A 65,157-nucleotide genomic window follows, 5' to 3' on the forward strand; every position below is an offset into this window, starting at 1 on the left:
GATTCACTGGTTGATAGGTATGTATTTGTTGTTCATAATTTTTATCTTTACCTTTTTCTTCTTCTTCCTCTTCTTAAAGAATACCTTTCAGCATTTCATATAATACTGGTTTGGTGGTGATGAACTCCTTTAGCTTTTTCTTATCTGTGGAGCTCTTTCTCTGCCCTTCAATTCTGAATGATAGCTTTGCTGGGTAGAGTAATCTTGGTTGTAGGTTTTGCTATTCATCACTTTGAATATTTCTTGCCACTCCCGCCTGGCCTGCATAGTTTCTGTTGAGAAATCAGCTGACAGTCGTATGGGTGCTCCCTTGTAGGTAACTAACTGTTTCTCTTGCTGCTTTTAATATTCTCTCTTTGTCTTTTGCTCTTGGCATTTTAATTATGATGTGTCTTGGTGTGGTCCTCTTTGGATTCCTTTTGTTTGGGGTTCTCTGTGCTTCCTGGACTTGTAAGTCTATTTCTTTCACCAGGTGGGGGATGTTTTCAGTCATTATTTCTTCAAATAGGTTTTCAGTATCTTGTTCTCTCTCTTCTTCTGGCACCCCCATAATTCAGATGTTGGTACGCTTGAAGTTGTCCCAGAGGCTCCTTACACTATCTTCATATTTTTGGATTCTTTTTTCTTTTTGCTTTTTCAGTTGAGTGTTTTTTGCTTCTTTGTATTTCAAATCTTTGACTTGATTCTTGCGATCCTCTAGTCTGCTGTTAGCTCTCTGTATAATATTTTTTATTTCAGTCAGTGTATGCTTAATTTCTAGTTGGTCCTTTTTCATATCCTTGAGGGTCTCACTAAATTTATCGGCCTTTTCTAGAAAATTCTTGAAAAACCTTATGACCGTGGTTTTGAACTCTACATCCAGTCGTTTGCTTTCCTCCATTTCTTTCATTTGTGACCTGTTTCTTTGTCTCCACATTTTGGCTGCTTCCCTGAGTTGATAGAGTGGCTTTGTGTGCTAGGTGTCCTCTAGGGCCCAGTGGCTCAGCCTCCCCAGTTACCTGAGGTGGACACTCTTGGTGCACCCCTTTGTGGGCTGTGTGTACAGTCTTGTTGTAGTTAAGCCTTGATTGTTGTTAGTATCACTAGGAGGAATTGAGTTCCAGGCCAATTGGCTGTGAGGATCAGCTGTGTCTATGCTGGGAGAACTTCTGTGCTGGAGACACCCTTATGGGAGAAGACCTGCAAAAGCCTCTGTGCTCAGCTTGGATGGGGCGGAGTCTCAGGGCGGAGCAGACAGCATTGGTTTCCCGTCAGCCCTGCCCTAATAGGCCCCTGTGTCTCAGTGTCCCGTGGTAATCGCTGCAAGCACCTCTGAGAGAAAGCCGCCCTGGAGTTCTGTCCACTGCCAGACAGTCCAATTTCTCCCCGAATGAGTCTGGGTCCCTAGAGTCTCGCCCGGAACTGGAGTTCAGTGCAGTCGGGAGCTTTTGTCTCCCTCCTGCTTGAGAAAGCCAGCCGCATACTCAGTTGCCTGCCCTCTCCGCATACACGCCTCGGTACCTCTGCCTTCTGCAGTTCCTCTGAGTCTCAGTGTGCTTTTCTCTTTGCTTCTAGTTGTAGAATTTCCAGCCTTCCTGTGGTTCTGGATGATGTCCGTTCTGTCTTTTAGTTGTAGTTTTGAAATTGTTGTGCGAGGCAGCAGTTTAGGTGTTTACCTATGCCGTCATCTTGGTTTCTTGTAAATACTATTGTAAGTAGTATTTAAAAAAAAATTTCAGTGTTTAACAGTTTCTTGCTCATATAAAGAAATGCAGTTAGCTTTCATATATTGACCTTTATTCTTATATCCTGAGACCTTGCTACACTCAGTTACAGTAGATTTTTAAAATAGGTTGCTTAAGATTTTCTGCATGGACAATCATGTTTTGTGAATAAAAGAGTTTTACTTATCCAACCTGTATGCCTTTTTAAAACCTTGCCTTATTGCATTAGCTGAAACCTCACATTTATAAGATTTAAAATAGCTGTTCTAGAGTCTTTACCTCCTAATTCTGTCATCTCTGTCATTTCTGGATCTGTTTACACACACACACACACACATTTGATTTATCCATTATTCTACTGATGAACAATGAGGTTGTTCCCATACCTTGCTATTGTGAAAACTGCTGCAGTGCTTGGTGTATTACAAGGTTTCTCCACTCGGGCTGGTGGAATAGGAACTATTCCCACTTCTGTGTGAACTTCAGACATTGTTTGGTCTTCTATTTTATGGTGGTTCTTTTCCTTGCCTTGCGTAGTGTCCTCTTGCACATGAATATATCAGTTCTTACTCCAACCCTCCAGGAGATACTCCTGCAGACATCTGGTGCTCTATCTCTAGGAAACTCCTTCCTTCTCAGTACTTTGCCCTGCAAATCGTAGCTGCCTTGACCTCTGAACTCCAGGCTCTGAGCTAGAGTGTTTACATTGTGCGTTGGTCTTCTTTCTGTTGTTCAATGTCTGAAAATATGCTTTATATATTTCCTCCAGATTTCTAATCATTTACAGGAGGCCTGGCAATTCTTGAGGCAGGTAATCCTTCATAGGCGGAAGTGGAAGTTCCCCTCATTCGATTTCTGAGGCATGGATCAGAGACATTCTACTATGTCCTCTGAGTTCCTGAGGACCCCTATTGCATCATCAGCTGAACCCCTAGTTCCTGGAACCATCAGCAGCTTATTGATTGATTGGCTGATGCCTATGGAGCTTTCTGAGTGGTCCTATGGAAGCCCCTTTCCCTGGGCCTGTGGTAAGTGACAAATATACCTCCTTTCCCATCACTGGGGGGAGGTGGTGGTTGGAATCGCTGTGTAGATCCCTCCAAAGAAATACCACCTCTATTTCTTAACCCCTTTTAGCTTCTCCAACTCCTTTTGTGAGCTGGATGGGGTGGTCCGCCGAGGTTCACAAAACTGGTTCCCATCCACCTCCTTTGCAAGTCCTTCTTTGGTGGTGTTACCCCACCCTGCAACGCAGGAGTCATTGGCACCCATTGTTCTGGGGTCTAGTCAAGACGGAGACACGTTCTCATGTCTTGTTACACTTGTTTAAACCACTGCAGACAGGTTTCTGTTGAAATTTCTAACTCGTATAAGCCTGGAGAAGACAATAGCTCTTGGGACACATAGATAATTTTGACCTAATTTGGGCAATTGAATGGGACTGGGTTAGGGGAGTGACAGAGAGCTGTTGGATTGGGGAGTGGATATGATCAGGAGGGGGATGGAGTGCACTTGGAGGGACTGTGGGGCTGAGAGAAACCAACAGGATCTAGGGACACTGGGGGTAGTGGGAGTGGTTAGGACAGGGAGGAGGGCTCAAAGGGGCTGGAGGTCATGGAAGGATTGGGGAAAATGAGAGGGATGGAGCTGGGGAGGCTGGAAGGACCAGGAGGATGGAGGGGACATCGTTTTCACATGGGAAGAGAAATGAAGCAAAATAGCCGCTAGGGGGAGCTGGAGAGGACTAGGTGGGGCTGAGAGTGACCAGCAGCTGTTTCTTGTATAGAGAAAATAATTTGTTTCTTTCTTTTATTGTGGTAAAATAGACATAACAGTTACCATTTTAAGCATTTTTAACTGTACAGTTAGATGATATTAGGTACATTCACAATGTTGTGCAACCATCCCCCCAAATCCACCTCCAGAATGTTCCCAGCTTCCCAAACAGAAACTCATTAAACAATCACTCCCCCTTACCCCCAGCCCCTTGTAGCATCTATTCTACTTTTTGTCTCAGACAGAGAAAATTTAAAGCCACAATTTCCTTGTCCCTAGCCTTTTTCCTTACAGAGGTATGGGGACTGGGAGGCAGGGACAGGCTGGGGAAAAGGGGGGTTTAGGAGAGACTAGGAAGCCCTGTGCAGAACTGAAGGCACTGGGCAGATGGGTAGGGCTAAGAGGGCCTGGGGCCTGGGAAGGGACTGGAGGTGATGTGTGTGTGTGTATGTGTGTGTGGGGGGGGTGCCTCACAGGAGGCCTCAACCCTGTGGCTGTGTGCAGGTTCTTCTCACCACGCAGGAAAGAATTCAGGAAGGAGACAGATTCAGCACAGCACAGCAGATTTGCTGAAGCGATAGTATGCACTCAAGAAGGAAGGGAGTGCTGTGAATTCAGAGAAGAGTCACCCCAATGGGGTTGAGTGGAGATTTTTTGTTGTTGTTTTGTTAATCCACTGGTTTTTAGACAGAATGAAAGGGAGGGAGGGAGGGAGAGAGCCAGAGAGAAACATCGATATAAGAGAGAGATACATTGATTGTTGCCTCCTGCACGTGCCCCGAATAGAACCCAGGACCCAGGACCCTTCAGTGTGCAGGCCGATGCTCTAACCACTGGCACACTGGCTAGGGTTGGGTTGAGTGGAGGTTTTTATCAGCTATGGGCAAGGGGAGGGGATGGGTGTGGTTCGTGGTCTCTGACGCTGAGTGGGTAGTCAACGGTGCAGCTTGTCTCAGTCCCTCCTCTCCGGATGGCGGCTCTTTCTTTGGTTTCCTGGGGACCGACATGGTGATCTGGAGGGCAGAGCCATTCAAAACGGCAACATAGGTCAACGTGGCTGCCAACTCTGGCTGAGATCAGTTTTTATCGTCTCAACTATTTCTTTTTTTAAAAAAAATATTTTAATTGATTTCAGAGAAGAAAGGAGAGGGGGAGAGAGAGAAACACCAATGATGAGAGAATTATTGATCTGCTGCCTCCTGCACGCCCCCCACTGGGGATTGAACCCACAACCTGGAGATATGCCCTGACAGGGAATCAAACCATGACCTCCTGGTTCATAGGTTGACGCTCAACCACTGAGCCACATTGGCTGGGCTCAACTATTTCTTGCCCTGGGAAGTTGGGAGGGGGGCAGTGTGGGGACAGGTGTTTACCCACAAGTCACATCCTCAGTGCTTTGACCCAGAAAGGGGGTGCGGAGGAATTAAGGAAAATGGGTGGAAGTTGGCAGGCCTGGGGACCTGGGTTTTTAAAGACTGAGTATCTGGAAGGGTTAGAAAGGGACTGGGGAGCTGGATGAATATAATTGGCAATGATTTTGCGATTTGAGTTGCTAGAGGGAACTGGGAATGGAAGGAGCTGAGGAAGTTGGGAGGAGCTGAAATTTAAAATGGGATGGAGTAAGAGAGGCTGAGGGGAGGGGAGTGGGGGATGGAGAAGAGAAAGGGTGAATGAGGAGAGTAGAAGAGGCTGGGAAGGCAGGGAGGTCATTGGCGGGATGTTAGGGTCTGGAGTGGGCCTGAGGAAAGGCAGGGACAGGCAGGGACAGGGAGGAGCTAGAAGGCTGAGGGGGGGTGGTAATGGGAAGAAGTGGGGGTGAGGCGTGGGGCCATGGCCTAGAAGGCTTGGAAAAATGTGGGAACTACAGGACAATATGGGAGGGGCTGAGAGAGTTGCTCTTTTATTTAGAGGTAAAACTCCCCACTATGATTAATAGCTTTCTCAGCTTCTTGTAGTTCTACCAGTTTTGGCGTTTCCCTTCTTTAGGGATGAATTATGTGCAGACCTGACTGAAATCTCTACCTTCACTCTGGCCCCATTAAAATCAACTCTCCCATGGCATTAAAGCGAATCATGTCCTTCCCTTGCTTAAAACCCTTCAAAGCTCTCCTACCCTATGCCATGCCCTTAAGGACGCCCCTCACCCAGCCCAGCTCTTCGCCTGGTCCTGCTTCCCTCTGGGTCCTCAAGTCTCTCTACCTCCGTGCAACTAGCCTCACTGCTCTCTCTGCTCCTAAACCCTCCCAGCTGGATCCAGGCTGAGGTTTTTGCTTTTGCTGTTGCTTCTGTCTGGAATGTTCTTACTCTTCAGGTCTTCACTCAACTTTTATCTTCTTTGGACAGGTCTTCTCAGACCACCCTCGATAAAGCAGCTCCCACCTCGCCAGTCGCTGAGACCCACAGGCCTGAACCCATGTTTCTCTGGGCACTGACCAGCACTTGCCATCACATGATGGCTTCATTTGTGTGCATGTTGACTGCCCCACTAGAATATAAGCTCCTGAGGGCTGGGTGCTGTCTTCTTCACTGCTGTATTCCCTGCACCCAGAGTAGTGCCTAGAAGGTGGTAAGTGTTCAATAAATGACTTTTAGTTGACTATTGATTGACTCATTCATTCACACCCATGTTCATAGATAGCAGCATTATTCACAACAGCAGAAGGTGGAAACAACCCAAGTGTCCACAGACAGTTGAGTGGATAAACAAAAGGTGGTATATTCATACAATGGAATATTATTCAGCCTTAAAAATGAAGAAGCCTGGCCTGTGTGGCTCAGTTGGTTGGGTGTCATTTGTGCACCCAAAGGTTACTGGTTCAATTCCCAGTCAGGGCAATTGCCCAGGTTTTGGGCTCAATCCCCAGTAAAGGGTGTGCAAGAAGCAGCTGATCCATGTTTCTCATCAATGTTTCTCTCTCTCCCTCTCCCTTCCTCTGTCTAAAAATAAATAAAAACATGTTTAAAACAAACAAACAAACAAACAAACAAATAAACAAACAAAATTTGAAGGAAATTGTGATCCATCCTATATAATAAAAGGCTAATATGCAAATCGACCAAATGGCGGAACAACCAGTTGCTATGACGCGCACTGACCACCAGGAGGCAGACGCTCAATGCAGGAGCTGCCCCCTGGTGGTCAGTGTGCTCCCACAGTGCCACTCAGCCAGAAGCCCTGAGCCAGGCTCAAGGCTGGCGAGTGCAGTGGTGGTGGTGGGATCCTCTCCCGCCTCTGCGGCAGCACTAAGGATGTCCAACTGATTGAGTAGGCCTAAGTCACCAGTTGGACATCTCCCCGAGGGCTCCCGGACTGCGAGAGGGCACAGGACGGGATGAGGGACCTTCCTGAGTGCACGAATTTTGTGCATCGGGTCTCTAGTACTATAATATAGGTGAACCTGGAGGACATCTATGAAATACAGTAGGTCCTCGGGTTGCGTTGGGGATTCGTTCCTATGGCACGACGTAACATGGTTTTTGCCATAGTTGGAACCCACCTACATAAGCACCTATGTCATTCACATGGAGCACATACACAGCAGTAATGAAGTGAAACAGTAAAAAAAGTTTAAAAGAAAGGTAACAATTCCTGACCTTTACTTGTGGTAAAGCCTATCTAATAAAAGAGTAATATGCAAATTGACCATACCTCTGCTACACCCACAAGCCATTCCCACCAGCCAATCAGGAGCTAGTATGCAAATTAACCCAACCAAGATGGCTGCAGCCACAGAGTGAGCAGGAGGCTTGGGTTTCCCCGGCAATGGAGGAAGCCAAGCTTTCCGCACACCCTGGCTGGCCCTGGACTCCACACAAGGCTACAAGGCTTCAATTATAGAAGATAAATAAATCCAAACAAAAATGGCTGCTGCCTCGGAGCAAGCAGGAGGTTTGGCTTCCCTCAAGGCTACAAAGTTTCAATTATAGAAGATAAATAAATCCCAGATCCCAGGGCCTCCGCTCAGGTCACCGGGGGGCATGGCCAGCCTGCAAACCACCACAGGCCCCTCGCCCAGGCCACCCCACACCCCAAGGGAACCCCCACCCTGATCTGGGACACCCTTCAGGGCAAACCAGCTGGCCCCCACCCGTGCACCAGGCCTCTATCCTTCCTATATAATAAAAGAGTAATATGCAAATTGACCATCACTCCAACACACAAGATGGCTGCCCCCATGTGGTCAAAGATCCTGCCCCCATGTGGACACAAGATGGCCACCACAAGATGGCCAGCAGGGGAGGACAGTTGGGGGTGACCCAGGCCTGCAGGGGAGGGCAGTTAGGGATGACCAGGCCTGCAGGGGAGGGCAGTTAGGGGCAAACAGGCTGGCAGGGGAGCAGTTAGGCATCAATCAGGCTGGCAGGGGAGTGGTTAGGGGGTGATCAGGCTGGCAGGCAGAAGTGGTTAGGGGCAATCAGGAAGGCAGGCAGGTGAGCAGTTGGGAGCCAGCAATCCTGGATTGTGAGAGGGGTGTCCAACTGCCCATTTAGGTCTGATCCTACCAGGATCGGGCCTAAACGGGCAGTCGGACATCCCTTGAGGGGTCCCAGATTGGAGAGGGTGCAGGCTGGGCTGAGGGACACCGCCCCCCCCCCCCGCCCCCGTGCACGAATTTCGTGCACCGGGCATCTAGTAAATAATAAAAAACATAAAGCACATACAGTATGTACATATGACAAAATGATGGAACTTTTTTTTTAAATAAATGGGAGATGGCGACATAACCATGAAACGACATACATCGAGTCTGACATGCTTAGTTGATTTATTTGCTTATTAGTGCTTATTGCAAACCACAGCTTCTTTTGAGGCTCATTCTTTTCTTTTAATTGATGTCTGAAAGTGGATTTAATTTGTTGTTACTCTTAAAGGGTAGCATTGCTGTGTCCACAACTCTAGGTTCAAACTTATTTTCCTGCATCCCTTTGAAAACGTTATTTTATGGTCTTCTGGCTTCTAGCATTGCTGACGAGGGCCCTGATGTCAGATTCTTGTTCCTTGTTTTTAGGTAATCTGCCTTTTTTTTTCTGGTACTAGGATTCTTCCCTCCCCCACTTGATCCTGGATGTTCTGAAGTTTTACTAAAGTGAAACTAGTATAGACTTTTTCTTTTTTTATCATGCTTAGCGTGTGGTGAAAACTTTTCCCAATGTAAGGATTTATGTTTCGTTTTGTTTTTTAATTTCTGGAAAATCCTCAGCCATCACCTCTTTAGCAATTTCTCTCTATCACTGTTTCTACCTATCTGTTCTGGATACTTCAGTTTCTATTCTCCTTGTGTCTATTTGTTTTCTTTCATACTTTCCATTTCTGATCTCTTAGTTATATGTTATTGGAGATTTTCTTAAGTCAATCTTCCAGTTCATTATGTCTCTCTCCAGCTGTATTCAGTCAGGTATTCAGCTCATCTTTTGAGTATTTTTCCTATAATTTTAATTTCCCACATTTCTAATGGAATCTTTGTCATTTGTCCTATTCTTTTCAGATTTTTTTTTTTTAAAATCCCTACCTAGGGATGTGTTTTTATTGATTTTAGAACGAGGGGAAGGGAGAGAGAAAGAGAGTGAAGAAGAGAGAGAGAGAGAGAGGTATGAGAGAAACATTGATCAGTTGCCTCGAATATGCACCCCCACTGGGGATCGAACCTGCAACCTAGGTATGTGCCCTGATTGGGAATTGAACCCGAAACCTTTAGTGTACAGGATGATGTTCCAACCAACTGAGCCAATGGCCAGGGCTGTCCTATTCTTATTTCATGACTCCTTTTGTGGTTGCGATCCCTTTGATTTCTGTGAAGATTTTAAAGAAATCCACCTTAAAGTGCTTTCCAAATTGCTCTAAAACTTTATTTTTCCCGCTCTCAGTTCTTCCATTTGCCGATTTTTTATTTTTTGCCTCCTCAGTGCTCTGTGATTCCTGGTGGTGAGGAATCTGGAGATTCTGTGCGTGGCCTCAGCTTGGTCTGCATGTGGCTGGGCTCCAGGCCAGGATTTTTTCAGAAGTGTCCACTGTGGCCTCCACTCCATGTGAGTGACGCATTTCTGGGACAGTGGCTTTGAGCTTGGTGGCTCTGCTGAGGACCAACCACAGGCTGTGGCTTTGGGTTTTGCCGTGACCTTGAAGGGTGCCTGTGGCTACTTGGGTTTGTGTTCATCAACTAGCAGCACAGGTCCCGACACCAACCGGGCTCAGGCCCCAGCCGGGCTTAGCATTTGCATCGTGGCCCACACCTGGCACAGCCAGCTGCTCACTTCGCAGTCCCCAGGGACCGCCTTTCTTTCATGGAGAAGTCTCCATTTTTTGTCTACAACCATGTCCCTCCGGTGTTGTTGATTGCATTTGTGTGATGATTAATCTTTAAAATCTCATGTCTATGTGTTTGGATCTGAAGGAGATGTTTTCAGCCATCTTTCACCAGAAGCAATGCGACTTCCTCACGTGTGGTCTGGCCTGTTAGCCACACATTGTTTCACAAGCAGATCTGCAGAAATTCACACACCCAGAGCCGTGTGCTGCTCCTGACCTGGAATTACAGCCGTTCGCATCAGGCCTGTCTGGACCTGTTGGTGACCAGGGTCTGGCTCAGCCTCAGGCAACAGGATTAAGGTGAAACAACCTGTAGCTTTTGAGAGTCAAGGTTAAAGCATGTATGTAAAGCAGGTATGCATATTTAGTCATTATATGTGTGTGTGTATATATATATTGCTCTCTATCTGCTTAGGGGTTTATGAACATGAATTAATTTAATACAGCAATCCTAGGATGCAGATACTAGTATAACCCCTGTTTTACAGATAAGACAACAGAGGTACAAAGTGGCTCAGTAGTGAGCCATGACTGAGATTCGGAGTCCTGTGCTCTGAGCCACTGCCCCGTGCTGTGTTGTGTACGTGTCCGTGTTTGTATACTAGCTTGCACATGAGGGTGGGGGGCATGAAGTCAAATTCTGGCTATGGTGTGAATTTCCACAGTTCGCTGTGGAATGAGGAAGGACAGAGGAATGGCCGACTCCGGGACTGGTTCATTGACACGGCCTGCTGCCCCAGCCCTGGCCACTTCCTTCCTGCCTGCCCATGTGGCTGTGGGGCTGGCCTAGGTCTGGCTCAGACACAGCTGGAGGGCACCAGGGAGCCTGGCTGCAGCAGGGGCAATGGGGCCTGTCCTCCCCCATCCTCTCCCACCCCTGTCCCACCATCAGGAACAAGCTTTTCCCTGCAGACTGTGGGGACCGGGGCTGGAGAGGGAGGAATGTGAAAGCTCCTCCTTAGAAGAAAGGCTAATGTGCCACTCCATCGTTACTCTTCACGTCTAGGGAGACACAGAGAAATGGAAAGAGATGGTGATATAGGGACCAAGGGCATAAAAACATGCAGAGAAATGTGGAAAGCTGAGACAGAAACAGACACAGCGACTGGGAGGCAGAGAACGATGGACCTGGAGGGTGACTGAGATGGAAGCGAGAGATGGGGAGGGGTGAGTCAAAACTGACATGGGTCTGACCTGCATGGCTCCGTGGTTGAGCATTGACCTATGAACCAGGAAGTCACGGTTTGATTCCTGGTCAGGGCACATGCCTGGAATTCAGGCTTGATCCCCAGTGTGGGGTGTGCAGGAGGCAGTTGATCAATGATTCTCTCTCATCATTGATGTTTCTATCTCTCTCTCCCTCTCCCTTCCTTTCTCAAATCAATAAAAATATATTTAAAAAGAAAACCTGACATGGAGGGTGAAATTCAAGGAGCTGAGCCCCTGTGGTCCTGGGGGGCTTGGAGTCCTTGGGGAGTCTGGAACAGAAGGGCCCGGAGGCAGGGATTCCCTACCTGCCAGTGCAGCCCTTTATCCAGGGGAGGGCTGGGGCTGGAGTAATGTGTGTTCAGCCTCTGCCCTGGGCTGCTGGCCTGGTGTCCCGGAGCTGGGACAGGTGCCTTGTCTCTCTGCGCCCTCCTCCTGAATGGGCCCAGCCTCCCCCCCACTCCCCAGTGTCAGGTTTTCCAGGCTGTTCCCTGGGGGAACTTTGATCTGGAAAGAATGAGAGTGACCGATCTGGCCGCTTCCCAGGGCCAAGCCATGTCACTGAGCCCTGGCCTGGGCTGCCCCGCTGCCTTCCGCCCACTGGGACACCAGGCGGTGACTTTGGGGCTCAGGAGATACAGAGGGGTCTTTTCTGCTTTCCCTCTCTGCCGTGTTCTCCCCACCTCCATTCACTGTTCAGTCACTAGTTCCTGTACTCATGCATTCAGCACCCTCCCTCTCATTCACTCACTTAACAGCAATGGCTGATGGGGTTGGGAACTGGGCGAAGGGCAGAGGGATGATTGAGCTGGGGCCTGCCCTTTCTGGAGTCTCTACCCTGAGGGGCGCAGGGAGCCTCACACCCACACCCACACAGATCAGAACTCAAGAGCACACAAGCCCCACATTGGAGGAGGGAGACCAGGGAAGGGGAGGAGTGGTGATGGCTCCATCAAGGATGGCTTCCCCGAGGAGGCGGCCTTAACGATGGTCTCTGAAGAGCTGAAGAAGGAGCAGGAGTGTGTCAGACAGGGTGGAACTCCAAAGGGATGCTTCAGGCAGAGGGACCAGCACCGGCATGATTGCAGAGGTGCGAGTTTTGTGCATTTTGCTGGAAGGACCTTGAATGGCACCCTCAGGCATTCTCCTGTTGGAGGGAATCCATGGGTCAGAGGGACCATTTTGTTAGAGAAGATGACTCTGGGGGTTTGCAGGGAGGTGGCAGCCTGATGTTGGTCTTTGCCCTCTGGTCCTTCCCAAAGAGGGGCTGGTGCCTCCCCCCCCCCCCCCCCCCCCCCGCCCAGACCTCCTGTACAAGCCCCCAGCCCCACAGAGTCTCCAAAATGCTGAGGAAGCCCAGCTTCTCTATGGACTGCAAAAGGCTCCCCGGGCCCTGGATCAGGTCCTAGCCCAGCCCCCACCTCAGCCTGGCCTCCCCACCCCCACTGATCACTCTGAGTGACAGGCCTTTTGCTTTGCTGGACTGAAAGCGGACACTGCCCAGGCTGCGGGGCCCCTGGGGAAGGCCCGGTGAGCAGCAGTCCTGAGCTCTGGCTCCTGTTGTCCTGGAGGCCCCTGAGCCAGGCCCTATAAATAGCCCAGGGAGGGGGAAGGGAGGCAGGCCAGGCAGGGCTGGAGGGGCCAGGCCTCTGGATGGGCAGTTGTGGAGGGGGTAGGGAGAAGGAAGAAGGAGCCCAGAGTTTGAGCCCAGTTTGCCCCTCTGGGTCTCAGGGTCCATGTGCTGGGGCAGCCAGGCTGGGCAGGGACTGTTGTTATAAGAGGAGGGCCCATCCTTCCTCCTATCTCTGGGCGGGTTCCGGAAGCCCCAGGGCTGGGCCTGTCCTACCCTAGAGACCATGTCCCCAGTCCCCAGTGGCTTTGGTGGGGTGCATGCTCTTCCCGGACTTCAGTCTCCCCGCTTGGCTCCTCAGTTCCCAGGGTGGGGGGTGGGCTGCGTGAGTCAGTGGAAGCCTCTCGAGGCCATGGCCAGGGCTTAGGGGCTGGGACCCGAGGCAGAGGATACTGGAAATGGAAAATGTGAGCCAAACAGCCTTATCTGGGCTGGAAGCAGCTGTCTCCACTCCACACCCTCTGCAGCCTCCGCCTCTCGGGGCAGGACCACAGGCCCTTTCCCGCAGGGATGTAAGCTGTTTGCTCTCTGGGAAGCCTGGGCTTCAGCAAAGGTCTGTGGGAAATTCTTCCTCTACTGGGACTGTAGTAGGCAGTTAGATAGACATGTGCAGAGCAGGAAGGTTGGGCCAGGTGCAGAGGGTCACCAGGGCGGAGAGCCCTGGGTGCCTAGCAACGGGCAAACGGACAAGCCCTTGCAAGACCACTCCCTTAAGCATTAACCCCTGGAGATGACATCTAGGCTTCAGCTGTGTTTCAGCTGCAGGCCCAGAGAAGCAGCAAAATCAGAGGGAGTGAAGCTGTGGCTGACATCAGGACTAGCGGCATGGACTAATGACCCCCTGACTCAGACCAATCAGTGGAGACCATGAGGGGGCACACCTGGAAAGTTGATGAATAGAGAGCCTCCCCTGAGACCTCAGATAAAAGCCCTCAGGATAGAGGACCCAGCGTGGCTCTCACTATGGAGCATGCCCAAAGCCCCACTCCCTCCTCCCTCCCTCCCTCCCTCCCTCCCTCCCTCCCTCCCTCCCTCCCGCCTTCCCTCCCTCCCTGTCCTCTCTTTCCCCCCTCTCCCTGTCTCTCCTTTCCTCTCCCTCCTAGACTCTGAGGGCCCTTCTTTTGCTGTACTTGTTTCCTGAGTCCATTTCTTTTATGACTCACTTCTACCCCTGTGACTTTCTAAATAAACCTTCTCTTATAGTTTGAGTCTTGCCTCTGAATTCTTTCTTATTCAGAACTCAAGTACCAAGGTTGCTGAACCCAGGTCTAACACCTGGTGCCATTTTCCCGCTGCTAACAGGACCAACAGGGCCCAGTGTTGGTCCAGGAAGGTGGGAAGCTCTGCTCTCTATACCACCTCCCCAGGTCAGGGTCACCCTTAGAATTTCATATGCAAGAGTCTAGGCAAAGCATCCAGAATCTGTACCTTCTAGAAAAAGACTTCTAGGTCTGGTTAGGTAGCAATAAATGTGACACACATGGTCAAACTCACACATACACTCACACTCATACAATGATACCCACAAAGACATTTGACACACGTAAGCACATGTAGACACATGACATACATGTATAGGCACATGTGTAGTATCAGTGGCATAGGACATCTTGATGTCTGTGCTGACATGTGTACTGCAGGCATACATACATAGTGTGTCTATAAACACATTCACCATCTACTAGCAAATGCATAAATATCCTTTCTAGAAACATAGGTACTTGTAAATGTGCACACATCCGACATGTCCCATATGTGTTCAGGTATTTGTGCTGGTCTTAGGATTCTGTAATCCCCACATCTTTCTTCTACACAGATACCCCCTGCCCCATGTATGTGTCATCATGATTCATGCACAGATAAACCCTCAGATAATGGGAAAAAGAAGAACATTACAAGTTTACATGTGTGTTTGGCAGTGTCCCTGGGATGGAGGGACAAAATTTATTTATTTATAAAATATATTTTATTTTTTACAGAGAGGAAGGGAGAGGGATAGAGAGTCAGAAATATTGATGAGAGAGGAACATCAATCAGCTGCCTCCTGCACACCCCCTACTGGGGATGTGCCCGCAACCAAGGTATATGCCCTTGACCAGAATCAGTCTGCAGGCCGATGGGACCCTTCAGTCTGCAGGCCGACGCTCTATCCACTGAGCCAAACCAGTTAGGGCTGGAGGGATGAAATTTAAAGAAGGGTTTGGTAGATAGGAGTTGGCATGACCCAGGGGTTGAAGTCTCTTTCTCACTGCCCAGGGGTCTCAGGGTTTTAGGTTGGACCCCAGGGACTCTGCTCCCAGAGCTGTGGGGCAGAGGGCAGAGCCCCATGAGGCCTAGAGATGAGGCCTGGAGGCTCCAAGACTTGCCCACCCTGGGGCTTCTGCTTTTGCGCAGCTCCTGGCTCCCTACTTAGCACTCTTTTTGGCTCCTGAACCCAGCAACCTGGCAGGAAAAGATAAATACAAGCCCTGCGTCCCCACCCCTATGGATCTCACAACATGGCAACGGTTTCCAGGGCAGAGGCTGGATTCCAGGATTTTGGAGGAGAAGTGGGGGATGGTATGCTTGCCAGGGTGTCCTGCTCTGAGGTGTACTTTTCTGTTGAGTCCTTGTTAACTGGTTTGACCCCTGGCAGGCCCAGGTGCACATCGGCTGTGGGGCCAGGGGTCAAGCCAGTTATGAAGCCTGGATGCTAGGCCCCTTAGCTGCCCCTGCAAGCAGAGGGCTGCATGGAGGGTGTGGTAGGGCCAAGTAGGGCCTGACAGATAATGAGTCTGACCTGGCCTATGACGCTCCAACCTGAGCCCTTCCTGGCAGAGGGGCTTGGAGGAGTGAGGTGACCAGTGAGGTCGGCAGCGTCCTTGACCCAGTGCAAAGGCTGATGTGACCTTGGAGACAGATTCTGTGTAGCATCTATGGACGCCCCATGGCTCCCCATGCCCTGTAATGCACCCTCTCTGTGACCTGTTTTAGGGAGTGGTACCTCCATACAGTACCTCCAGATACCCAAGCCAGCATTTTGGAGCCATCTTTGCCTTTCTCCCAATTGTCCATCCATGCAGCAGTCCTGTTGGTTCCACTGGCTCTTCAGTGGTCCCCTTTTCCTGGGTTTCAATCACCCAATGTTTATTGAGCACTTTCTAAAGCCATTGCTGCTCCAGGTGTGGGGATAGGCAGGGGTCCTCAAACTTTTTAAACAGGGGGCCACTTCACTGTCCCTCAGACTGTTGGAGGGCCGGACTATAATTAAAAAAAAAAAAACTATGAACAAATTCCTATGCGCACTGTGGGCCCGGGACAAGTCGGCTGCTAAGCAGGACAGGCAGCGGCACCTGGCAGGCCGGATAAATGTCCTTGGCGGGCCGCATGTGGCCTGCGGCCGTAGTTTGAGGACTCCTGGTAGAGGAACAGCTGAGGCAGACAGTCCCTGCTCTCCAAGGATGGGGTCTAACATGAGCATGCACCTGTGTGTATGCACTGCGTCCATGCACATGGACCCAGTGCAGAGGCTGAGGGCAGTACCAGGTAGGTGGGCAGAGGCTGGCAGAGGACTGAACCGTCCCACTTCTTATGTCCTTTCCTTCTCCCTAGGTGCTTTCTCAGGACCTGAGGAGTCTGGGGATTAATTGGGTGGGACCTTCAGGGTAGCAGGCTGGAGGTGGGTGGAATAGGGAGAGGGGCTGGGCGAGAGGTGGAGAAGTGGGAGTCATCAGCATGGTGACACCCCTGGAAAAGGTCTGCAGGTGAAAGGGGTACAGGTCCAGGTCAGAGCCCTGGGGACCACCACGTTAAGGGATGAGTGAAAGAACAGTCACTCAGGAAGGTCCCTAGGGAGGAGAGAGCAAGGAGGTGAGAAGAGTCTGGAGGGAGAGGAGGAGGAAGGAGTGGTCCTTGGGGGCCACTGCTGCAGGACATGGAGTGGGGGTACTGGAGACCTCTGAGGAGCAATTCCAGGGGAGTGGAATCTCTAGCCAACCTGAGAGCAGGCAGGAGCTGCCTAGACGTGGCTGAATTTGACTATTACTCTGGGGAGGTGCGCTTGGACTGCACACAGGAAGGAGTGTTTCAAATCTGGGGCCAGGCCCCAGTTCCAGTTCTTTGTATGCCATGCTGTGTGTCCTGGGGCCAGTCCCTGTCCCTCTAGGGCCTCGTTTCCCCATCTCAGGTCCATGACTCTAGCTCCCTGGACTTCATGGTATTGGCCTGGCAAGGATTTGATCTCATGAGGGGACTGGCAGGGGAACTCAGGAAGGCTTGTCCTACCTCCTGCTTCCAGCCTAGAGCCAAGCAAATCAGGGACCAGCAGGTGGCTGAGGGGTCAGAGCCCGATGAGGGGGAGCTGGGAGGGCAGGCGCCAGAGCCCCCAGGATTCAGTGGGAGGCCAGACTTGCAGGCTTGCTGACATCAGGGCTGGTGAATGTGGAGGGAGTTCATCAGGTTCATCAGCCCTCACCTCCCTCACAGCCTGGTACCAGGCAGGAGCTGAGCTGGAGGAGGGGGGGGGGGGAGAAGAGGAGGGCCTCACTGCCTCTCTCCACCTGGCATGGAGCCAGCTCTTGGGTGGCACTGGTCTTCATACCCCACCTCCACCCAGAATCGTCCCCTTCTGCACCCCTTGGCCCTCTGCCCCTCTTCTTCACGTTCCTGGTTCATCTCTTTCTATCTCTTAGGCTAATCTCCAGCTGACTCAATGGTCTGATTGCTGAGGGAGAGGAGCCAAGGAGGATGGTTTGATTCTTGTACTGTCTGCTTTCCTGGAACCCACAGGGAGCCCCATCTCTGCCCTCGACAGAATCCCGCCCCTAAGCAGCCCCTCTTACTAGTCGATAGTCTCACGGTGGATCGGGGAGACCAGATAACCTCTGTGAGGTGGGAGAGGGTGGATGGATCCTGGGCAGCCAGTCTCTCCAGTCTCTCACCTCTCCCATACTATTAGGGTTCCCACCCCAGAGACCCCACCAGCCTTCCTTCCCCTGGAGAACAGGAGAGAAGGCTGGACCCCTGCCACCCCCTCACTTCCCCTCCCCCCCCCCACACCTCTGCTGCTGGCCCAGGCCCAGGCCCAGGTGCACATGGGCTGTGGGGCCAGGGGTCAAGCCGGAGAGTGCCTCCTAAGACTTCCCCACATAGTCCTTCCTTGGGTCCTGCAAAGGGACTGGGCTTTTCTGGCTGAGACCAGGGTCTCTGAAGGAGCTACAAGTGCAATCTGGGGTGGAAGCTGCAGCAGCAATGTCTCCCACGGTCTCTATCAAAGATTCTACCCAGGGAAAGAATGCAGGGAGCGGTTTGGCTTACCCTGTCCAGACAGCTATTTGGAACACATACGCACACACACATGCAACATGCACGCCTTTTGGCACTTGACTTTCTCATGAAATAATTGCTGGAAGGCTGCTCGGATTAGGTAACCCAGCGTTCCTTCCTGTCCCCATGGTGGAGGGGGAAGGGGGATCAGCACTCAGCATCTGCTAGGCTGATCCAGTTCCTTTGGGGCAATGCAGGGCAGTCCAGGAGGTCTGTGGCTCCAAACATCTTTGGAAGCCAAATGCAACAGGAACAAACCTTTCATCTCTCTCGTCCCTATGGTCATCTGGTGGTGCCTGCCCAGCCACTGGGCCTCCTTCAGGTGGCCCAGGCCCAGAAGGAGAAGGCTAACCAGGAAAGGTTTTTTGCACGGACAAGGATGTTATGTGCCCACTTATATTTGAAATCAGTTTTACAATACAGTATACATGGAAATTTACATATCTGTGCTCATCATCCTAAAGTGAGGTGTATCTGGATCCAGGTATAAAAGGGGCATTGAGAGGGAATAGAGGTAGGAGCCCTAGCCTGTGGATGGAGGTCAGTGACGGAGACTTGGATGGAGGGGGTGATTATGCTTCCCCTAGGCATCCTCACAGCTGCCCATCCCAGGATTTGGAGAGCAGGCCCTAGGCACACCCTGTCCTTCTGTCTGACTTTAGCCTCTTCTGACCTCTAATCGGAGCCCCTTGGTGAGCCTGGAGCCCCTACTGACCACTGGCGGAACGGCACTAAGATCGTGCTACAGAGAGTGTGGCTGGGAGGGGAGACAGCGAGCAAACCTCACCACTTGTCTTTTTCTTTCTTAGGTTTTAGGACAGGTGCAAAACAATCCAGGCCAAGGTCCCACAGGTGAGGACGTGCCCGTGAGAGCCGTGCCCACGCAGTAGAGAGGGCAGTGCCCCGCACAGGGTGAGGGTCAGGAGGCAGTTCTGGGGACTGCTCCTCTCAAGTCTCCCAGGGCAGGAGGGAAGTTCCCGCCCCCAGTAGGACCCCGACGTGGGGGTGAGAATGCCTAGGGAAAGCATACCCCCCTGTTCCCCCCCCACCCCCCCGTCTGTGGTCTCCAAAGTAAAGCCCACTTGGGAGGGCGAGGCCTTCTTCTTCCGGTGGGCCCGCAGCCCCTCTCCCAGGCCGCACGCCGCTCCTCCGGGGTCGGGGTGGGGGTGGGGGCTCGGACTCGACACAGTGCCAGCGACTCGCACAGAAGGAGCGGAGAGGCGGGGCGAGCTTTTCCCTGGTGCCTCTGGGGGTCCTCAACCCGCAACACCCGCGGGTCTCCAGGGGAGGGGGTGGCCGGGAGTCGGCCGAGGCCCCGCCCCCGAGGCCCCGCCCCCACGCGGCGCCCAGTCCCCGGGCTCCCGGGACCCGCTCCGCCCCCCACCGCCCCTCCCACCGCCCCTCGGGCGAGCCCAGCTCCGCAGCCCCACTCGCGGCCGAGAGCTGCGGAGCCTGGCTTCTCTCGCTGAGAGGTTCGCTCTCGGCTCTACGCTCCCCGCTCGGCCATGGAGCCGGCCCCGGATGCCGCGGAGGCGCACGCGGTGCGCGAGGCGCTGGGCCGCTACGAGGCCGCACTGGAGGGCGCGGTGCGCGCGCTGCACGAGGACATGCAGGGGCTGCAGCGTGGCGTGGAGCGGCGCGTGGCCGATGCACTGCGACTGGCCGGCCCGCTGGCGCGCACTGTGGCGGAGCTGCAGCGCGACAACCAGCGGCTGCAGGCGCAGCTCGAGCGCTTGACGCGCCAGGTGGAGGCACTGGGTTTGGCGACCGGGCTGTCCCCCGCGTCCTGCACACCAGGCACGCCCAGCCCTCCGCCGGCGCCAGGCGTCCCGGACCACGCGCCCCGCCTGGGCTCCGCGCGCTTCGCCAGCCACGCCACCTTCTCGATTTCGGGCCGTGGCCAGGTGAGCCTCGGGAAGCGCGGGCGCCGGGGAACTGGGGCCCCGCAGGTGCCGCTGCCGCCCCGAGTGTGTACGTCCGCTGGGTTGGGGGGCTGTGCCTCCACCGGCCATGAGGACTTGGTGGTGGTGGGAGTCCAGCCCCACTTCGGATTTGGAGAAAGCCGAGAAGCACTATCTTGGCCGGCGTGCGACACTTGTCTCAGGCCCCCTCCCTTCTGGGGAGCCGGGCCTTGTTTACCCTAAGTTTTGTCTCCTTCTCTCCGCTGTCCCGTGACAATAAGGGCTTGGACGCTGAGGTCCGGCCCCTGACCGATCTACACGGCCCGGGGCCCCGCCCGCAAGTTGGAATGGTCAGCATCCCCGACTCCCCCACCTCCATTCACGCGTCCCAGCATTGCCGCTTAACTGAGGCCTGACGGTTCCGGTTATTGATTAACCAGATTGAGAACGCAGGCCCCGTTGGGGGAGGGGAGGAGGACGCAATCTGGTCAGGTGCAGCCAAGCAGGCGTGCTTTGGAACTCGCACTGCAGGGGGCAAATCCCTTACCGTGAAGGGATAGATGGAGAAACCGGCCTTTAGCAGCGACTAGATTCCTGAGCTCAGTGACTGGCCAGAGGCCCACACCGAGTGGGGGTGGGGCGGAGGCCGGTGTGGACCAGTCACTGCCCTGAGCATGGGGCTTGGGGAGGCCGGTTAGAATGTCTCCATGAAGTGTGCAGTGGCCCTCAGGTGAGATTTTCCACTCTGCATAGACATGTGCTCTTGGGTTGGGTTTCCAGGGTCTGGTGTGAGTAGGCTGCACCTGCTGCCCCTCGGTCAGTCCATCAGGCACTCAGGTCCCTGGGGGGCGGGGCTGCACTGCAGGGGGTCAGGGGGTTGGGGATCAGATTAGCCCTTGCCCCTGGAGGTCCCACCCTGGGTGGGAGATGGCCTCAGAGCAGTACCAACAGTACAGGCAGCCAGAACAGATGCGCTCCAAACGCAACCATCCCTTCCCATGCGTGTCCCAGGAAGGCTTTGAGCTGCAGGCTCAGGGCTTGCTGCTGCTGGTGCGGATGGGGGTGCGGTGGGGGGCTGTGCACGCATCCTCCAGAAGGCTGAAAGGACTCTCTGGCCAGAGGGGAGCCTGGTGGCTGTGAGAGTGGAGGGGCAAGTTGTGAAGGCCCCCTGGATGCTGGGCAAGGGACCTGGGCTTTGTCCCTGGGCCATGAGAGGTCCTTACACATGTGCTGGTGGCAGAGTCCCTGGGTGTCCCAGTGATCCATATGAAGTGTCTGGAAATATGGATACATTTAATTCTGTCCTATGAGCATGACACACTACATGTCCATAGTATAAAGTCACCACAGGGAGCTCATATGTGCCTAGTAAACTGTCATCTGCTGTTCCTGAGGGTTCATTTTAACATGCATGTGCTACTTGTCTGCTCGTGGAAGCAGCTGCCCAGGTTTTAACAAAAATACTTCCAGAGCCATATATGTATGAATATGTATATGTACATGCATACACGTACATATGTGAGAGCATTCTCTCCAGTCATCCAACTTTTTCAGTGGGAGTTGGCCATGATCACCTGAGGTGAACGAGTCCTCTCAGTTATGGGGATGGTGGGTGAGGGGCACTGGGCAGGGGAGGGACAGGGTCTTCCTTGTATCTGGCAGCTCCCTCAAGGATGGGTGGTGGGCTGGAGGGTGGCTGGAGACAGGCTAACTTAATTATGATGGTCCAAGGAGAGAGGACAGTCATAGCTGGGGCACTGGTGGGTGGATGGAAAGCTGAGGTTGCCTTGGAGAGGGATGGAAGAGGGAGAATCAGCAAGGTAGAGAGTCTTTGGACATTAGTAGAGAGGCAGAGGGAGGCACTCTGCCTGGGGGACGACTGGGTCACATATCTGGTGGAGATGCTTGGTTCCGTTTGGGTTGTGCTGAGTGTGAGGGGCTGTGGGACACCCTGGGTGAAGCTGTCCCAGAGCAGGTAGAGTCACCGATCTGTTGCACTGAGAGTGGTCAAGGCCGCCAGTTAGGGAGATATCAGGGCAGAGCTGGTAGTTGAAGTCTTCAGTTGTACAGAAGGAGAAGGTGGGCAGGTGCCCTGGGCAGAGGCTCCACCTCCAGCGCTGTGCCTGTATCCACTGTTTGTCACGCTGCAGCTTGGCCACAGTGAACCCTGGGGGTGGTGGGCAGGCACAGGGCCTCAGGGCCACACACCACTCCACACAGCGTGCTGCAGCCCTTACATGTCCTTGTACATGGAGCTGCCAGGGAGTCAGGAGGCCCTGGAGAGCCCACCCTTAGAAATGGAGAGAGGGGAGCCTTCTCCATTTTTGGGGGTCAGCAGGGAAGCTGCTGCAGCTGGGGGAAGAGGATGGAGACACGGTTTGGGAGTAGGTTGTGGACTTCAGAGAGGCGTGGGATGAGGTGGAACAGCAAGCATAGCTGAGTATGGGGTACGATAGCCAGGGTCTCCAGTGGGGTCAAGGCTCTGCAGCCCCCTGAGCCTGGCTCCCTGGGCCTGGGCAGCTTCCCCCACCTGACTAGGAGCACTGGTACCCCCTTCTCCCGCAGCCCACCTCTCAGAAGCCCCGACACAGGCTCTAGGGTCATGGCTGGATGCAGGGGCTGCTGCTTTTCTGATCTCTCTCTCTCTCTCTCTCACCGTCTCTGTGTCTCTGTCCCAGGGGAGTTCTGGTTGTGAGGGTCGCATTCGCACACTCTGGCCCGTGGTGGCTGTGGTCAGGCGTTGTGGAGGCTGTGCTGTGCTGCCCATCTGTAACAGCAATGAGATTGGGAGACCCTTTTGCATCCTGCTGTTTTGTTGTGTTTTTTTTTTTTTTTTTTTTAAAAATATATATTTTATTGAACTTTTTACAGAGAGGAAGGGAGAGGGATAGAGAGTTAGAAACATCGATGAGAGAGAAACATCTATCAGCTGCCTCCTGCACACCCCCTACTGGGGATGTGTCCACAACCAAGGTGCATGCCCTTGACTGGAATCGAACCTGGGACCCTTCAGTCTGCAGGCAAACGCTCTATCCACTGAGCCAAACCGGTTAGGGCCATCCTGCTGTTTTAAAGTGGGGACTGTAGGGGTTGGAAGTGGGTCATATTCAGCTGTAAATGTGCCCTGAATTCTGGGTACGAAAACCCTGACCTTGCTAAGGACCTTGCTCATCAGGCTTACAGAGGTCTGACGGGAGCCAGGTAGTGAGGAGACAGAAGAACAGTCAGGGAGGCTCCAGGACAGGGGAGAGGGCAGGTCAGTGGGGTAGGAGTCACCAGGGAGGACTCCATGCAGGAGGCCTGAGTCCCTGGAGCAGATGGAGCTGGTTTGGGGGCATTTGCTGAGGCCTTGAGGGCACCTCCTCCCAATCAGACCTCAGTTTCCTTGTATCTAAACCAGGGGGCACTGTCCCAGCCCAGCTGGGCCTCTCGCACTGAGCAGGGTGGGTGATTATAACGGGCATCAGCCCAGACTGCTCACAAAAGTGTCTATGGAGCCACAGCTGTGACCTGGTGGATGAAGGGAGCCGGCTGGGGGCCTCGGTGGATGGCAGCGGCCCGAGGCCAGGCTGGAGGCCAGGCCACAGTTGTTCCTTGGAAATGCCCTCTGCTGAGCTGGAGCCACTGGGTCCCGATGACCGATGTGGTGGAGTCCCTTAGGAACCACTGCCAGGAGCGAGGTGTCAGGCTGATCATGAAAGAAACCAGACTCGCCTTATCTGCCTTCCTTTCCCAGACACACTGTGTGATATGGGAGTTAAATACTTTGGGGAGAAGTTTGAGTTGAGTCTTTAAAACCATGGTGTGAACGAGGAGGAGAGCCGGCAGCCGTGTTAACTGGCTTAGAATGGCGGTTCTGGCCGTCTGGGCTGTGCTGGACATACACATGGGCTCCCGTGTCCACACATGGGCCTGTGAGGGATCACACAGCACCCAGAGTGCCTGAGATACTGTTCCTGCTCTCACAAAAGTGTTTAAAACGTCCCCAGAGAGAGAGTCCCTGAAATCAGACTTATCGCATCCCTCCTATGCCTCTAACATTCCCAGGCCCGGGCTCCCACACAGGGAGCCTCCCCTGTTTTAAATAATCCTCACCCAAGGATATTTTTCCCCATTGATTTTTATTTTTATTTTTATTTTTATTTTTAGAAAGCGTGGAGTGGAGGTAGGAGGGAGGGGAGAGAAAGAGAAACATCAATGTGACCGAGACACATGATTGGTTGCCTCTGCTCCAGCCCCGCTTGGCTCCTTGGCTTAAGGGCTCAGGTCCTGCTAGGGTGCTTACCCCACTCACATGTTTCCTCCCCCTCATCTGATGCAAATGGCTCTCCCTGCCCGAGGTCCTGGGAGACAGGTTTGTCTTGAGTGTCCTCTGCCCTCTGGAAGGCTGCAGTACTTTGTGTTTAGAGCCCTGAGTTGGGGTAGGAGACACGAGTCCCAAACCTTAACTCTGCTGGAGCCTTTAGTCCAGGCTTGAAGTTAGGGGTGACCTTCTCCACCCTCAGCTTGAGATGTGGGCAGAGCCCTTTCCCTGAGTGAGGAGTGGCTCCAATCACAGGGATGGGGAGTTAGGGGCAGCTGCTGTGGGTCCTCCTAGCATGAGTTCGCCCGATCCCTTTTCCCTCTGCTTTGCTGAGACCCCTTGGCAGATCCGGCTGGTTCAGAACCACCTTCCTGTCTGGTTGTGACACTGGTCCCCTGGGGCATCATGGGGTGTGGGCCTGAAACATGCAGGGGCAGGTGGCTATGCCCCCGCCCCCCCAGTAGAGACCCACCTTCTTGGGAAAATGGTTTCATGATCAGCCTGTCCCTTCAAGCCCCTGCCTGGACCTGTGGAACCTGCTGGACCAGAGCAAGGTGGATGAGGGGACATGGAGACCCCAGAGCTGGGTGGAACCTGGAGATAGGTGGGGGCTGGAGTTCAGGAGGGACTGGCTGTTTCTCCACCTCCTGCTGAGCTGGCTTCCAGTTAGCAATGGTGTTGGCTCTAGGGGTGCCCTCCCCATGCTAGAATGCCAGGAGATGCACCGCCCACCTTCTCTCTTGTTCCTTGGAGTAGGTCTGGCCCCTCCCCTTTTGTCCTGAATCAGAAGTTGAGGGTTACCTTCTCTCCAAGGCCAGACTCTTGAGTCCTGTCCTCTCTCACTTCCCCAGAGACCCCACACTGTAGAGGGTCCCCTCATCTTCTGGAGCCTTTCTCTCCGCCTATAAATGGTACCCTACCCCTTCCATCTGAAAGAACCCCTCACACCCCTTTGCTCCTCTCCCCTCAGGGCTAAACTTACTGTGTGGTCTCCATTTCTCCCCTGCTTCTCCCCCAGGCCATCTCCTGTGCCCTGCCCCCACCTCTGATTCAGTCCCTAACCGTCCCAGTGACCTCTTTTTTGCTAAACCCAATGGACGCTTTTTAGAGCTCATCTTGACCTTCTTTTCCTTGACCTCAGGCCACCTTTGGATGCCGCCGACACGCCTGACTTCTTGATACACTTCCACCTGCCTTTCTCAACATTCTTCTGGTTTTCTTCCTACCTGCCTGCCTGTGCCTTCTCATTCTCAGATGTCTCTCTGCCCTGGAAATGTGGTGCTGCAGCCCTGGCCCCATCAGCCCCAGGCCATGGATTTGAGACTCCTGCTTCTTCATTGTTTGTTCGTCCTTCCTCCTAAACTTCACACTCAAATACCCAGCTGCTTCCTGACCTCAACTCCCTGATGCCCAGAGCACCTTACCCTATCACGCCCCAAACTGAAGTTCTTATGTCCTCACCCTTCCTAGCCACATCACTCACACCTGAAGCCCGGGCTTGGCGGAGGAGTGGCGTCCTCTCGTCTCTCCACGTCCTCACTCTCCCCAAAGCTCTGAGTCCTTCTTGCCCTTCGCTCTCCCACTGTCCCATCACCCCTCCCCACGTCCCCACCTGGGACTAGTGAGGTGGCTGGCCATCTGGGTTCCCCTTCCATGCAACTCCCTTCCGGCTTCTGAAGGATGTCCCTGAAACACGGAGCTGATAACCTTCAGCTCTTTCTCACGTGTACACCCCCTTTCTGAGCCCTCATCTCCCATCTGTAAAGTGGGGCTGGTAGCACCTACCTGGGAGGGCAGAGCAAGTTGGCATAAGCGGCATGCCCAGAAAAAGGGCCTGACACTTGGTAGACCTCAAGTGGCACTTGCATAGCCCACTTCCATATTTCAAACAAATAAACAGACTCAGGGGGCATGACCTAACCCAGGTCACCTGGTGGTTGGCAGCCCAGCCAGGATGCCAGGCACTCCCGCTGGCGCTTGGTCGTGGTGCTCTCTCTGCACCCCTCCCCCACTTCTGCAGTGTGTAGCCAATCAGGCCCCTGTGCTCTGGACGTCTGGGTGAATTTGTGACCCTGTATCAATGCAAAGGCCTCAGCAGGAGGGCTCCAGTGCCCATTGTGGGCCCAGAAGAAGCTTATGTATGTCTCTGCATTTCAGCTGCTCCCACACAGGCAGCCAGGCCAGCCTGCCCTGATGGGATGAGCCGGAGCCACACTCTCCTGACCCAGTCATCTGGTCCAGCCTGGGATAGGGGCGGGGCCATCTTGCACACTCCTTTGGAACCCTCTCCATCTTGACCTTTGTCCCTAGCATTTTGGGGTTCTGAGATGAGGTCAATGGAGGCGGCGTTTGCCTCGCAGGATCCCAGGGGCTCAACAGCTGGGGCTGTTTGCCCCAACTTGCTGTGTATCTTTGGCCTATCATGGTATGTCCTGCGGGCTCTCTCTCTCACATATGAATGTCCTTTGCTCTGCCAGAATCAGGAGGGCTTTGGGGAGCGATTTTGGGAGGGCAGCCGGCCCTGGCTGACTGGGCCTTTGCTGTGTTTGTCTCTCCAGAGTGTGGATCATCATGATGAAGCCAGCGAGTCGGAGATGAGAAGGTCCTCCAACCTGTGCGTCATCGAGAACGGGCACCAGCCAGGGGCAGGTAGGGGCGGGCTGCAGAGGATGGGTAGCTCTGGGGTCAGGGCCTCGGCAGCCATGCATCTGTGCCAGGCCACCCCTTGGCTGGGTGGGGGGACTTGAGCATAAACCCTAACACATGGAGAGGCTGCCAGGAGAGCAACCTCATTTAGAGAGAAGGAGATTTCAACTCAGAGGGAAATGGGAGATCCTGGGAGGGGTGAGCTCTCCTGTTTCTGGAGGAATGCAAGCAGGGGCTGAGGGGTTGTCCAGGCCTGAGCAGGGTAGAGAGTGGACTGACAGGCCATCTAGTGTTCACTGACCTGGCTGTGAGGGGAAGTTGGACCCGATGTCAACTCTGGTTGGAGCAGTGAAAAGTCCCCATTAGAGGGAGGTCAGGGAGGCTGGAGTGGTCAGGGGGGTCGTCTTGGAGGAGGTGGGGAGAAGGTTCGGGGAGGCTGGAGCCTGAGGCCCCAGTGGATGCCTGGCTGACCCTACCATCCCCTCTTGTCACATGTTGCAGGTCCAGGTGATGGACCCCCTGAGGCTACCCAGACCTTCCGGGCACCAGAGCCCCCCAAGCCTCGCCCCATGAGCCTCTCCTTGGGGCTGCCTCACCAGCCAGTCACGGCCGTCATGCGGGTCTCCGAGAGGTTCTCTGGAGAGACTTCAGCCACAGCTCTCTCGCCCACGTCTGCTGCCATCCTGGGGGGCCTCAGCTCGAGCCCCAGTGAGGCCACCACACCCTGGACTCTAAGTCCCAGTGGTAGGAGCAGGGGAGACCCCAACTCTGGTCTGGGAGGGTGGGCAGGGGCTGGGGGTTGTTTAGCCACAGACTCAGAAAATCTGGGGTCAAGCCCCAGCTCCCCCGCCTGACACTCCCTTCTTTAGCCCATCTGCACCCTCCATCCTTCCTAGAATCCTCTCCCAGAGCGGCCATGAAAGAGCAGCGTCCTTGGCAGGTGATAACCATGGCTTTCATTACAGGTTGAGGCTGTGGTTAGAAGGCGACCTTTTACCCTACACATTTTGGCATAGTCCTCTCCAGGCCTGACTTGGGTCTGTGGTCAGGCCTCAGTGGTAGACCTGGGGTGGGACCGTATGGGCCTCCAAAGTGAGGGTTCGCTGGATGCATAGCACGGGAGGCCCTGGGCCCTGCGCTCTCAAAAGCAGGTGGGAGCACTTTCAAGACCTTTTATGTCATTGCTCTATGTTCCCAACCTCCTTTCTTCACAACTGTTGGCTGAGGTGGGGCCAGCTTAGCTCAGGGGTCTTACGTGTCCACGGAGTGGCGCTGGGTAAACAGTGCAGGGCCAGGCCAAATGAGGGAGGCAGGTGGGGGCGGGCCCTCCATGAGACCAGGGTTTGTTGTTTCTCTCCCTCCCTTTGTCCTGCAGAGAAGAATTCTTCTCTCCCACGGCCCTTGTTGGGCTCTGGCTATGGGGCAGTGACAGCAGGCAGGAGCAATGACAGGTGAGTCGGGGCCCGTGTTCCTGGTGGAGGGTCATCACTCCCTAGGTGTCATCTGGGCTTTGCCTTGGACCCAGGGTGCCCAGGCCACCTGCAGGGAGCTCCCTGTGCTGACTCCAGGGGAGGACACCCTCCTGGGCTAGTGGCCTCCAGAGAACTGAGGCAGCAGGGATGCTGGGTAGGCTCAGAGCAGGGAAAGTGAGGCAGTGGCGTTTGGTGGAGAGTTTTGTTTAGAGAAATATGGCTGCAGGCTGGTTTTGCTATGGACCCTTCAAGGCAAGTCTGTTGAAAGGTTGGAGGGGTGTCTCCATTCCCCTGGAGGAAGTAGGGTAGCAGGATCTCCACTCTCCTCTTTATCCATCCAACCTGGCCAGGGTTCCTCAGAGCCGGCTGCTGCCTGCCCCTGGCCTGGGAAGGTACCCGGAGAGGCCATAGGCTGTGGTACAGGCCTCCTCCTGCCTGCCCTGCGGGTGTCCCTGTGTTCCCCCAGGCCGGCTGGACTGTGATTGGAGATGGGGATGGGGGACTGGCTTGGCTTTCCTTTTCCTTTTAATAATGAAAGAATTGTGACTTTCTGGCAAACTGTTCCAGGGGGAAAACAAAAGGGGGTCTTATCTAGTGGCGGTGGAGGAGGGGAGTCTGGTTCTGGTGGGACTGGTTCTGAGTGCACCTCCTACATGAAAGGGTGTCCCCTGCCTGCCTTGGGCATTGACACCCTCACCCAGTGAGGGGCCCTTCTCCCTCCTGCTTCAGACAGCAGCTCAGTTCAGAAAACCTGCCTAACCGGTCAGGCCTGGAGCAGGTGGCGCTTGCTTCCTCCTGCCTGCCACCAAGCCCCCATTTCTGCCTCATCTCACACTCAGTGGGAGGAGGAGCCCGGGCCTGGGTGAGTGGGTGACGGCTGGTAATGTGAGCTAGTGATGGTGTGAGGTAGTGATGACTCCTGGTTCTCTCCTCAGCCCCCCTCTGGTGACACCGCCCCAGTCGCCCCCATCCCCGCAGCCGCCAGCCACCACTCAGGCCCATCGCCGGGAGCTGGTGAGGTCGCAGACGCTGCCCCGGACCTCCAGCGCGCAGGCCCGGAAGGCTTTGTTTGAGAAGTGGGAGCAGGATACAGTGGGCAAGTACGGACACTAGTCCTCAGATCAGGCTGGGCCCCCAGAGTAGGCCCAGACCCCGCCTGGGCTCCACAAGGCACAGGCAGGACTCCAGGCCCTGAGCTGTTCCCCGGGGTCCTTCCCTAAGGTGTGACCTCTTGGGTAAGACACAAGGTCAGGGCCGGGCCACAGGTGGGCTGGGAGCCAGGCAAGGCCTGATGAGAGTCCTCCTCTCTGCCCAGTTCCCAGGGGGGCCCCCAGGCTGCCCTCACGCCCAAGTTCCTTGTGAGTCATAGTCCCTTTGATTTCTGTGAGAGACCAGAAGGCCAGGAGGGCAGTCCATTGGGATTCCCAGCAGGAGCTGGGAGGTGACACCCAGGACCTGGTCTGCTGTCATGCCTCGAACCCTCCTGTTAGAGACAGGACCCACTCTTGCACACTTACTGGGCCCTCCTGTCAGTGCGGGGTAGTGACACCTGCTGCTTGTAGGGGGCAGCCCAGGCCTGTGACGACCACAGGACCCCAGTGCTGGCTCCCGAGGCTCCGACTCTAGTGAGGGAGACAGACCCGGGAGTGTCCCCAGGGCCCAGACAACCCCATCTTGGCTGTTAGGGGGTATCCTTGGGGCCCAGAAGAGGCAACTGTCCTAGGTTAGGAAAGAGCCATCAGCATGGGTGGCCTCAGAGGGAGGCTCAGAAGGAGGGGTTCCAAGGAGCACCTGGAGGCTGGAAGGGGGCATGGTCTCCCGGATACCATCAAGGGCGGCTGTGTAGCTGGTACGCAGGGCTCACGCCTAGACGTGGACATGGGGGCGAGGGAGGCTATGTACTGATAGAGCGCCTTCCTGGGTGAGCAGAACAGGTGGGGCGACCTTCCCAGCGATGAGGGGATGGCTGGGGACTCCCCTGCTTCTCAGTGGAAATGGCAGCTGAGGGGCGGCCCCCACGGCAGGCCTGCACTCTCTCCACAGGGGCAAAGGCGAGGCCCGGGCCAAGCTGAAGCGGTCCCAGAGCTTCGGGGTGGCCAGTGCCAGTAGCATCAAGCAGATCCTGCTCGAGTGGTGTCGCAACAAGACTCTCGGCTATCAGGTGAGCCCATGTCCCACCCTGGCCCCTGGGACCCCGGCCAGGGGCTTGACTAAGCATCACCCCTTGCTTTTGTTTTCCTGGCCAGGGTAAGAACCCAGTGGGGGTGGGGGGTAGGAGCTAGAGATATTGTGCCTCCCCAGTCAGTCCCTAGCAGATCCCAGGAGTCCTGTGTCTGGACCCGTGTAGATTGGTCTAGTGCCCCTTGTGGCGTGAGTTCCGGTGACTGCAGCTGGTGGCTGTGGCTGAGCTGAGTGGATGCTGGCCCTTGAGGAGGAGCTGGGGAACCTGCCCGTGGGATTGCATTGGGCAGGGAGCAGAGGTGGGGTCACACCCCCTCACCTGCCGGCATGGACCTCGCCTTGCTCGCAGCACGTGGACCTGCAGAACTTCTCCTCCAGCTGGAGTGACGGGATGGCCTTCTGCGCCCTGGTGCATTCTTTCTTCCCCGACGCTTTCGACTACAGCACCCTGAGCCCCACGCAGCGGCAGAAGAACTTCGAGCTGGCCTTCACCATGGCCGAGTGAGTAGATGGCAGTCCCACTGGCTCCCAGCCTGGCCCAGTCCCGGAGCCCGACTACTGTATGGGTGGAGCACAGGGGCCAGCAGAATATGGGGCAGCCGATGCAGAGCCGAGGAACTTGAGGCCTTCCAGTCTGCTCTCCCCTGGATAGATGGGGAGACTGAATCTTGGAGGTGGGGTCTGCCTGGGTCCCCCAGCACTTGGTCTTGGAGCCGGGCTCTCTTATTGGCGCACCTGCCCTTTTTGCTGGGTGGCTGGCCTCTGGCGGATGGTCTGGGAGACAGGGCATGATGGGCAATGGGATGACGCCGCCAGAGCACTGAGTCTGCCCTCGCGGGGCTGGTGGAAAGATGCAGCTGCCTGGGCGAGCCACAGCTGTGATTGATCCGCAGGAAATTCAGTAATATCTGCCTGGGGGACATTTAAAAAACTTCTCCAATAAGTAGATGTTGCTTCCCTAAACATTATTCTGGTGTTTCATATAACACTGTCTACCTTCTCCCTACCCACTTATAGGGAGAAGCGTGGGTGGGGGCAGTTCTGGGTTTGGGAGGTGCTTGGGAAGCCAGTGGAGGTTATTGTCGGAGGGCAGCCCCAGAGCATCAGGAGCAGGCGAAGCGGGATGTATCTGCCAGGGTTCGGCGGGGGTGCGTGCACACTGAGTCGGTGAGGGACTCCTCAGGAGGTGCGGGCGGGAGTGAGGGATGGAGCCAGGTGCCATGCAGGGCCCTGGGCTAGTCAGCCTGAAGTGATGGGAGCCGGGGAGCATAGCTGTGCAGAGGGCTGGCTGATAGGAGCTGCGCTTGGGGCAGTGGCTCTGACCAGCTCAAAGTGACCTGGCAGGGAGGGAGCTGGGGGGATGAATCCTCTGCCCTCGCTCTCCTCCTTCCCGCCACGCCAGGGCTGCTTCTTGGCTGAGCACAGGCAGAGGGCAGGGGGGCCACTGCTGCCTCCATTGAGGCCCCGGAGCAGCACCCGCAGCACCCGGCACAGATGAGCGTGTTCAGGGCCGCCTGGTGCTAAGCCTGGTGGCGTTAAGGGGAGGAAGGCCTCCCAAAGCGCAGTTTCCCGGCGGGAACGTTCTCATTCCCTCCTGCCCAGCCGCCCACCTGCCTTTGTGCCTCTGCTTTGTGGTCTGTGCCGAGGGCCCATGTCTAGGAGGTGCTCTCCTGTGCTTGTCAAGTTGAAGGAGCCCTCACCCCAAGCCTCCTCACTCCATTCCCTGCCTACCCTTCCGGCCCCCTCACCCACCGAAGCCTGGCCAGGGAAGGAGTCGGAGCCAGCAGATGACGGACCCGCCTTTGGTGCTGAAGGGTTCGCCTCGAGCAGAGGCAGCGGCCCCTTTCCGAGCAGCAGCTCTGGCTCTAGGGGCCGAATGGAGACCTGGCTCCCTGCTCCTGGCCCGAGTTGTTGGAACATGAGTATTGCCCCTGTTGTGTTGTCTCGGATGACGCGCTTGGACTCTCGGCCCCCTTGGGGTCATAAGAACTCCTTGTATACTTTAAAAGCCTTCTCTTTCTTGGCTGCTTGGGATTAGCTGTCATCCTAATTGCAGAAACAGCTTCGGATGGAGTGTGTTATGCAACTGGATCCAGACCATGGTGAAGTAGAGCCAAGTGCACGAGGTTGGGGAGGGGCGCCTCAGCAGGATGAGGCCCAGCTGCCTGAAGCCCAGCAACGGGACCGTCAAAAATCAGACAGTCAGAGTCTGCAGGGCCGGGTCTCTGGTGTGGGCACCCCGGGACCCACCCCAGCTGGGTGAGGCCACACTTGGCTTACAGAGTTCTCCATCAAGTCCAGTGGGCCAGGCGGTGCCAGCTCATGCCCTGGCTGCCTTGGTTCCCCTCAGCCCTGGGCCTGTGGCAAGGAGAGGGAGGCCCTGGGCCATGGGGTGGCGGCCCTGGGGTGGCAAGGAGCACAGCTTCCCTTGGCAGCCAGAGCCAGAGCGCTTGGTGGCTATGCTTTCCCAGCATGAGGTTTGAGCAGGCAGTCTCCAGACTCCAAACAGATGTTTCTGCTGTCCCCAGCCTGGGGGAGCAGTGGCGGAGGCTGCTCCAGGTTTTCTCTCCCTCCTCCCCAGAGCAAACAGTGGGGGTAAGAAACTTGGCCCTGCCTCCCTGCAGCCTGAGTCTGTTCCTGGCTGGGGACAGGAGGATGGTCTGCCAGGCCCCTGAAATGCATTCTTGTTTTTCTGCTGACTCGAGGGGGCCAGCATGTCTGTGTGGGGAGCTTGCTCAGAGTCTGGGAAGGTGCCTCCCCTCATGAGTCATCCAGATTATCTCGAAGGTACTTACTGGAGAGGGCTTGGAAGGTGGGCCTGGCTGTCCGAGGCGCTGGGGAGGACAGCAGCTTGGTCACCCCGTTTCCTGGCTGGTTAGAGGAGATGGAGAGAAAGCACAGGGACACCTGCTCAGAGATCCCATCTACCAGTGTCTTACCCCGTATTCCTGAGGTTCGACACCAAAGCCAAGCAGACGTGTGGGGCTGCTGGAAGCTGCCAAGAGCCGTATAGGCAGTGGGACGGAGCTGAGAAAGGCGGTTTAGGAGCAGGCAGTGTGGGAGGAGAGGAGCCTGGGCTCTGATGAAGTTACAGCCTTTGGAAGGGCAAAGAGGACAGGAATGGGGCCTGCCAACATTGGGTCCACCTCGCATCAGGAAGGAAAAGTTTCCAGTTCCTTCTCTGGGCAAGTTCCTTAAAAGCACAGAGACGCATTCAGCCGGTGTGGCTTAGTGGTTGAGTGTTGACCTATGAACCACGAGGTCAAGGTTCGATTCCTGGTCAAGGCACATGCCTGGGTCACAGGCTCGATCCCCAGTAGGGAGTGTGCAGGAGGCAGCCGATTGATGATTCTCTCCCAGCACTGATGTTTCTATCTCTCTTTCCCTCTCCCTTCCTCTCTGAAATCAATAAAAAATATATATATATTAAACAGCACAGAGATGCATCAGGGCCTGTGGAGTAAAAGTGGCTTGTGCTTCTCTTCCCCCCGCCCCCTGCCCAATAATTTACAGTCCCAGAGATTCCTCATGGCCTAATCTGTGTGAGCGGATGCGGTGTTGACAGCAAGATGAGCTCTTTCTGTCGGACAGGTGTTCAGGACTTGGAAAGCGGAGGGCCAGCCCCTTTTATGGGTACTTGACCCTCTGCACCCTTTTCCCCTCATCTCCCATGGAGCCAGACATGCGGCCCAAGGCTCCCACTTGCCCTGCAGGGAATGTGCCCCGCTCTCCGGTTACTCGGAGCAGAAGGGGCTTCCAGGCTATTTGTAGTGTCCATGTGTCTCTGCCTAAAACTAGATAGGAGGCTGCAGCCCGAGCTCTGGCATCCTGGTCTTAGAGAAGCTTAAATAAGTAAAAATAACCCCTCCAGGCCCTCCCCCATCTGCCTCACGGGCCAGCCCTGTGGTGGCTGAAGACCACAATAGACTGGAGCAGGAGAAAGCCCTGCTAAACCTTTTCTAACCCCCACCGAGTTGGGGCTCGGTAAATTCATTGAACACGGCTGGTACCCAGATGTAATCGCTGGTTCTTGCTGTGCGGGGACATTGGAAGTGATTTGTATTTTCTCCTTTGGACTGTTCCATGTTGTTTAAATTATTTAAAACAAGTTTGTATCATTTATACAAAATTTAAATTTTATTTAAAAGGCAGTTAAGGCCTCTACTATTGGAGACTTAAACATTTTTGTAAACGTCGCTGATCATCACTTTTCTCATCTCCTGTCTCATAAACTGTGTCTTCAGCTTCCGGCAATTTTGTCATTACTATTGTGGTGGGTCAGCCTGAGGTGGGGGCCCGAGGGATGTGGCCCAGTCCCCTCGTTGTTTGCTGGGGAAGCCAGCACCTTGCCCACTGCTTCCTGCCTGGGTAGGAGAGGGTAAGGCCAAGGGTGAGGCCTTAGAGCCAGTCCTGACTGCCACCCTGATTTCAAAGACTTGCTGCCTGGGCAGGGATGTCATTGCTCTGAGGGTCAGCGCTCCTGCTAGAATACAGAAGGGATCAGCTCGCCCTCTCGGTTCTGGATGTGCTCCATGCGGGGACAAGAAATCAGAACAAGCTCAACAGACAGGGCCCAGGTACCCTTTGGGAGCAGTGAAGGAAGCACAATATTTAGTTTGAGGGAAAGACATGGATATGAAAATTGTCTTCCAATAGGGCTCCTTTGTGGGGGGAAATTTTTTAACCTGAGAATAGCCTGTGAGAACAATAGGTGTAAAGAGTCAAGAGGGGAAAGGGTGCCCAGCCAGTGTGGCTCAGGAGTTGAGCATCAACCTCTGCACCAGGAGGTCATGGTTTGATCGTCTGTCAGGGCACATGTCCAGGTTGCGGGCTCGATCCCCAGTGTGGGGTGTGCAGGAGGCAGCCAATCAGTGATTCTCCCTCATCACCGATATTTCTATCTCCCTCTCCCTTCCTCTCCAAAATCAATGAAAATATATCTGAGAAAAAAAAAGGGCGGGGGGGGGGGGAAAGAGTGTGAGAAACTAAGGGAAACCTCTCATGGCAGTGCCACCTGTAAAGGGATCCGAACTGTCCTCTGAGGATTCGAGGGCCCCTTCCCTGGACCTGGTGGTGAGCGTGCCAGTCAGGGCCTTCAGAGGGATGGTTGGTGCTTCTGATGGGAGTGTTTGGAGGATGGTATTTTAGTTCTCTTCCATGGCCAAGGTTCCGGGTTCTAATGCTGCCCACATTTAATAGGAGACTGCTGATGCCACGCTGTTAGTGGTGATGCCCTGGGCACACATGCGGAGCCTGCTCACACACACCTGAGGTCCTCTGGCAGCAGCCCCAGGAGGAAGGGGGTAGAGGAGGTGCTTTCCTGGGCTGCGGGTGAGGAGGAGGGCGCCAGATGCTACGTGATAGCTCAGGAAGGTGAACTCAGGTCCCCGGAGAACCCTCAGGAGAACTCCGATTTTCAGACCTTGACCGTGGACAAAGCACCTTTGCATGCCTGCCCTTGTCAGAGCGCCGACTCTCCTAACACTGAGCCCTGTCTGGCCTGACCTGGGGAGCAAGGGTGCCCACTCATTGGGCCAAACCACTCGCCACCCCACAAAGCTGTTGGATTCTCTTACAGGCTGCCCGCTCCAGACCGAGGGGGGAGGCGGCAATGGGATCTGGGACAGATGTCTCCATTTCGCCTTGACATTTGGTTTCTGATAGGAGGCCTGGCGTCAGGCCAGCACCACGAAGCAGGGCCCTGTGCTAATGTCATGGGCCTTGTCTTTGGAGCACGCAAGCCCAGGGTTGGTGGGGACTAGTAGAAAGTGCTGCGTGAGTCATGGGAACGGGGTCACAGCTCTGGGGTACAAGGCACTTGAAGACACACACACAACCTCCTTAAAAGGTGCAGGGGGAGCCCACTGGGAGGGGAGCAGAGGCAGGAGGGTGATTTTCTGCTGTTTATTGAGCTCTTTCCATGTGCCAGACACTGTTCCATTTTGTGTGCATGGATTAGCTCATTAATCCTCACACCACCCTGTGAAGTGGCTGTTATTCCAGATGGGGAAACTTTGAGTTGTAACCCATCAGTAGGTAGTAAACTCAATGTAGTGGCTTATAACCAGCATTAAAGAAAGGTGGGGGAGAAATAAAGATGAAATATTATAGAGAAAATATGGGTAGTAGGGTATTTTTGTGAAATGTTATTTCCACATATATGTGTGCGCTGAATCATGATGAAAAATCTCTCTCTAACCATGGGTCATGGTAAGAATAAGTTTAGAATCACTGTTTCGGGAGGCCTGGGGTGAATTTGTTTTTACTTTGTTCTTTTGACAGCAGGTCCTCGAATAATGTTTCATTCAACGTTGTTGTTTGGTTATAACGTTGATGAGATGGTGTAGAGCATGCATGTCAAACTCGAGGCCAGCGGGCCTCGCATAGGGCCGGTAAGTTTGACATGCTTGGGTAGGGACTCCTGTCTATAGCAGTTAGCCTTTGGTAAAATTGGTTTCATTATACATCCTTTTGCTAAAGTTGTAGAACCTGTCCGCATGGTTAAATAAGGATGTTCCCTGCATTTATTTTTATAGCTTATTTCTGATTTTCCATAGACTGCTGAGATACAGTGAATTTTTTTACGTTAAATTTAGTGAAATTTAATTTGACTGAAAATTGATGTAAGTCTACTTAAATGAGAATCTGAGTTGCCTGGATGCTTCCCGAATGAATGTGGGAGTTTGGGAAACACTGCGTTAGACGAAGTGACTGCACAGATTCTTCTGAGGGGGTCGGAATTCTCTGCTGGGGGCGCTGGGGAGCCTCCAGCTCCACGCTGAGTTCCGCTCTCCTGTGGGGCTGACCGCCAGGGTCGGGCGGCTGTCGAGGACCAAGGACCTGCGTTCTGATGGGGCTTCCGTGTTTCAGGAACCTGGCCAACTGCGAGCGCCTGATCGAGGTGGAGGATATGATGGTGATGGGCCGCAAGCCGGACCCCATGTGTGTCTTCACTTACGTCCAGTCCCTGTACAACCACCTGCGTCGCTTTGAATGAAGCCCCGTGGGCCTGGAGCGCCGCATCGCAACCCCAGGAGGAGCCCGCAGGGCGCTTATGCCCCCCGAGCCAGGGCAGGCGAGAAGCCGCGTCCTGGTGTGGGCGCTGCGTGCTCCGTGGTGTGTGACCGCGCCCCTCCGCCCAGCCGTGTTACTGATTAAAGCGCCCTGAGCCTGCTCCGACTGCGTTGATCACAGCCAGGGGCTTGAAGGAAAAGGGAAAATTACCAGAGAGAGAGAGAAATTGGTGCTAAGTAATTATCTTCCTTAAAAAAATGCTTGTCTGTAGATCCCCGAATGCTAAATCACACGTTTCCCTCTGGTGAGTCTGATCCATTGGTTTCACAGGGTTACATTGATTACCAAGTATTTTTTTTTTTTTTTTTTATCAAAATACCCAGAGTTTTTTACTTCCTCACACTATTGTAGTTTCCTTTCCTCCCTCCCTCCCTCTGGGCCATGGCCAGGAAACAGAGAGGCCGCCTAATCAGCAGCCTGACAAAGAAGACCGAAGTCTTGGGAAGAAAGAGTTTAATCACTCCCAGGTCCTGGGCTACAGATGACCTTCAAGTCACCTTGGCTCTCTGGGGAGATGGGAAGGCTCTTGCCTGGTCCCAGAGGCTCTTGTCGTTCCCTGGAGGCCCCACAAGTGTTTGGCTAAGAATAGGCTGTCCTGCAATTAACACTTTGGGGATGGACAGGCCCTTGGTGTAGAGAGGTAGTTTTTATTCACAGCTTTTTTTAGAGGATTTGCTGAAGATATTTATAAAAAGTAACTCCATCTGTACCATTGACCGTTTGTACATAAAAGATGTGTCGAACTTCCTTTGGGGTTTGTTTTTTCTTTTGGGAGATGTGGGACCCATGATTAGGAGGTTCTGCACACGGCCCACATGGGAATCTACTGACATGCCCCCTTTACTGTTTCTGTACCTGAATCACTTGCCAAAAGGTTGGAAGTCCCATTTGCTCATCTCAGCTGTGGAAGGAGTATGGACAGAGCGTGCCCCTGGTGGATCCGTGTTGGCTGACATGTCTGCGATAAGCAGGGGTCCACCACAGCAGGTTCTGGGGTGGACCCACCTGCGGAGGAAGCCCATCCAGGAATGCTGCGCTTATTTTCACAGCTGTTTGGTGGCAGGCTTGTTAAATTTAAGAAAAATATTTTTATTGATTTCAGAGAGGAAGGGAGAGGGAGAGAAAGGAACATCGATGAGAATCATTGATCAGCTGCCTCCTGCACAACTCCCACTGGGGATCGAGCCTGCAACCTGGGCATGTGCCCTGACCAGGAATGGAACCCTGAGCTCTTGGTTCATAGGTCAACGTACAACCACTGAGCCACACCAGCCGGACGGTGGTAGGCTTTTAATAGCACAACTATAGATTCTTTAAAGCCACAGCCATTAGCCTGCTCTTATTCAAGAACCATTTTCTACTTGGGTTTTAGCCCTGAACTTCTAGAACTTCCTTTTAAGGAACGAATATGTGTCTTCAGCTCAGACAATGAGCTCTAAACACCAGTATCTGTACGCCTGCTTAGAGTCACATGGGTGCCTACCGTGTTGTGTATTGGGACAGGGCTCTTTTGGGGTGGCAGGAGGATCGGGGCAGAGCTTGCTGGGTGGGTGAGCCATGGCTCAGCAGTCTTGTTCAATCCTTTGGAAGCTCCCACAGTGGGGACCACTCCCTTTCCAGCTCTCATCTCTGGAGGCTCAAGAGGGCAGTTCCTATTAGCGAAGACCCAATGCCTGTTCCTGTCATGCTGTAGCTTAGGGTTTCAGGCCCAAAGCCAATATGGGAACATGAGGGTTCTATAAAAAGCTCTCTTCTGGTACTGAGTACTCACACATGTTACATGCAGCTCTCCCGAATTGCAGACATGGCCTTGCACCTCTGCACATAAAGTAGAACAGGTCCTGCCAGAATAAGGAGCGCTTTCTCTTAAACTTGAGGGATTGTGTCCCTCATGTCTCACAATCAGAGTAATACAGACTAGATATTTTAAAAGTAGGTTCTACAAGGTGGTTGTCTGTGGCCTTTGGGGAGGGCTCAGATTTGATGTCCTAAACTTGATTACCTTTAGGACAAAGCCTGCGGGTTCCAAGCCACAGGGGAGACGTGCAGGAAGGCCACATGATCTCAAGATGTTTGGAAACCACTGTATTAGATCACGGTTACACGCAAGTTCCCGTTTGTGAAATTCAATTTCAGGTTGCCTTCTACCATGGTATAAATGCTTTCACATCCTTTCCCCTCCCTCTCCTGAGAGAATCATTTCTCAGAGCTGCTTGTCAGATTCTTCTGCTTTTTCCAGATACATTTCTTCACCTGGATTTTGTTAAAACTTATTAAATCGGAACAAATTGGCTTGTGTGTTTCCCTGAAGTGAACGTTTCACCAGAGCCAGGAGGGGTTTTAGCTTTTCTGACAGCTGATGGCTATTTCTCAAGGCAAGTGAGAGCTTTGCGGCACTTTCTGAATATGATATAGCACATGCTGGTTAGAGGAGAACGCACAGGCCAGGTGTTTGGGGAACAATTTGTTAAAGCCAATGAGTTTCGCAAATGTGTTAGATGATGAAAAGTTCTCAGCTTTCCAGTTGCAGTGGTCAGTACCCGGTAACCGGAGGAGGCAGGCACGAAAGGCTATTTTCTGCCATCCCAGGTCTGGATGACTCCAGGCACATGGATGGCAGGCTAAAAACGCTGATTAAGTGGGGCCATTTCTCAAACGTGACAGGTGGTCAGCTCATTCTGATGAATTGATTCTGCTCGGTGAGATGGCCAACGGGTTTCCTCTTTTCCCCGTCTCCTAGCTCTGCTCTCATATCTACGTGATCATTGATCACTGGCTTCTGCTGAGTGATAAATGTCTCTGGTATGATTATTATCCTTCATCTCTCTTGATTTTAAGATTTGGTGTGGGCCTGCTTTTAGAGCCTTTGATCTCTTATCTCTTGGTTCTTGTACTTGCCTTGATGTCAAACAGGCCCCCCTCTCGACACCCCACCTTCACGCCCTGAGCTGATTCAGGGCTGTCACGTAGGCATCCACACTCTCCGGCTGTTTCTTTCCAGGTTCCTTCATGGTCTCCTTTTCCTCTATTCACCACCCTTGTGCTATCTACATCTTATACTCTGTGGTCTGTCTTCTACATCAGGGGCCCATAACCCAGGGCTGGTGTGGGCTTTGGGACTCTGGGTGCCCGGATCGAGTGTTCTACTCCCTCCTTGCCCTCTAAAACGGGCTCCTTCTCCCGTGTTAGCCACCTCAGCAGATGGCAGCGTGGTCACTACCTGTTTTCGGTGCTGGAGACCTGGATGTTACCTTGCACCTGGGCACTGCGGCCTTCCTGCAAAGCAACTCGCTCCCTTTCACGCATTGGGAACTAGGCATTTGCAAAACCCTTGCCAAGGGAGGGTTTTTAAAGGTTTTCCTTCTCTTGAGCTCTGAAGCATCAGAGCTATTGGTTTTCCTCAAGGTTTTATTTTGAAAATTCTCAAATTTACAGAAAAGTTGAAAGAAGAGTTCCGTGAACAGGCTCACTCCTTCGCTCTGGTTGTTAACATTCTGCCACGTTTGTGTCCTGTCTCACTCCTTTTCCTGAGCCGTTTGGAATAAGGTACAGTTCTCATGACACTCACCCCTAAATACTTCAGCAGATCTCCCAAGAATGAGAATATTCTATGTAAGCACACTATGTTAGCATACCTGAGGAAGGGGACATTCACTCATCTACTGTACAGTCTATCCTTAAATTTCCCTAATTGTTCCCACATGACTTTTAGGGTTATTAAAAAATTTTAGAAGTCCAGTGTCCAATCAGAGTTTACCCACATTGTATTTGGTTGTGTGCCTCTCTTATCTTATAAAATCTGGAACAGCCCTCCCCACTGTTTACTGTCTCCTTTTCATTCCTCCCTTTTGAAGAGCCCAGGCTGGTTGCCTTGGAGACTGCCCCCCACTCTGCTTTTGTTTGTTTCCTCCTGATTAGACTCAGTGAAACGAGTTTGGCAGGATTTCAACCCAGGTGACAGATATTTCCATATGTGTGTTCGCCCACTGTTGGCCGTGGGAGATTTGATTGGGAGGGTAAGGACTGTCCACACACCTCTTTCCAGCACTCTTTCCCCAGGTAATTAGTGTCAGAGACCCTGTGAGTATCCTCTTCCGAAACACCTTTAGGATTATCAATTGATGACTCCTGCCTGGATCTGTTATTATGTCAGGAATAAAAAAGGCTGATTTTAAAAACTCTATTATTTTTCCTGTATTTATTAGTTGGCATTCCTTTGTAAAGAAGGCCTTTCCTTCTTCCTACGCTACTTTTGTGAGTACTACAATGGACTCATGGATTCTTTTTTTTTTTAATTCATTGTGCTATAATTCCTTATGGTCATTATTCTTTTTGATGCTCAAATTGTCCAAAGTTGGTGCAGGTAGAGAAGACAGCTCCTGCCTTTGAGCACTTCCTCACTTTCTGGCACAAAAATGTTCCAGGCTCACCTTTTACTTTCTTTGCCCTAACCCGTGTGGGCTGTGGTTATTACCAGAGCTTTAGTAACTCAAAAGAATGTCACATGGCACAGTAAACCTACTTTGACCACCCTATTTACACATTTCTTCTATACTGCAATACACAGACAACAGTTTCATAATTAAAAAAAATAATAAAAAATATTTTTTAAGAGAGGAAGGGAGAGAGAGAGAGAGAGAGAGAGAGAGAGAGAGAGAGAGAGAGAAACCTCAATGATACGGGAGAATCATTGATGGTCTGCCTCCTGCATGTCCCCTACTGGGGATTGAGCCTGCAATCCAGCAGGTATCCTAACTGGGAATTGAACCATGACCTCCTGACTCATAGGTCAATGCTCAACCACTGAGCTACGCCGGCGGGCCTGTTTCAAAATTTTAAAATTGATGCTACTGCCAATAACTAACCCACTAAAGAAAGTTCAGGATTTCTTTGCAGCCCTCTTTCTCTCTAGAACACATCCTTTCTTTCCCTTTGAAGTTATGTTTTGAATTTGACATTGTTCGTTTGTTTCTATTTATGTTCGATTGAGGGTTTATGTCCATTATTTTATGTAAATTATTTACCTAGTTCAAAAGTCAAAACTATCTAAAGAGGCATACTCCCACCACAGCCCCCCATTCCTTCCTGCTCACTTCTTGAGTCTCGGGTTCATCCTCCACTCTGCCTGCCTTTCTCTCCTGCTTCCCCCCCCACTTCCTTCCTTCTACAACATTAAGGAATTACATACCTATATTTTCATTTTCCTTTTTTCCTTACACAAAAGAGAGCATAGCATATGCTCACTATGTACCTTGATTTTGATTTTCATTAACAACTGAAATTGCTTCATAGAGATCTTCCTTATCTCTAAAGAATGGCTGCATGGGCCCTGGCCAGGTGGCTCAGTTGGTTGGAGCAGTGCCCTGTCCACCAAAAGGGTGGGGGTTGGATTCCCAGTCAGGTCACATACCTAGGTTTTGTGTTTGATCCCCAGCTGAGTGTGAATGGGAGGCAACCGATCAATGTTTCTCTCTCTCTCTCTCTCTCTTTCTCTCTCTCTCAAAATCAATAAAAAAGAAACAAACATCCTCAGGTGAGGATTAAAAAAAAAGGCTGCATGGATAGATTGATTTTTTTCTGCAGTGTCCTGTGCAAGGGCATCTGGATTGTTTCCAATATTTTGCTATTGCAAACAGGGCTGCAATGGACAGCTTTGGGCATATGCTGTACCACACTTGCAGGAGTGTATCTTTAGGGTGAAATCCCAGAAATGAGTTGCCAGGCTGAAGGGCAAACACCTATTTTGTCCGATATGTCATATCTCCTCCGTAGGGGTCGCGGCATTGTGCACTCTCACCAGTCACGTGTGAATTACCTGTTTCCCCCAGTCACCTTTCCCCTAAGTGAGTGCTGTCAGACTTTTGAACTTTTGTCAGTCTCATAGGTGACAGATGGTCTCAGTGTAGCGTCAATATGTGTTTCCCTCATAAGTGAAGATGAGCATATTTTCACACCTATGGGCCATTTGTACATCTTTTCCTGTGAACTCTCTGTCCATGTCTTTTGCCCATTTTTCTATCTTTTATTCCTCTTGATAAAGTTTAAGGGTTCTTTGTATATGAGGAAGATTTTTGTATCGCTTGATCCCAGTGTTCTGTTTCTGCGCTGCCTTACAACACATCTAGCTCATCTCACTTCTCACTTGGATTAGAACAGTTAACTCCTAAAACTGGTTTCTAGGCCTTTATTCTTGGCCCTCTCTCACCCACTCTCTATACTCCAACCAGAACGATCTTCTTAAATTGTAAATCTCATCATGTCAGCACCTCCATTGAATGGATCCCCCTGGTCTTCAGGATTAGCAGTTCCTTAACGGGGCATTGGCGACCAGCGAACCTGGCCATGTGTCTCCAGTCCCAACTCTCACCTTTGCCCTTGTCCTCCCCTCTTCCCTCTGCTCCGTTGATCTGAATCTCTCCCACTTTGTGCGTGTAGCTCAGTCCAAACATCACCTCGGCAGGGAGGCCTTTATTGACAGTGCCCCCATCTCTGTTCCCAGAGCGCCATGAACTTACTTGTCCTATCACTCACCACTCTTTTTATCACTAGATCATACACTCCACAGGCGACCCTGCTAGTCCGCTGGGCCCAACGCGTGCCTGACCCGTAGTAGGTTCTCCATTAGTACTTTTTGAATTAGACGGCCAGTATGGCCACGTCCCCAGCGTCAGGTGAATACAGGAGGAACCGGCTGAATGAGTCCGTTGTTCTGGGCTTCATGGACCCCGACCAAGTTTCTGAAGGTTAAGTGCTTACTTTCAGAATTAATCAGGTGCCATTGCATTTCTAGCCAGTGGGACATTCTTTGTAGGATTGCTTCAACTCCAGTCCCAGACACGCGGGCAGCCATGGGAGGCAGACCAGCGGCATGTTTGTTCAGAGGCTGGTAAATAAAGCCGAAGGTAACGAACTGTAACCTAGCTTCTCCAGCTTTGACTGGAACCACCACTGGTCAGCAGGCTCAGCTTTCAGCCCCCAGAGTGCAGCGTCACTGCCAGGGATGAAGGGTAATTAGTCATCATCATCCTGAGACTGGAAAAAAAGGAAATCAAGTCAGATTAGAGCAGGGACGTGCCTAGAACCGGCCACTGACCCTTCGGGGAATCTGTATTCAGTGTGAAAACTGCCGGTGCGGGGCCCTGTGAGGGGCCACAGGATGGTCCACAGGGCAGCGCCTCCCAGCGACTAAACCCTGCTTGCTGCGGAGTAGACGGTGGGGTCCTGTCCTGGAGCAGTGAAGCGAACGGATTAGCCAGGCTGCAGAACCACAGCGAACTGCTGCGGCACGTGAGGGCTTCCCGAGCCGCTTAGCTGTCCACCGTGAGCAACGGGACGGAGAGGCAGCGTCGTTCTGTCTGTTGGCACTGCCACCCCAGGCGTCAGAGCTGCTTGCACACAGTAGGTGCTCAGCGGGCTCTGCCGCCCTGACCGTGGCAGGGTCAGCTGCCTCCCTATTGGCACTGCTCCACCATCCTGGTTGCCATTGCATCCCACGTTGGCAAATTTGGGGGACACCATTTACCAGGCTACATTATCGCTTTAACAAGGGCTTCGACATAATCAGATCAGGGTTCTTTGCGTAACGAACTACAAATCGGCGGTGTGATCAGCTCTGCTGGTGGTTCCTGGTCTGTGGGGTTAACGGGTCTGCAGTGAGCTCACCTGGCACGGCGGTGTTCCCCTCTGCTCCCAGCTCCAGGCACGCCGGGCCCACCCCTGATAAGGGCTTGTTTTGAAGAGAAAAACCCAAGGTTCTGCCCAGAACCGTGCCCCCTGCCCCTCGCTGCAGCTTTCCTCCGGGCCAAGGAATTTCATTCCAAAGGTCTGTTTCTTCCTGTCACTTTATCCAGCAGGCTGCGCTGACCTGAGAGGCGTGACTAAGGGGAATGGAGTGTTTTCAGCCAGGGGCCACCACAGTCGCTGTATCAAGTGTCTGTTAGGACAGTGGATTTCATAACAGGTGTGTTTTTATCCCGGAAAAATAATGCACTTAATTTAGAGGGATGGACTTTCCTCCCAAGGACATTCCCTTTCTCTTCCCCCTGCCCCCACCCCCTTGCCAGCAGCATCTGCAGCAAAGGCCGCCTCCTCGGTTAACGAGGAGAGACCATTAAACCATAAGCCAGGAGACCTGTCTTCTAATCTCCACCTTATCTTTCGATGTCTATGTGAACTCGAAGTTTTTCCTCAAACAGGCATCAGCCCCACCCACCAGCCTGGGAAGGTCGGGGAGGGGGATTAGTGAGATGACCCGGGACTTGGAAATCTGCAGCGCCATGCTGGGCAGCACGGTGTGAACCGTGGCCCTGGCTCTGCGCTGCGTGCGCCCTGTGGGTGCCCTGTGGGTCTCAGCTCTCTCAGGACCAGAGGTGTGAAGGAGAAGTCACAAGGTGGGAGAGGGACTGGGTCAGGGCATTTTCTAACTGTTCTTGCCATATACATCGGGTGTTCTTTTTTTACACATTTTAAACATCAATTTCACTGAAACAAAAATTTACATCCTTTTAAAATTCGCTCTTTTATCAAAGTAATACATGTACGTAGATTAAAAAGTCAAGTGGGCCCTGGCCAGGGTGGCTCAGTGGTTAAAACATCTGCCTGTGCACCGAAGGATTGCAGGTTCGAGTCCCAGTCAAGGGCACTTACCCGGGTTGCAGGTTCCATCCCCGGCAACTGGAGTGCATGCAGGAGGCAACCAATGGGTGTGTCGCTCTCACATTGATGCTTCTCTCTCTCTCTCTCTCTCTCTGTCTCGCTCTCTTTCATTCACTCTAAAAATACAAAAAAAATCAATGGAAAACATATTCTCGGGTAAGAATTAATAATAACAGTAATGAAGTCGAATGGTGCTGGAAGACACATCAAAAACACTAGCCCCCTCCCCCTTCCTATCTTGCTCCCTAGGAGGGGCATCCTTACGGTTCCTCCTATGTATTTCCCTTTGTACTTGTCCCTGTCTTTCTAATTGACACAGTTTTACTCTTCTTTCCTGATTTTCCCTGTTTACACTCATTGATTTCCCACAATGGGGGGTGAGAAGTTGGCTCTTCCACACTGAGACCCCCCATCACTTCCTCTCCCTCAATTCCTCCAGATATGGTCATATCACATTTTTTGGTTAAAGTAGTGGTCAGTGTTTACTGTATTATTACTATGCAAATAGTGTTCAACTGAAAATGTTCCCCAACTGGCTCAGTGGATAGAACATTGGCCCGCAAACTGAGGGATCCTGGGTTCGATTCTGGTCAAGGGCACACATACCTGGGTTGCAGCGTGTGCGGGAGGCAACCAATAGATGTGTCTCTCTCACATGGAAGTTTCTCTCTCTCTGACTCCCCCTACTTTCCATTCTCTCTAACTCCCCCCCCCCAAAAAAAAAACCACCACCACCACCACCAATAACAACAACAAAAACCAGCGGAAAAATATCCTCAGGTGAGGATTAACAACAACAAAAAATGTTCCCCAACTGAGTCTTATCTTCTTCCCCAAACCTGCTGTGGTGGTTTAAAAGCATGTTCACAAATTCTTTGATTCTCCTTGCATCTAGAGGGTGGGGGGGAGGGGGGGAACCCGATCCCCTTCCTACTTGAACACGGTAACCTGTTTCTAAGGAGTAGATTGCAGCTGAGGTGATATTGTGCTGCTCTGATGCAGGGCCATGAAAGAAGACATGGCTTCCCTCTGTCTTGGGATGTACCCCCGTGGGGCCCTGGGCAGTGATGTAAGAAGTCTAGCTATTCTGAAGCCACCATGTTGGAGAGATCATGTGGAGAGACTGTGGGGGGAGGGAGAGAGATAGAGATAGAGATAGAGATAGAGATAGAGATAGAGATAGATAGATAGATAGATAGATAGATAGAGAAAGAGAGAGAGAGAGGGGAGCCCCAGATGGTCCATCCCTCAGCTCACTGAATCTTCCCAGAACTCTCGCCCCAACCAAGTGAGATGTGCCTAGCTGAGCCCAGTCCACTGCCAGGACCACTAGAGCTAATAATAGTAAATAATTGTTGTTGTTTTATGCCGTTAAGTTTGGGTTAGCTCAGCAATAGATAAGGGGAAGACTGCTCTAACTGAGGTCTCCCCATCTCATTCGACGGCAACTTCATCCTTCCAGTTCCTTAGACCAGAAAGCTTGGCGCATTTCTGACTTCTCTCTTTCTTTTATACCTCACATCCAATATGTCAAGAAATATTTTGGCCCTGCCTTCAAAGTCTACCCTCAACCCAATCACTTCTCACCACTTCCAATGCTACACCCCAGTCCAACCCACCATCTTCCTCTCGGGCCATCACCGTTGTCTTTCATTGTGGCCACTGCAAGGGCCTTCTAGCTGCAATAGCATCTTGCTTCTCCCTCCCCGCTTCCCCATGGTTTATTCTCAACACATCAACGGAATCACCTGCTAACACTTAAGTGTGATCACTTCACTCCTTAGCACAGAGCTCGGCAGCAGCTCCCGTCTCACTCAGAGTGAAGGCGGAGTCCCCACAGTGGTCCCCAGCCCTTCCCTTCCTGGCCCTCCTTCCTTCCTGGCCTAGTCTTCTCCCCTCCCAGTTCTGCTCCAGCCCCCCTCTCCTTTCTAGTCCTTGAATGCATTAGGCTCACCTCTACCTTAGGTCCTTTGCGTGAGTTTATTTCCTGGAACTTTTAGTAATTGTTATTACAAAAATAATACTTTTTTTCATGTATTTCCTGGAACTAATGATTCATTTTTGTTTTTTATTTTCTTAGCATTCTACATACCAATTGCTAATCCGCGCCCCCCCCTCCCCTCTGCCCCAAGTGCTTCCATGTTCTGGATACTATTTTCTACATTCCCCAAACATGTCCCTTTCTTTTATTCATTGGAGCCTGCCATCCACCTGCTCCCCTCTGGACGGGTTGTTTTCTCTCAGCTGCCATCCTGGCATTTCCTTTCTGCCCTCCGTCCTCAGAAGTGGGCTGTACAGAATTGGCTGTATTGCTCAAAGATAAGGGAGGGTGGTTAAAACATCCAGTTTGTGTGCAGGATGGACATTCTCACTCATAACCCACACATGCCTTACACGAGGGGCCAGCACGTCAGATTCCCAGGCGGCGGACATGGTATTCGCCTCATAGAATCGTCATGAAGATTCTGTGAGCTAAGACAAGGAAAATGCTTACGGCAGTGCCTGGCATTTGAGTGCGCAAGTGGTAGCAACTATAATTATTCTCATAATTTTGGAATGAACTTGACTAAGGGATCTGGGGATTAAACGGAACGTCTAACTCTCCTATTCTGTGCCCTGAAACAAGAAGCAGTCTTCTGAGAGCTTCTCCTGGGAAGCCCACCAGCCCATGCACCTCAGCTCCGTGGATTCAGGGTGCGGTGGGGAAATCCCTTGGTCCTGGCTGCTCCGGCACTGTGCACAATTGGCTTCTATGGGACATCCCAGCCCAGCCTGGAATGTTCTTATTTCTTGGCATGAATCTGTCTCTTTGCAAACACAGTCATTTTTTCTTTCCTCTCAGCCCTCTTCTAAAGTTTTCTTCCACCCATTCCTGCCCGTACACATCTTTTTCAACGTTAAGTCCCTCTTTAATTTGTAACAAAGAGACCTGGTTCTGTCTTTGCCACTAATTGCTTAGAAATAGCTCAAACTTGGGATCTGGATTCAATCTGCCTGAGTTGGAATCTCAACTCTGACCTCTATTAGCCCTGTCTCATGGGGAAGCATGAAATCCTTTATGGGTCTTAGTTTCCTCATCTGTCTGATCAAGATAATAAATAACAGGACCTAACTTGTAGGGCTGCCGTGGAGATTAAAGAGATCATACAGGTGAAGCACCCAACCTGGCACTCAGAGTTTAACCGCCCCCCCCCCCCCCCCACACACACAGGCCCTGGCCAGGTAACTCAGTTGGTTAGAGGTTGGGGGTTCAATTCCTGGTCAGGACATGTATAAGAATCAATCAATGAATGCATACATACAGGGTGTCCCCCCAAAATGTATGCATACACTTTGAATAATTATAGAGGTAGTGTTTATTGAAATGAATTTCATTTTCAAAATCGAGCTATATCAGCTGTTAAGGAGTGTATCCATTTTTGGGGGATACCCTGTATGTGGAACAACAAATTGATGTTTCTCTCTCTTCCTTCTCCCCCCTCTCTCAAATTAAACAACCAATAAACAAGCTAAAACACCAAGCTCCCACATCATTCTCTTTCCCAGTTTAAATCCTCACACAGGCTTTGTCACTCTGGGCACAAATGCAGAGGAGGACTATTAGGGGGATGAAGCTTTTCAAATGGCTGAGGCAGAGGAAATGTGATCTCCTTGATTTTGTTTGCAGCCTCTACTAGACCACATAGCAACAGAACAACATAGCAACTAATTGAAAGCCATTCCATTTCGTGCAAGTCAGTCAACTTGCATTTTAAAAAACGTCCCGGCTTTTACAAAACCTGCCTGAGTAGTTTCTGTGTCACATAGGCAAACTCCCCATGTTAAAAGTGGCATTTGATTTTTGTTTCCGTGCAAAGAATTCTCATCACAAATTTATAAATGAGCCACAAACTCCCTTCTTGCTAGTCTATTATTTTGTAAACTAGTTACTAGATTGTTACCACAGTGCCCTCTAGTGGAACATAATGATTTCCTTGAATTTATGTCTTAGATTTTACATAGGAACCCATGTGTTATTTACTACTCATAGGGTCATTTGCAGATATGGCATAACCATATATTTCCAAACTTCTTTTAAAAATATTTTTATTGATTTCAGAGAGGAAGGAAGAGGGAGAGAGAGAGAGATAGAACCATCAACGATGAGAGAGAATCATTGATCAGCTGCCTCCTGCACGATCAGCCCACAACCAGGGCATGTGCCCTGGCCCGGAATCTTGAACTGTGACCTTCTGGTGCATAGGTCAACGTTCAACCACTGAGCCACGCCAGCTGGGCTCACAAAACTCTTTTTAAAAATTACTTATGATTTCATCTTCAGTCCTTTGAACAATGAAGCTTGGTTTTCACCATCTAAGATTTATCTTCCTGCAGAGTCGCTCTACCTGGTGGGCACATCAATCCTACTCCTAATATCCTCCAGGGTCAGAGGGCTGCTTTTAAATCAGTCCGCAGCAACTCTGGCGCGGTGGGGAGAGCAGGCCCCACCAGGGCACAGCCTGATTGTTCTGCACAGGGGCTATACTTAGAACTCAAAGAAACAGCCTGAACTCATCCTTTTGCGCCAGCCCCTGTTCCGCTTCCCCCACACCCACCCCGGCTGTATATCTCTTGGGAATCAGAATATCCACTCCAAAATGGGCCACTTTGACATAAGGATTATTTTGAGCTGGTAATTGTGAAAAACAAAAACAAAACAGATGCGGGGAAAGTTCTCTGCCCTCCCCTTATCTGCCTTTTAAAAGCAGGGCATAAGTTCTCCTTAAGGAAGGTGCTCTTCTGCACCAGGAAGAGGAGACTGACTCTTATCACTAGGGATTTGGGTGGGTGGGGTGTGGTGGCGTCATACCAAGTGAGTCTGTAGACACAGACTTTACTAAAAGAAACTTCATCTTCCATTAATTTACTCATATGTATCTTAGTTATGTTCCCACATTTTATCCCTCTAGAGGCCCAAATCCCCTCGTCCTTGTTCTTTCTTAGTATTTATTGCCCTTTCTTAAAATGGTACTTAAGCCCCAAGTCTATTTGTTCCTTTGAGTTTTTACTTCTCTTTTGGGAAGCTCCCATGCATGGAAAAAATTAACGTCAAGAAAATGGCTAGCTGGTTTGGCTCAGTGGATAGGGCGTCAGCCTGCGGACCAAAGGGCCCCAGGTTTGATTCCGGTCAAGGGCACATGCCTGGGTTGTGGACTTGATCCCCAGTAAGGGACGTGCAGGAGGCAGCCAATCAAAGATTCTCTCTCATCATTGATGTTTCTCTCTCTTTCCCTATCCCTTCCTCCCTGAAAGATATCCTATCTAATAAAAGAGTAATACGCAAATTGACTGTCACTACAAGACACAAGATGGCCGTCCCCATGTGGTCAAAGATGGCTGCCTCCATGTGGACACAAGATGGCCACCACAAGATGGCCTGCAGGGGAGGGCATTTGTGGGCAGTTAGGGGTGACCAGGCCAGCAAGGGAGAGCAGTTGGGGGAACCCGGGCCTGCAGGGGAGGGCAGTTGGGGGGGACCAGGTCAGCAGGGTAGGGCAGTTGTGGGGGGACCAGGCCTGCAGGGGAGAGAAGTTGGGGGGTCCTAGGCATGCAGGGGAGGACAGTTGGGGGGTCCAGGCCTGCAGGGGAAGACAGTTGGGGGGGACCCAGGCCTGCAGGGGAGGGCAGTTGGGGAGGGACCAGGCCAGCAGGGGAGGGCAGATAGGGGCAATCGGGCTGGCCGGGGAGCAGTTAGGCGTTAATCAGGCTGGCAGGGGAGTGGTTAGGGGGTGATCAGGCCTAAACGGGTGGTCAGACATTGCTCAAGGGGTCCCAGATTGGAGAGGGTGCAGGCTGGGCTGAGGGACACCTCCCCCCCCCCCCCGTCCCGTGCACGAATTTCGTGCACCGGGCCTCTAGTATTTAAATAAAGAAAAAGAAAATGGATGCCTTTTCTCCTGCGGAACATCTTGCTGCCAGTTTGACCTTGCATGTTACTACCTCATCCAGTTCAGCAGCCTCAGCTGCTGTGACTGACAAATGGCCAAAGACAAGAAACCAACCACACAGAGAGCCCAGTGCACCCTTCGCTCTGCCTCCTCTCAACTTTCAAGTGGCTTTATGTGCTCTATGAGATGCTAATCCTGCAGGGTGAAATCCAAGCTGGTTTATCCTCAGAGCTACCAGGGCCAGAAGTGATGGGGAGCAAGGCGGCACTAAATTTCTTCTCCTAAAACACAAGGGATCTATTCAGCAAACTCACTGTTGCAGTACAAAAAGCTATTCTTGTATCAGATCAACAAAGGGAACTGGTCCAAGTGCAAAGACAATTTGAGATTTATGTTCTGTTTCCTGTGGAAAAGTGAAACCCAAGAGAGACCCCTGGTAGGATAGAGCAGGTACCCCTCCCTGCTCCCCCCGCCAAAGGTACAGTGTTTCCTAAACTAAAGTTCTGATTTGCAGGTTTGTGATGGGGCCTGGGAACCCACACAGTGACCCCCCGGGGTGCTGATGCAGGTTATTGGAGGCCCACACACATTCTGAGAAGCACCTCATAGTGTCTGCCAAGATTTAATAGTGGACACCATCAAAACTGTCAGGAGCACAAGGCCATGACAATGCAGTAGTGGTAGAATAGATACACTTATGTTTTCCAGGGTTTGGCCCGATCCGACTTTGCTTGGCCCACAGAAACGCTAGCAGCTAGGTATTGATAAACCATAAACATATGTTTAGCATCCTAAACTGTATTTTAAAATGGAACGTTAGGAAATAGTTGTTACTTATGCAATTAGCAAGTTTACAATTAACATTTAACACATGAACGATTAATAATTAACACGTAAGTTTTACTATGCAATATTAATTTAACAATATCTTTCACAAGTCATGGGCTCAGGTGGTTGTTCAGATTTCTGGTGAAAGCCTGCTTGGCACGGTATCCATGACTGTGACCTGACCAGCACTGTATCCGTAACCACCCTCTTTTCTTGGAAACTGGATCTTCATATCTTGTTGCTGTGTTTCTTGATTTCATCATGAAGAACAGAGGCAACTGCTATATCCAGACATACTCTGCCATCGTGTGGAATTGTTCTTTATAAAAAAATCTGTTAATACAAAACTTATATGAGAAAAAAAAGCCCTTTAAGGAAAAAAATCCTGTGTCTTGGAAGATTCTGGTATTTTCTTTAGGAAATACAATTCTGTTTAATCATATTAAAAATATGTTTTTTGGCATTTGTTCACTTAAAAAAACAAATATTACTAAATGGTTATTTTATTTCCCAGTAGTGACCTAACTTAATCTTTAAGGCAATTTTCAGTGAATACACGATTCTATTCTAATTATATGTTATGTACTTTCCTATGATTAATGTAAGGTGGAATAGTTCATGCTAAGAGAAGTTGTTTTCCTGAGTGTCATTTTAGGAGAAGTTCTGCTTCCTTTTCCCTCTTGCAGCAGAAATGTGTTTCCTCCCAACTCAGTGAGGGGCTGGGAGAGAGTTGCTTTCTCTTAACTGATGGACTCAAGGGTGGACATTATTCTAGCAAATGTAGAACAGGTAGCAAAAATGTTCTCATGTCCTAGCTGCTGCCACTCAAGTTCTACACCTTACACAATGAGGCAGTGGGGAGAGATTGAAAATATTTCCTATTAAAAAATTTGCAAAAGGCAGCGTGTTTTGGTGTATTCTTACTCAACTCACTTAGCAGAAGATATGCTGTTTTTACTCATGTTAGATGCATGATACAGTTCAAATGAAACATTAACATTTTTAGCAAAGATAAATTAGAAATTGCTTATAAGGTGAGTAAAAGGATTTTAAGAGATTGTAATAATCTTTTTTTTTCGGTGAAGATCACTGGGTCGAATTCTTCATTCTCTAGGTAAGCAGGGAATCCATTTGAGAATTAAAACGTTTTTGTCATTAAGGGGAAGCATATCCTGGGACAAGAACTGTTTATAAAGGTAAGTTGTTAATAATGAATGAACAAATAGGAAATGTCATCAGGGAAATAGAAATTATTAACAAAGAGCCAAATGGTTCAATTCTAGAACTAAAAAATACATTAGAAATGTAAAATCACTGGATGGGCTTATGGCAACATGGAAATGACCAAAAAGTGGTTAATGAACTAGAAGATAAAATAGAAATGATCCAATCTGAAGAACACAGAGTAAAAATATTGGGGAAAAAAAAGAAGGCATATCTTTTGAAAAAATGAATGCCCACGGGAGAGGAATTGGGAGGGGCTGGAGGAATGGGAGTGGGAGGGAGATTTACTTCTGATTGTATAATCCTTTCATACTATTTACATTTTAAATCACCAGCATGCATTACCTATTGAAATAGAAAATAAGTACATATTCTATTCATATGCCCCAATCCTACCTTGGTGATTCCGACTGGGGAGGTCTAAAACATTTTTTAAAAAAATATATTTTATTGATTTTTACAGAGAGGAAGGGGGATAGAGAATCAGAAACATTGATCAGCTGCCTCCTGCACACCTCCAACTGGGGATGTGCCCACAACCAAGGTACATGCCCTTGATCGGAATTGAACCTGCGACCCTTCAGTCCGCAGGCTGACGCTCTGTCCACTGAGCCAAACTGGTTAGGGCCCTAAGACATTTTTGAAAAGGTTTCCAGTTGATGTTGATGTGAATTGCTTGTTAGGAATGACTGTCCTATGGTATATGCCAGTGGTCGGCAAACTCATTAGTCAACAGAGCCAAATATAAACAGTACAACGATTGAAATTTCTTTTGAGAGCCAAATTTTTTAAACTTAAACTTCTTCTAACACCACTTCTTCAAAATAGACTCACCCAGGCCATGGTATATTGTGGAAGAGCCACACTCAAGGGGCCAAAGAGCTGCATGTGGCTCGCGAGCCGCGGTTTGCCGACCACTGGTATATGCTATTTGTATTACTTACATAATACAATATACTGGCCTTGTAAATGGATGTTCCTCTGAGTATGTCAAAACACCAAGCGCCTAAAAGAAAAAGGACATAAACATGTATTGAGCATCTACCATGTGACAGCGCGTTGCATGCATTATTTTGTGCAATCCATACAGTGCCCTAAGAAGCAGTCTTGAAGACGAGGGACTGTTGATCATCCTCAAATCAAATTGCTGAAGCACCGTCAGGATGCTGTGGTGACCCAGGAGTCCATGTTTCTGGAGGTAGGACAGCCGGGAAGTAGTGCTCCTGCCCAGGATGTTGTTGGCTGGGGGAAGCAGCTTACAGGAGAGCCCCACAGGTAGGTGAGGAGCATTCACAGGACCACCCAGGCAGCCCACTTTTCCTGGTACAGAACATGGTGCAAGACATAATATGGCCGTAATTTCAGAAGGCAAATATGGGCTAGATGTCTTGCCAGATTTAGAAAAGGTCTTGGTCCGGCCTCTGACATTATACATGAAAAGGCCACTTTACCTTGAAAATGACCAGCCTGTCTCTTGTGAGCACTTGAGCGAGTGCAGTGTTCAGATAATGGGCATAGTGGTGAGATTACAGGCTCTAGAGTCAGGTCCTTGTCTAAGATGACTCAACTAATAAGAGCTGGAGCTGGGATTCCACTTAACAGTGTGGAATCAGCTTCAGTATCTATTGTTTTTCTTTATTTAAGAAAGTTAGCTGCATGCCCTGGCCAGGTGGCTCAGTTGGTTGGAGCATTGTCCTGTACGCCAAAAGGTTTCAGGTTCGATTCCTGGTGAGGGCACATACATAGGTTTTGGGTTCAATTCCTAGTCAGGGCTCATATGGGAGGCAACCAATCTCTCCCTCTCTCTCTCTCTCTCCCTCTCCCCCTCCCTCTCCCTCTCCCTCTCCCTCTGTTTTCCTCTCTTTCTAAAATCAATATATATATCCTCCAGTGAGGACAAAAAAAAAAAAAAAAGAAAGAAAGAAAATTAGCTGCATAATATTGAGAAGATACTGTAAATAAGTAGTAGCAAATGACATCATTTTCCAGACTTACAAATTCAATGTACCATTCTCTAGTCAAAAACTGATTCTAAAGTTCATAAGAATTAGTGGGATATTTTGGTTTCAAAGTAGACATACTCATGGTACCTCTCCTTTCTTGTCATAATGATAAATGTCAGCCAAATGACACCCTGCACTTAATGAGCACTAAAGCTAGTACCCGCTCTCTTGGTGTTTGTACATGTTGACACTATTGCATCATGACAAGAGATTGCATCCCCACAGGTGGCCTGCGCCCGGCCCAGCACCGATTAAAGGTGGCATAAACGCCCTCACAAGGAAGTTTTATATGAATAGACACACACAGGCCTGAATTTAAAAAAAGCTCTACTGAATAAACCCTTCCTAACCAAAAACACTTTTAGACGTAGTTGAAAAATATAAAAAGACAACAAAGCTGGTTTTAGTCTGAGGTCTACAAAATGTTGGTTGGCTCCAATGAGCTAAGTGGGCATAGAACATTTTTAATATAGGAGACATTTGACTGTACCTATTTTTATTACAGTTTTAAAAACAAAGGATTTAAAATAAAAGCCAAACATTTGTGAAGCCACCGAGACATCTCTGCAGAACCCTAGAATTCTGGGGTTACAGGGCATGCTTCTCCTTTTAAAAAGGAGGAAATGAGGTGCAAAGCGGGAGGTGACTTGCTCAAAGGGTCAGTGGCACAACCCGGGTTAGCAGGCTTACCTCTGCGCTGCTGGCCCAGGGCTCCTGCCACGCCACCTCCCTTAGGAAATCCATTCCAGGCTCTAAGGGCCATGGTTGACTCAACCATCGAAAGCTCTCAGTTCAGGGTACATCCTAGAAAACCTACTCCATTAAAATAATTGCCCTCGCTCTAACTGGTTTGGCTCAGTGGATAGAGCGTCGGCCTGCGGACTGAAGGGTCCCAGGTTCGATTCCGGTCCAGGGCACGTACCTTGGTTGCGGGCACATCCCCAGTAGTGGGTGTGCAGGAGGCCGCTGATCGATGTTTCTAACTCTCCATCCCTCTCCCTTCCTCGCTGTAAAAAAATGAATAAAATATATTAAAAAAAAATAATTGCCCTCTTCTGGGACAGAAATATTATATACAGTTTTGGACTAGAGGTAAACTGAGACAGGGTACAACAGAAGGCTAGACATACTATGTAAAAACCAAATTCTGCACACTGAATCAGACAAAGCAGAAGGATACATTTATCTTTGCAAGGCTTTCGACCTGCAAGCCGGGCAACTCAGGGCTACAGGAGAAATGAGTTCCGAGTTGCTCACAGACTAAAGGTTTTTTTATTTAATAAAAAGTTGTTTGGATTTTTTCATTTGATTGGTCTTCTTCTTTGCATCAGAATAACTGAATCAGGGGAACAAGAAGGCTTTGCGAATTTTTGAGACTAGCAAATTTCTGTGCGGTTAGGTTAGGTTTCCCTTAGTGCCTGTGTTGACTGTCCCCAGCTCTACTGAGACAGTCAACACATTTGTTCCTGACATAAGCAACTCCATTTTAGTTTGGGTCTACAACTGTCATATGAAGAAGAATTGAAGAACCTAAATATTTAGCCTGGAAAAGAGAGTTCTTAGAGGAGAAAAGGCAGATGTGTTAAAATACCTTAAGGTTGTTCCTGTCTAGGAAAAAGCAGATCTTTTTTGTAGGTAATTCATGTAAACTAGTACCCGTGGAGGGAAATTATGTTAAGACCTTTGCAGCTTATGGGAAGGGCTTCTGTGGGAGGTGTTGAGTTTCCCATCACTGGGAGTGTTCAAACATTGGAAACCATTGGCAGGAATGCTGTATAGGGCATTTCAACATCAGATTGGATCTTAGATAACCTTTCAAGTTTTTTTTTTTTTTTGCAATTCCAAAATCAGATTCTCTAAACAGTTATCTCAAAAACTCAAAAGCAAGTATAGGTTTAAAACCTACCAGAATTGCTTCCCAATGTTCTCTCACGCAAAATGAAATAAAGATTTAGTTCTAGCCCTCAGGGAAGTCACTCGTCAGTGAAGAGGATGTGCTAGGTCCTGGATTCACTCCCAGCCGTCTTACAGAGACATGTGCGCGGTGAATGGTCAGGAGAACTGGCGGAATTCATGATGCATAGCAGACATTGAGAAAATACTACTGGACTGTGGGTTGGCCGTGACCACATGAAAGATGCTGAGGGCATCTCTTAGTCCTATTGGCAGTGGAAACATGCTATTTCAAAAGAGAAGCATGTGCCACAGCCTCTTTATCTTCTAAGGACCTCTTAAAAGCACACTGCTCTTATTTCTCTTCTTTGGTAAGTTAGTGGAAGTTTAAAATGCCAACGAAAGCTCTTAAGTTCTCATGTTTCTTAATTGCTGTTTTTGTTTCGTGTTTTAAATAGAGCTCCGCAGCAGAGGAGTCAGTTCCTGGTAAGGGCCCAGGACACTGGAGTCTTGAATAGTCAGCTTTGCACAATGGTCTATGCCAGCCATTTTCAACCCTTTTTATCTCATGGCACATGTAAACTAATTTCCAAAATTCTGTGGCACCCAAAAATATATTTTTTACGGATCTGACAAAAAAGTAGGTGTCATTTTGATTCATTCACACTGGACGGCTATTGTTGTGCTGGCTGTTGCCATTTTTTTATTTGACAATCAGGGAATGGAGCTCAGTGCCCCTGACTAAATAGTGAGGTATTGCATGTTTTAAAAATTCTTGTGGCACACGAGTGTGCCGTGGCAAACTGGTTGAAAATCGCTGGCCTATGACATTGAGACTTAATATAAAGAATGTAGAGAGCTGGCTGGTGTGGCTCAGTTGGTTGAGCATCCCCCCATGCACCAAAAGGTCGCTGGTTCAATTTCCGGTCAGGGCACATGCCCGGGTTTCGGGCTGGACATCTGTACGGAGTGTTTCTCTCTCTCTCTCTCTCTCTCTCTCTCTCTCTCTCTCTCTCTCTCCCTCCCTCTCCCTTTTTCTAAACACACACACACACACACACACACACACACACACACACACACACACAAACAAAACCAAAAATCCAAAAACAACAACCAATAAAACATATTAAAGAAAAGAATGTAGAGAATGGTTTCTTATCAATGAACTTGCTGTAAACCAATGATAGAAAACACTTCACATCTTACCAATACCTTTAGGTAGAGGAAGATCTTTTCCCCTTATTCATGCTCATTTGGTTAGTGAAGCTGATAGAGATTGCAATACCACTGGCAGTGCTACCGAAACAGAATTCAAAGGTCATGGAGGCTCTGTAGGATTAAACAAGAAATTAATATGGTGCTTTGGTAGAAATTTTGATTCCATAAAATCCTATCATTGCATCAGCTGGGCAGGACAGGTATTAATATGGGTAGAAAACTGAGGCTGTGAGTGGTAAGGCCCAGGCTGGCAGCCAGGCCTCAGGCCTCTGCTAAGTGCATTTTCCCACTACACCAGGCTGCCGCCACTCGCTTCCTTCAGGATTCTTTCAGTTTCAAAACAACTTACCTCTGCCCAGCTCTTTCCACACCTACGTTTCTTCTCGCTGCCCTATTTTTGTCATCTGTTTACCTAAATACTTTCTTACCTAATAATAGACAAACATGTAAATTGACCGTACCTCCGCTATGCCCATAGCCGATCAGAGTGAGTATGCAAATTAACCCAACAAAGATGGAAGTTAATTTGCATACATAGGTGCCCAGCGCCTGGGTCCTGGGAACATCCTAGCACCCAGGTCGCTCTGAGGTAGGCCCCGTGTGGGCCCTGAGCAGCCTGAGAAGGGCCTGAGCCAGAGAGCTCCTGGGCAGGGCCAAGCCTGTGATCAGAGCCGAGGGGGCAGGGGTGGAGTCAGCGATCAGAGGGAGCTGGGGGGCCCCTGCCCAGGCCCCAAGGCTTTAGGCCTGGCAGGGGTGGAGCTGGTGATCAGAGGGAGCTGGGGGTCCCCTGTCCAGGCCTAAAGCTTCAGCCAGAGGCTTTAGGCCTAGGCAGGGCCCAGCCGGCGATTGGTGTGAACTACAGAGGAAACACCTTTTCTGACTGCTCATTGGCTAAGCTTCCTGTATGCCACTGGCAATATTCTTAGTAACTTGGGTAATAAGAATTCAAAAAGGTGATCTAGGGTTTTTCCACCACGCTTCTGGAGAAAAAAAGGAAGGTCCGCTGCTGGAGGGCTAAGAAATGTTATATCCTGCCCTAGCCGGTTTGGCTCAGTGGATAGAGCCTCGGCCTGCCGACCGCAGGGTCTGGGTTCAATTCTGATCAAGGGCATGTACCTAGGTTGCAGGCTCCTCCCTGCCTGGGGTCCAGGTCAGGGCTCATGCAGGAGGCAACCAATCAAAGTGTTCCTCTCACTTTTGTTTCTCTCTGTCTTTCCCTTTCTCTTCCATATTTTCTAAAAGTCAATGGAAACATATCCTCAGGTGAGGATAAAAAAAAAAAAAAATGAAGAAAGAAATGTCATATCCTATGAAAGACACATCTTGAAAATGCCTAAAGAAAGTTGTCATTTTTTCATGGTGAAGGGACTGGAGTCCGTGTTGATGAAAACACCTTGGTGGCTGTGGTGACTGGCAGTGGCTGCAGCAGTGGGGTGATGGGGCTGGCGCCTTCCCCTGATCAGCCCAGTCATCTCCCACAAAGGGAGGCCAGACTGCGGGCTCCCAGTATGTGAGAGGGGGCAGGTTGGGCTGAGGGACGCCCCCACCCCCAGTGCACGAATTTCGTGCACCGGGCCCCTAGTATTACTATAAAAAGCTTTTATATTTTTAAAAAGAGTTAATATAGTGTACACTTCTCAAATGGTAGAAAAGTATTCAGTGAAATCTTTCCCCTCTGACCCCCAGCCATGTAGATCCCTTAGTAGGGGCAACCCCAATGCTACTAGTTTTTTATGTATCTTTCTAGAGAAATTCTTTATGTATACAAAGAAGTACATTTTACTTTTTCCTGTCAAAATAATGACAGAATACTCTATATAGTTTTCTGAACTTCTTTTTTTTTCCCATTTACTATATCTGGGTGGTTAGTCCATATAAAAATATAAAAAAATTCCTAGTTATACATTTTACAGGTGAAAAGTGTCCCACTCTATGATTGTTTCATAATTTACTTAATCAGTCTTCTCTTGGTGGACAGTCAGGTTATAAATTTTTTTTTTTTTTTTTGTCTATTACAAACAGTGTTGCATTGAATAACTTCTTAGAAACATCATTTTTCACAGGTGCAGCTGTATCTGTAGGATCCATCCCTGGATGTAGAATTGACTTGCCATGTCAAATAGTATGTGCGTTTATAAACTTGATACGATATAATATTTAATAATAATATAATAAACTATTTATAGAGCTCTCACTGTGGAAAGTTTTGTGTAGGTTATTTTTAGGTTAATGCAAAGATAAATTAAGACTTCAACTCTTCTACCCAGGAAAAAATAAGATGTAAAAATAATGAATTTACAAAATAGATGGTGTCAGTTGAATCAGAGTAAAATAGAGCTAGATCATAAATTCCATAAAAGGCAGGGACTATCCTTAGTGTGAAGCACAGGTCCCAGAACTTAGAAGATGTTAAAAAATACTTGGGGAAATTAATGAATGAGTTAGTGAATTCAGAGAATAAGTTCAGACAGTGACCAACAAGTCTTTGTTGAATGAATCAGTGAATGATTTAGAGAGCAAATGAGTTCAGCTGGGTGGTCAGTAACGTCTTCATGAAAGGGGTGGTGACACTTGCACTTGGCACCAAACATCTCTTATGGTTCATATGTTACTCTGAAAAAAATCACACCAAATTTAAAGCTTCTTCATAGTTATAACTTTCTTGTACAGCTTTTTAATTTTCTCGGAATTTTTATTTGTCTTTCCTTTTATTGATCAGAAGAGATATAATTTCAACTCACCAGGAGTATGTGGTTATATTTCTGGGTTATGAATCATAGTCTGAAATTCTTAAAGATATTCTTCAAGAACTCTTCTTGCAGTTGCAGTTTGAACTGCTTGTGTTCCAGTTATACAGCTATTATACGGAGGCTTCTTTTCATCATACAGCTCACTTAGTTCCACTGTTTCTTATAGTCAATGTCTCCTCTTCCCAGGGTTTTCACGTTTGCTTTATTAATCCCCCCGCCAAAAAAAAGAGTATATGTCCAACGTTTAGAGTACTAAGATGTCCAAAAATATCTTTATTTTACTTTCATACTTAAGATTTTTTTAACTGGTTATAGAATTCCAGATTTGAAATTATTTCCTCTAGAATTGTGAAGACAATCTATGTTATAGGTGAAAAGATGATACCTACTCATTCCTTCCCTCCTTATTCTTTGAATTAAGAAATTTTACCAGACTAGGGGGAGAGAGAGAGAGAATTATTATTTTTTTTGGGAGGGGGATTCTGGTTACCTCACAATTTCTTTTCTATTTTTTAAATTATTTTATTATTTTATTATTTTTATACATATGTGTCCTTATTCCCCCATCACCCCCCACCTCCCACTCATGCCGCACCCACCTGTTGTCTGTGTCCATTGATTAGGCTCATATGCATGCACACAAGTCCCTTGGTTGATCTCTCCACCTTACTCCCACTGACCCACTCCTTCCCTGAGGTTTGAGGTTCTGATCGACGTTTCTCAGTCTCTGGTTCTGTTCTTGTTCATCAGTCTATGCCGTTCATTATATTCCACAAATGAGTGAGATCATGTGATTTTTATCTTTCTCTGCCTGGCTTATTTCACTTAACATAATACTCTCCATCTCCATCCATGTTGTTGCAAATGGTAGGAATTCCTTCTTTTTTACCGCAGCGTAGTATTCCATTGTGTAGATATACCACAGTTTTTTTTTAAAAAATATATTTTATTGATATTTTTTACAGAGAGGAAGGGAGAGGGACAGAAAGCTAGAAACGTCGATGAGAGAGAAACATTGATCAGCTGCCTCCTGCACACCTCCCACTGGGGATGTGCCGCAGCCAAGGTACATGCCCCTGACCGGAATCGAACCCGGGACCCTTCAGTCCGCAGGCCGACACTCTATCCACTGAGCCAAACCGGTTTCAGCTACCACAGTTTTTTAATCCACTCATCTGCTGATGGGCATTTAGGCTGTTTCCAAATCTTAGCTATGGTGAATTGTGCTGCTATGAACATAGGGGTGCATATATCCTTTCTGATTCGTGTTTCTAGTTTCTTGGGATATATTCCTAGAAGTGGGATCACTGGGTCAAATGGGAGTTCCATTTTTAGTTTTTTGAGGAAACTCCATACTGTTCTCCACAGTGGCTGCACCAGTCTGCATTCCCACCAGCAGTAAAAAAGAGTTCCTTTTTCTCTGCATCCTGGCCAACACTTGTCGTTTGTTGATTTGTTGATGATAGCCATTCTGACAGGTGTAAGATGGTACCGCATTGTTGTTTTGATTTGCATCTCTCTGATGATTAGTGACTTTGAGCAGGTTTTCATATGTCTCTTGGCCTTCCTTCTGTCTTCTTTCAAAAAGTGTCTATGTAGATCAGTTGCCCATTTTTTGATTGGCAACTGATCTTTTTGTTAAGTTGTATGAGTTCTCTGTAAATGTTGGAGATTAAACCCTTATTGTTGATATCATTGGCAAATATGTTCTCCCATGCAGTGGGCTTTCTTGTTGTTTTGTTGATGGTTTCCTTTGCTGTGCAAAAGCTTTTTATTTTGATGTAGTCCCATTTGTTTATTTTCTCTTTAGTTTCCATTGCCCTAGGGGCAGTATCAGTGAAGAAGTTCCTTCGGCATATGTCTGAGATTTTTCTGCCTGTGGATTCCTCTAGTATTTTTATGGTTTCCCGTCTTATGTTTAAGTCCTTTATCCATTTTGAGTTTATTTTTGTGTATGGTGAAAGTTGGTGATCTAGTTTCATTTTTTTGCAAGTATCTGTCCATTTTTCCCAACACCATTTGTTGAATAGATTGTCTTGACTCCATTGTATGTTCATGCCTCCTTTGTCAAATATTAATTGGGCATAGTGGTTTGGGTTGATTTCTGGGTTCTCTATTCTATTCCATTGATCTATAAGTCTGTTCTTGTGCCAGTACCAGGCTGTTTTAAGAACTGTGGCTTTGTAATACAGCTTGGTACCTGGTATTGAGATCCCCCCTACTTTGTTCTTCTTTCTCAGGATTGCTGCAGCTATTCGGGGTCTCTTTTTATTCTAGATGAATTTTTTGAAGGTCTGTTCTAGGTCTGTGAAATATGCCGTTGGTATTTTAATGGGAATTGCATTGAATTTATAGATTGCTTTGCGTAGTATAGACATTTTGATGATGTTGATTCTACCAATCCATGAACATGGTATGTTCTTCCATCTGTTTATGTCTTCCTCTATCTCTTTTTTCAGTGTCGTGTAGTTTTCCACATATAGGTCTTTTACCTCCTTAGTTAAGTTTATTCCTAGGTATCTTAATTTTTTTGGTGCGATGGTAAATGGGATTGCTTTTTTAGTCTCTCTTTCTGTATGTTCACTATTGGTGTATAGAAATGCCATAGATTTCTTGACATTAATTTTGTATCCTGCTACATTGCCGAATTCATTTATTAAGTCTATTAGTTTTTTGATGGAGTCTTTTGGGTTTTTTATGTACAATATCATGTCATCTGCAAATAAGGACAGCTTTACTTCTTCTTTTCCAATTTGGATGCCTTTTATTTCTTCTTCTTGTCTAATTGCAATGGCTAATATTTCCAGTGCTATGTCGAACAGGAGTGGTGAGAGTGGGCATCCCTGTCTTGTTCCTGTTCTTAGGGGAAATAGTTTTATTTTTTGCCCATTGAGTATGATGTTAGCTGTGGGTTTATCATATATAGCTTTTATTATGTTGAGGTATGATCCTTCTATTCCCACCTTGTTGAGAGTTTTTATCAAGAAAGGGTGTTGGATTTTGTCAAATGCTTTTTCTGCATCAATTGATATGACTATATGATTTTTATCTCTCAATTTGTTTATGTGATGTATCACGTTTATTGATTTGTGGATATTGTACCATCCTTGCATCCCTGAGATAAATCCTACTTGGTCATGGTGTATGATC

The 65,157-nt window shown here is 50.1% G+C and overlaps 1 protein-coding gene across 2 annotated transcripts; it reads left to right on the forward strand.

Moving 5' to 3' along the window:
- Nucleotides 1-19,361: 19,361 nt before the first annotated feature.
- SMTNL2 (smoothelin like 2) lies at nt 19,362-38,253 on the forward strand. Of its 2 annotated transcripts, none has more exons than XM_080679524.1 (8): nt 19,362-19,833; nt 26,692-26,782; nt 27,281-27,523; nt 28,155-28,230; nt 29,187-29,351; nt 30,295-30,412; nt 30,782-30,933; nt 37,303-38,253. In XM_080679524.1, the coding sequence occupies exons 1-8, from the start codon at nt 19,435-19,437 to the stop codon at nt 37,427-37,429; spliced, it is 1,371 nt and encodes a 456-aa protein (XP_080535650.1). In that variant the 5' UTR covers nt 19,362-19,434; the 3' UTR covers nt 37,430-38,253. The 2 variants fall into 2 exon arrangements, with proteins under 2 accessions (XP_080535650.1, XP_080535651.1); XM_080679525.1 differs by lacking the exon at nt 19,362-19,833 and adding an exon at nt 25,281-25,476.
- Nucleotides 38,254-65,157: the final 26,904 nt, after the last annotated feature.

The sequence above is a fragment of the Plecotus auritus genome (assembly GCF_963455305.1).
Source record: "Plecotus auritus genome assembly, chromosome: 7".
NCBI classification, from domain to species: Eukaryota; Metazoa; Chordata; class Mammalia; order Chiroptera; family Vespertilionidae; genus Plecotus; species Plecotus auritus.

What these genes read in the sequence shown, in the direction of transcription:
- SMTNL2 (XM_080679524.1), top strand. Translation starts at nt 19,435, where the DNA reads ATGGAGCCGGCCCCGGATGCCGCGGAGGCGCACGCGGTGCGCGAGGCG. An exon ending in GCAGGCAGGAGCAATGACAG is followed by an intron (nt 28,231 to 29,186) that starts GTGAGTCGGGGC and finishes TTCTCTCCTCAG; the next exon opens with CCCCCCTCTGGTGACACCGC. An exon ending in GAGCAGGATACAGTGGGCAA is followed by an intron (nt 29,352 to 30,294) that starts GTACGGACACTA and finishes CTCTCTCCACAG; the next exon opens with GGGCAAAGGCGAGGCCCGGG.